The sequence below is a fragment of the Phyllobates terribilis genome, unplaced genomic scaffold (assembly GCF_046119375.1).
Source record: "Phyllobates terribilis strain yellow unplaced genomic scaffold, ASM4611937v1 Scaffold_5__5_contigs__length_657084704, whole genome shotgun sequence".
In the NCBI taxonomy this organism is placed as follows: Eukaryota; Metazoa; Chordata; class Amphibia; order Anura; family Dendrobatidae; genus Phyllobates; species Phyllobates terribilis.
The window spans coordinates 239,487,279-239,559,367 of NW_027362765.1; the positions used below are offsets into that span (position 1 = coordinate 239,487,279).

General features: G+C 45.6%; 1 protein-coding gene across 3 annotated transcripts; it reads right to left on the minus strand.

Annotated features, from left to right (window-relative positions):
• Positions 1-29,001: 29,001 nt before the first annotated feature.
• FOXJ1 (forkhead box J1) lies at positions 29,002-33,456 on the minus strand. Of its 3 annotated transcripts, none has more exons than XM_073683941.1 (3): positions 33,303-33,456; positions 31,964-32,507; positions 29,002-30,590 (listed from the first exon to the last, which is right to left on the minus strand). In XM_073683941.1, the coding sequence occupies exons 2-3, from the start codon at positions 32,474-32,476 to the stop codon at positions 29,784-29,786; spliced, it is 1,320 nt and encodes a 439-aa protein (XP_073540042.1). In that variant the 5' UTR covers positions 32,477-32,507; positions 33,303-33,456; the 3' UTR covers positions 29,002-29,783. The 3 variants fall into 3 exon arrangements, with proteins under 3 accessions (XP_073540042.1, XP_073540043.1, XP_073540044.1); XM_073683942.1 differs by having other exon boundaries at positions 33,276-33,452; XM_073683943.1 differs by lacking the exon at positions 33,303-33,456 and adding an exon at positions 32,937-33,075.
• Positions 33,457-72,089: the final 38,633 nt, after the last annotated feature.

Sequence of the window (72,089 nt, forward strand, 5' to 3'; positions counted from 1 at the left end):
CTCCCCTGAGTACTGGGGTAGCCAAGCTGCTCCCGGGATATAGGGCATGGTGAAGGGCATAACTGCAGCAGCGGTGGCGCTGGCGGGGGTTGAGGCAGTGAAGCTCTCCTCCGTATCCGACATCTTCCTCCCCCCTAGTGGACGGTGGCCTACCTTGCGATGATCCTGTTCCGTAGGCCGCGGCTCCGCAGTAGATCGTCAGGGTTGAGGACCTTCCGTTGCGCTCCGGTGACGTCGGCGTCTGCTGGGCTCCTTCCAGGACCTTACGCAACGTCCGGACGTGAGGCGGGGCTTCAGTTCTCGCGCGCTTTCGAAGTCCACGCCCCTCTTCTTCCCGCGCGACGTCCTCAAGATGGCGTCCAATGGCGGGAAAACTCCACGGATGGCGGGAAGAAGGCCCAAGATGGCGCCGGATGGCGGGAAAACTTCACGGATGGCGGGAAGAAGGCAGAAGATGGCGCCGGATGGCGGGAAACCTCACCACTGGTAAGTTTGAACAGTCTTTGCTTTTCAGGCACGCAGTACCCAGTGGTTGCGGGCACGAAATCCTGCCGACTACGCCAAAGTTGACGCGCCCCTGGGCCTGCTGTGTCGCGCAGCGTCTCGCGCACGGGGGCTTACCCGGAACTGGATCAGATGAGGGTTGTAGTCTCCGAGTGGCGGGGACCCGGTCCGTGCCCAGGGAGTCAGACTCAGTGTGTGGCAGTCTTGATAGATGTTATTTGAGTGTCGACTACGCCACCCGTTGATTTGCAGCTATGGAGCTGCCGCTGCAGGGCAGACCGCTGAGGCCGGTGTAGAATTGTGCAGCGTGATAGTATAACCCCCAACGGGAGGGGTATGGCCTCAGGGCAGCCGACGTGGAAGATGGGGGTAGCAGGAACCACTCAGAGACGGTGCGGTGTAATTCAGGGTCTTTACTGGTAACAACGATAGACCCTCCCGGAGTACTTGCTAGCGAACGGGGCCTGGTCAGTCCTTGAGCAGATGGGATCTCCCCTGGCCAGGCGGAGTTGTAGGCCTCCCAAACTGACTGTACTCTTCTGGCTACCTTGCTAGAAGCGGATATAAGTAGCCCACGTCCCTGAGTGTACCGTGTGGTGCTCACCCGTATGGCCGGTGACTCGGGGCCTTCTATTGGCTTCCGCTCCACGATGGCGGTGCTGGTCCCACACGTGTGACCGTGCCTTCGGGTTTCTGGGCCTGAGGACCTGAAATCCCCTGCCGGTCGGCTTCTGCTGCTGGGTAAGAGTTAGTCCCCACAGCCTCGGACGCCGGGTCCGGTAAGAAAGCTTCTCAGTCAGGGCGAGCTCTGCAGCTGCCAGCCCCTGACTCGTAGTAGTATTGCTCCCACTGAGCTCCTGCTGTTTCTTCCTATGACTGTTTCTTGTCTCTACTCTCCTTGACTCCTCACCCTGCTTCAGCCCCGGGTTTATATAGGGGAAGTTCTTCCCCTCCCAAGACTGGGCAGGAGGTGTGGCATGCACAGGATCCCTGACCAAAGGACCTCCCACCTGCTCTCAGACGTAATATCTCTATCACTGTGGCAACCAGACCCCTGGGGTGTCACAATTACACAGGCAGTATTTAAAATAGTAGACAGGTTACTGAAGGCACAGTGACCTGTCAGAAGCCATACAGTGGAATACATAAGCAGAGCACCCGAGCACCACATAAAGCCCCTCCCCAAAGGCTGCCCCGAAGCACGAGCATATCATTATCTCAGGAATGAAAATAAAAATCAAAAAATAACCACAGGATGGATTTCATCAACAAAGGTATAATTTCAATCAGTGTAACCGCACCCACCTGACAGTGTATGTGGTTTACTGTGCACAATCCTGCTGACAGGTGCGCTTTAAGCAGTAGAAAATCTTTGTGCATTCTAATACCCAAGCCAAGGTACTGCCTCTTTATCCCCTATTGCTATACTACTGTACAATGGTCCGTTCTAAGCAATTTTCTTTATTCAGTGTCATAACCGAATAAACCTTAGCAACTACTGATCGAGAAATTATTATGGTACCATGATTAACTTAAAGGAACAGGTTTCTAGTTCACTGTGAGCATTACATGCTGCCTAATGTACAAGCAGGAGGAGCTGGGTGTAACATACCTGGCGGCGTCCTTGCATAGTGGTCCATCTCCCACTGTGCAAGAGCGCGCACTTGATCTCCTGTCCAGAATGTCTCTCTGGCTTCCCTCCATGCTGTCTGTTTGTGTCTGTTTCTGCTGCTTAAGGGCGGCGCCCGATCACTTCCTGCTTTTTGTACCTGCTGTGGGTCACACCCCTTGTGCGTCCTCAGCCTATTGCTGTCTGTCACCTGGTATATAGCTCAGCTGCTCCAATCAATCCCTGCCTGAGCATAGTGTTTCATTCAGTGTGTGCTTGCACTCTGAAGGTGCCAGGTCCCGTTCTGTGTTCTCTTGTCTGCCTATCCTGGAGGCTGTATTTCCAGGCCTGTCTGAACACGCTCCTAGCCTGTTCCTCCCGCCTTCTAGGGGCCGATTACCTAGACCCGCTCCTGTATCTTGTCTGTCCTGTCTGAACACGCTCCTTGCCTGTTCGTCCTGCCTCTCTGGGGGCCGTATTCCCAGACCCGCTCCTGTATTCCGCTGCAGTGTCGGTCTCCTCCGTACACTCAGTTCCAGTCTGAACTCTCTCCTATCCTTTACCTGTTTTGCCTCTATGTCCGTTCCCTTCCTTTTTCTGCAGAGTCTGAACTCGTACCTAACTCCTGCTTGTTGTCTCTGTACTCCCGTTTGTGAGTTTGTGGTCCACTCGCTACTTCACTGCAAGTACCCTGTGGGTATCTGGCTCTGCCTTTCCCTTCCTGTCTGTTCCGTGTGAACAGAGCCCTGTCCCCCCTGCTCAGCCTAGCCTGCTCTGACTCCTTTGCTCACCGCTCCGGCGGTTCTAGCCTGCTCTGACTCCTTTGCTCACCGCTCCGGCGATTCTAGCCTGCTCTGACTCCTTTGCTCACCGCTCCGGCGGTTCTAGCCTGCTCTGACTCCTTTGCTCACCGCTCCGGCGATTCTAGCCTGCTCTGACTCCTTTGCTCACCGCTCCGGCGGTTCTAGCCTGCTCTGACTCCTTTGCTCACCGCTCCGGCGGTTCTAGCCTGCTCTGACTCCTTTGCTCACCGCTCCGGCGGTTCTAGCCTGCTCTGACTCCTTTGCTCACCGCTCCGGCGGTTCTAGCCTGCTCTGACTCCTTTGCTCACCGCTCCGGCGGTTCTAGCCTGCTCTGACTCCTTTGCTCGCTGCTCCGGAGGTTCTAGCCTGCTCTGACTCCTTTGCTAGCAGCTCCGGCGGTTCTAGCCTGCTCTGACTCCTTTGCTCGCTGCTCCGGCAGCCTTGCTCCACTCTGACCCTTTTGCTCACTGCTCCGGCAGTCTCGCTCCGCTCTTATCCTTTTGCTCACTGCTCCGGCAGTCTTGCTCCTCTCTTGCTCACCGCTCCAGGCGGTCTCGTCCTGCTTTACTCTTGCTCACTGCTCCGGCAGTCTCGCTCAGCTCTGACCCTTTGCTCACCGCTCCTGGCGGCCTTGTCCTGCTCTACTCTTGCTCACCGCTCCAGGCAGTCTTGTCCTGCCCTGTTCTCGCTCACCTCTCTGGGCGGCCTCACTCTGCTGTGTTTGTCCGCCACATCTGTGGTTCTGTTCCTGAGTCCCAGTGTGTACTGGGTCCTATCCCGCCAGTGTCCCTACCTGCTAGTGCCTCCTTGTCTGCACTCTAGCTGTGCTTGCCTGTACCCCTCTGCCTGTATTGTTCCTGAGTCCCAGTGTGTACTGGGTCCTATCCCGCCTGTGTTCCTACCTGCTAGTGCCTCCCTGTCTGCACTCTAGCTGTGCTTGCCTGTACCCCCCTGCCTGCATACCAGTCGTGCCTGCCTATACCCACCAGTCAGTGCGCCAGCCTAACCAGTCTGTTCCTGTGTTCCCCTGTGTGGGTCAACAGCCGTGTCCGGGGTCTGTCCTGGAGTAGCACCTGGTCCCTCTGCTCGGTTCCTCCTTGGTGCACTGGCGTCGTATGCCGTCGTGCGACCCTGGTCGGATCGGGTGAATACCTAGTTACGCCCCTCCAGGCAATCACTCTCCGGCACGGTCCAGTGGAATCACACGCACACGCCGCTCAGCCCGGGCGTGTGCATTACACTGGGTAGATTGATATATTGATATATAGTTTTGTGGACAAGTCTAGGACCAAACTCAGACATCCAAGAAACACTGTCTGAGTACGGATCATGGCTCCCGGGCTGACCGCAGGTCTTGTGATACAACTTCAACTGCCTTATAGGCAGGTATGATGCTGTTGAGACCTGTGGTAAGTCCTGAGTTGCTTCCATAATCGGACCGTGATATTCGGACATCTGAATATGGGCTAATTTAAAATTCTCTGTATTGAAACCATTGTTCATGGGGGCATCTTACTCAGTGATTGAAAGCCGTATCTGTTAAATGCTCAAAGAGAGATGTCAACGATTTCATCACTCCGCCCATTGGACTCCTATGCAGAAGCACTGCTGTTCTTTCTATGAATCCATTTTGGAGGATTGATCTGATTAGTAATACTCTGTCGTTGCGACAGGCTGGGTCTACTTAAGAGACAAACAGGAAACAAAAAATGTAAAACAGGAAGACATTTTTGACATGCCTTAGGGTTAGTTCGCAACAATGAGGAAATGTATTCGTAGGTAGAATTTAATTATAGCGATACTGTAACATAACACCTTTTTATGTATGGTACATTCCCTCTTTTCTGTTAAAACATAAATAGTCCGTTTTAGTAAAGTATTACAAAATAGTTGACTACTTCCGCACTGCCCATCAACTTTAAAAGTCCAGGCGGTCCATATTTAGTTCTGCAATTACGTTTTGGAATGTCATTGCAAAGTAAGCAGCTTCACAAAAATTGTTCAGCTACAGATGTGGGAAATCGACTGTCAGACATAGCTGGACTCGATATAGAGAAGACAGAGATGGTTATTACTGTTTCTACCATCCTTATTGTTTTTTGCACAGCACTGAAGGTGTGCTGTGTATAAAGATTAGGAAGCGCTGATAGTGCTTTCTTCTCCCGCCATAGTGATCATGTGATCACCAGGTTACTGCGAGGGAACAGGACGGTTACAGGGAGGGAGCAGATCAGCTCTACACAGCACATTTGAGAATTTGCCCTGTAACTGGGGCTAATATACCAATCCCAGTTACAAGGGATATCAGCAATACAAAAATGTATTTAAATGATTACATGCCCTCTTTAGGTCTTTAATCGCCTTTTCTGGGGGCACAATGTGTGAAATAAATTAAAATTAAATAATAAGCAAGAAAAAATAAATGAATAAAACAAAATTAAAAAAGAAAGCCCCTGCAGTTCTAAATGCTGTTTCTAATCCCACCCTTATAAAAAAAAACATACTGTATGTCTGATATATAAATATAATATTACAGCTCTTAAAACCACTTCTATGAAAAAAACTGAAAATGTCTAAAAACTTAAAATGTCTAAAACTGCTACACAGTCGGGACCAGGACGCATGCGCATTAGAAAGAGGGAGACAACCCGGAGAATGATTTCTCTGCTTGTCTGTCCCTCTAGCGACTGTATAGTGGTCTATTAAAGCATGGTGGGACAGAACTAAAATGGCACATCAGTAGCAGGACCTAAGCAGGACCTCATCTTATCTTAGAAGAGCTCCATCATCATTGCCTCCTGATGAACCCGGCACCATAAGAGGGGAAACGCCTTGAGGCATGGCATATGATAAAGATAAGTTAATCCTTGACATGTGCTTATATAAATAAATGAAGGATTGACTATTTAGTGTACATAGGTGGATCTGTAGATTCTTAAGAACACATGCTGTCCATTTTATATGATCTAGGATGTTGTAAAGAGATTACTTTCTGTTGAAATGGAACTCCTCATCCCAGACATTTGGTTAAATCCTTGGTGTTTACTAAGATTACTCTGTAAGTTAGGAATAAGATTCTAACCCAGTGAGTTCACCCTACCATCAGTTAGGCAAGGGAATACCAGGGTACGCCGTCGAGGAGTGGGGGCGGCACAATCGCCATCTAGGGTGCCAACCTCCACTGTCAGGTAGGGGAGTCACTAGGGTAAGAATGGCCCATTGAATACTGTGTATGACTGCCTGTAACCACACTCTGACAGTGAGTTTGTGTCACCCTGGCCTGGATGCCACAAGTGTAATTAAAGCTGCGTCTGAGAGCAAGAGGGAGGTTCTCTGGTCAGGGGAACATTAGCATGCAGAACCTCCTGTCTCAGGCCAGTAGGGCGAGCAGGCTGCCCCTATAAAAGCTGGTGCTGGGGGCAGGGTTAGGGAGAACTTGATGGCCTGTCTCAGCACTGAGACTTGTCCCAGACCAGAGCAGGGACAGACAGTTGCACTGCACCTAAGAGGAAGTGTGGCAGGAGGAGAGCCACAAGCCAGAGACAAGAGGCGAAGCAAGCCTGTCTTGGCAGATAAGAGACTGACTTTACCAGACTTTGGTGTCTGAGGCTGAGAGGATTCTACATCCCCCAGCAGAGAACCAGTCCGCAAGGGACTGTATATTCCTTGGCCTAAGAAGCCTGGAGGCCCTGCCACAACCGAAGGGACCAGTAAAGCCGTACAAGGCTGGGAGCAGAAAGGAACCCACGTCGCAGGCCATACAGGCGAGAATACACGGAAAGCTCGGAAACGTGGGCTGTTACCCTATAACGAGGAGATAGCCAGAAGGAGCACAGAAAGCACGGTAGGCCTACACCCTCACCCTGACCAGGGCCAATTTCCCCGTTGCTCTCAGACATCCAGGTCCCCTCCTAGCCGGGACTGTTTGTGGGTCAGTTTACCTGTTCTAGTAAAGACCCTGGACTGCAACCTGTTGTCTGTGTGCTCCTTGCTCCTCCAGCACTATTAGCACTGGGACTCTCACTACCATCACTCCCACCATCCATTATACTGCCCTGGGGCCGCACTCTTCCCGTGGGGAGTCACACTACCCTAGCTGCACACCTCATCAGCCCCAGCGGTCTGCATGCAGCGGCGGTTCCTAATAACCGCAATCCACGGGTGGCGTAGTCGGACATTATCAGCAGAACGTAGCAGACTACCATTGGCCTGACCACCCTGAGCCACGGAACCTGGTCGCCACTACTACCCCCATCGTCTCCCTATTGCCCGGATCCGAGTGCCCCACGGCCCAGGGGGCGAGTCAGCTTTGGCGTAGTCGGCAGGATTGCCACCAACCCGCCACAAATGGGTTTGCGTGCCTAGAAAAGACTTTGCACTTACCTGAAAAGAGGTTTCCCGCCGTCCGGAGCCGCTTCCCGCCATTTCCTGCCGTCTCCCGCCATCTTCCATCGGTTCCCGCCATCTTCAGTCGTTTTCCCGCCATCGGACGCCATCTTCAGGACGCCGCGCGGGAAGAAGAGGGGCGTGGACGCCGAAAGCGCGCGAGTCCCGAAGCTCTGCCCCACGCACCGACGTTGCGCAAGGTCCTGGAAGGGAGAGAGAACGACGCTGACATCATCAGGACGCGACGCAAGGTCCTCGTCCAGTGCAGCAGCAGCGGAGCCGCGGCCTACAGAAGAGGATCGTCGGAAGGTAGGCCACGCTTAACTAGGGGGGAGGAAGATGTCGGATACAGAGGCGCCCACTACCACCAACGCAGCTGCAGCAGCGGTGATGCCCTTTTCCCTACCCTACATCCCTGGAGCAGCCTGGCTGCCCAAATACTCAGGGGAGCCCCATGCCCTAACTGACTTCAAGGAAAGGCTATACAGTTTGTTCCACGTTTACCCCCTGACAGAAGAACAGAAGGTCAGTATACTAACAGGGCAGTTAATTGGCGCAGCCCAAAGGGAGGTAAAATCATGGCCCACTGAGGAGAAAAGGACTGTGAAGGGTATTCTGGCCCGGCTGCGGGGTACCTTTGACACACGTACCTCCGCTGAGATTAAAATGAGGTTCTATGGATGTAAGCAGCGGGCACAGGACAGCATCAGAGACTATGCTCTAAATCTGCAGGAAGCCTTGAGGGCTATCCAACAAACTGACCCTGGCAGTGTGCAGGAAACGGATAAACTGCTAACAGAACAATTCATAGAAGGTCTGCTGTCTAGCGCCCACAGGGCCCAGCTGCGCCTCATGTTCTTTCAGAACCCCGACCTGACCTTTTCCCAATTTAAGGACAGGGCCATAAGGGTGCTCCGTGAATCTGCAACCAGTGGCGCTATAAACCCCCGGCGCCCTGCTATCACCTACCACCAGGAGGCGGCGCCCTCCTCTATGGACCCCGTGGGGGCTGATGCACAGGCCCTGAACCAAGCCCCGCCGAAAGACCTGCACCACCAAGTCCAGGAGCTGACCAGGAGCGTCGCGGCGTTGACCAGGACCGTCCAGGCATTGCAAGTGGACCCGTCAAGACCCATCGAGCTGGCTTCAAGTCCGGAGGATGTCCCGTGGCGTCGACAGAGGAGGATCCCGTCGTTCCGAGGGAGGCCCACAGACCGCTACGCAGAGGATGGACAGCCCATTTGCCGTCGATGCAACCAGCCCGGACACATTTCCAGGTACTGTAATTTAAACAGGTCCAACCTGGGGCAGAGGGCCAACCCCCAGGCATAAGATCACCAGGCCCTTATAATTGGCGTGATAAGTACGTTGGGGGGCGCCCGGTTTTACCCGTGGTGCTGGACGTTATCCCCATGAGCGCCTTGCTGGATACTGGGTCGCAAGTAACCACTATCCCTTATGTACTTTTTAAGCAGTATTGGACTGATGCTGATATCACACGGTATCCAGACAGTAACTTGAGCATCATCGCCAGTAATGGCTTACTCGTGCCGCAGATGGGGTTCAAGGAGATGACCATTAAAATTGGTAAAGTTGAACTACCAGCACAGGGAGTGATTATTGTGGACATTGACCGTCGTGAAAGTCACCCTAAAATAACTGTGGGTACTAACGTAATTGAAAATTGTCTTTCAGAGGTAATTGCAATTTTACAACAGGTGGCGGTGAATGCTAGTTCCAGCCAACAGAGAGTCCTCAACAAGGAGATAAAAGCCCTGATGAGACGGCAGCAGGTAGAACTGTCTGGTGGTGAGATCGGTAGCGTAAGACTGAGTGACCCATTCCCCATTTCCATGCCTCCCAAAAGTGAAATGATGATCTGGTGTCGGACTGCAATCGGGTTGAGAGGTAGAGACTACCAAGCCATGGTAGAACCCGTGTACTCAGACAGCAGGCCCACCATTTTGGCAGCCCGGGGGGTGGTTGATGTCCGTCATGGGAGGGTGCCCGTCCGCATCCTCAACATTGGGGAGAGGGAAGTACACTTACCCAGGTACGCTACACTCGCCAAACTGTTTGTTGTCGAACACAAAGCTATCAGGGCCGTGGAACCCTTGCCTCCATCTCCTCAGGCGGAGGGTAATGGCTCCCAGAAACAAAAGGAGGACTGGTGCCAGAAACTCCATGTGGGTGCTGACTCCACTCCCCTGCACCAAAAACAAGGAGTCTACCGGGTGGTACAGGAGTACGAGAGAGTCTTTAGTAAGCACCCGCTAGACTTCGGTGGAGTAAAAGGGATAGAACACCACATCCCCACAGGGTGCCACCCACCAATAAAAGAGAGACACAGGCCTGTACCCCCTGCACATTATCAGAATGCCAAGGGCATGCTAAGAGAGATGAAAGAAGCTGGGGTCATTAGAGACAGCTGTAGCCCCTGGGCAGCCCCCTTGGTTCTGGACAAAAAGAAGGACGGCACCATGAGAATGTACGTGGACTATAGACAAATCAACCGTATCACCCACAAAGACGCATATCCGCTGCCTAGAATAGAGGAGTCTTTAGCCGCACTAAAATCAGCTAACTTCTTTTCTACTTTGGACCTTACTAGCGGGTACTGGCAGGTTCCTGTGGCAGAGGCTGACAAGGAGAAGACCGCCTTCACCACCCCGATGGGACTGAGCGAGTTCAACTGTATGCCTTTCGGGCTCTGCAACGCACCAGGGACCTTCCAGCGGCTGATGGAATGCTGTCTAGGGCACCGAAACTTCGAGACGGTCCTCCTTTACCTGGACGACGTGATCGTCTATTCGAAGACCTACGAGGACCATCTCAAACACCTGGCTGAGGTGTTCGAAGCCCTGGCAGGTTATGGCCTGAAGGTGAAACCATCGAAGTGTCACCTGCTGAAACCAAAGGTCCAGTACCTAGGGCATGTGGTAAGTGCGGAAGGAGTAGCCCCCGACCCTGACAAGGTCACGGCAATCAAGAGCTGGCCAAGCCCCTCGAACATCAAAGAGGTGAGACAGTTTCTCGGATTGGTAGGCTACTACCAAAGGTTCATCCCCGGGTTCACTAAGATGGCAGCTCCTATGCAGGACCTCCTGATCGGACAGTCTAAGTCCAGAAGTCTAAAGCCACCCTTCAAGTGGGATAAACCGGAAGAGGAGTCCTTCCGCCAGTTGAAGATGGCCCTCACAGGGGACGAGATCCTGGCCTACCCTGATTATGGCCAGCCTTTCATTCTCCACACAGATGCCAGTAATGTGGGACTGGGAGCCGTACTGTCCCAAAACCAACAGGGCAGAGAAAGGGTGATCGTGTACGCCAGCCGGAAGCTGAGACCCACCGAGAGGAACCCGGAGAATTACAGCTCCTTCAAGCTAGAATTCTTGGCGGTGGTGTGGGCCGTGACGGAACGCTTCAAGCATTACCTGGCCTCCGCAAAGTTCACGGTGTACACGGACAACAACCCGTTAACACACCTTGACAATGCAAGACTGGGTGCCCTAGAACAGCGGTGGATGGCCCGTCTCTCCAACTATGACTTCGTGATCAAGTACAGGGCCGGCAAAACCAATGCCAACGCTGACGCCCTATCGAGGATGCCTCACTTACCTGAAGGTGACGAAGACCCAGAAGAGCTGGAGGAGGTAGAACTCCCCGCGTTTCACCGGTATGGAGCCGCTCAATACTCCCACCGCGTGAAGGAGGAGGATCTAACAACCGTGATGATCAATCCTCTACCTCACCACAGCTGGGCCGAGACCCAAGATAGTGACCCTGCAGTCCGCCTGGTGAAAGATCTGCTGACCCGGGAAGACGCCCGCTTAGATCCAGATGCCCCAGAGGAAGCCAAGCAGCTATGGAAGGAAAAGAGCAAGCTGTTCCTCTACGAAGGCAAGTTGTGCAGAAGGATTGTTAACCACCGGACGCACAAGCTGACCTGGCAAGTCGTGGTCCCAAGGCGGGATGCAGCTATGGTCCTGGGTGCTTACCATGACAGAGCGGGACACTTCGGTTGGAAGAAACTGGAGTTCCTGCTAAGAGGAAGGTTCTTTTTGGTCGGCATGAGGGGAGCTGTAGAAAAGTGGTGCAGAGACTGTGGCCCTTGTCACCTAAGGAGGAAGGACCGCACCAGCCAGAAGACACCCTTGAGGCCCATCGTCACCACGCAGCCTCTTGAGCTGGTAGCTCTAGACCACGTCAAGTTGGCTCCAAGCCGGTCAGGGTACATCTACGTCCTGACAATTATGGACCACTATTCCCGTTTTCTCGTGGTGGTCCCGGTAAAAGACTTGACAGCCCAAACAGCGGCCAGAGCCTTCCAGCAATATTTCTGCCGTCCACACGTGTATCCGGAACAGGTCCTGACAGACCAGGGTCCAGCGTTCGAGGCTGAAATCTTCTAGGAGTTCTGCAACCTCTATGGCTGTAAGAATATTCGTACAACGCCTTACCACCTCCAAACCAACGGGATGTGTGAGAAGATGAACAATATAGTCATTGATCTCCTGAAGACGTTGCCCCTGGAGGAACGCAGCCTGTGGCCAGAAAAACTGCCGGACCTGATAGACCTATACAACAATATCCCGGTGAATGCTACAAACTGCACCCCAGCTTACCTGATGCGAGCTAGACCAGGTAAGCTGCCCGTAGACCTGGAGATGGGAGTCCTAATACCTGAGGACACCTCCCCGGATGCGGACTGGGATACGGAAAGGCAACTGCAGTACAAGAAGGTACAGGAGAGTGTGGAGAAGAGCCTGGCCCAGGTGAGAGAGAGGCAAGAAAAACTCTTCAATCAACACGCCCCTGCTGGTCCCCTAGAACCTGGTGAGCAAGTCCTGAAGCGGAAGAGAAGGTTACATAAGTTGGACGACCAGTGGGAAAGGGAACCCTACACCGTACTGCAGTCTGACCACGACAACCCAAAGGTGTGCGTAATCACCAAGGACGGAGGAGAAACCACTAGTGTCGTCTCCAGAGACCACCTCAAAAGATGCCCCGAGCAACTCCGTAGTGCAGAAGAAGATCAGAGTGACCTTGAACCCGCAGAGGACAAGGAAGAAATGATCAGCACCATTCTCGGAGAGTTCCCTCAGTCCTGGACTCGCATAAATGATGCCATAGTGGTACCCGTTCTGCATTTCCTGCAACCGGCACAGCAACAACCAACACCAGAGCCGGAAGGTGAAGAGGAGCAAGCGGTTCCAGAGGCAGAAGAGCCTGTACCAGCAGCCCAGGAGAGTCAACCCTCTGCTGACAGTGATCCTGCCATGCCTGCGGTAAGCCAAAGGACCCCCAGACAGCTGCCTGCCCTACCTGTACACCCAGCTGGTAGCTGTACCCTTAACGCTAGTGGGGAAAGCCAGGTTGGTCCACCACCAGACAGTGGGCTACGTAGGTCAACCAGGAGCACAAAGGGGCAGATACCCGCTCGCTGGAGAATATAGGGCGCACTAAAATTGTAAATAACCCTGTTGCCAAATGTTGAATTGTTTGCAAAGTTACATGCATGTTTGGTAATTCTGTGTTTCAGTTTCTTGCAGCTACCGTAAGGACTCAAAGGTTATGGACTTTTTATAACCGGGACCTTGTATGGACTGCGTTCGGAGCCTAACCAAGGAATGAACTAAGACTGTGAAGGACTTGGGGTAGGACAGACCCCCACCTGGTTAAGGCTCCCCGTTGTATTGGTGATATGGACACCCGGTCACAGACCACACTGTGACCTTAAGAACTCAACCTGTGCGTCGTTTGTCTATTAAGGTTTTATAGTCATGTATATTATCTTTGTTTACTGTTTAGTCCCGGAGTACTAAATTTTACTAGGGGGGAATGTGTCACCCTGGCCTGGATGCCACAAGTGTAATTAAAGTTGTGTCTGAGAGCAAGGGGGAGGTTCTCTGGTCAGGGGAACATTAGCATGCAGTACCTCCTGTCTCAGGCCAGTAGGGGGAGCAGGCTGCCCCTATAAAAGCTGGTGCTGGGGGCAGGGTTAGGGAGAACTTGATGGCCTGTCTCAGCACTGAGACTTGTCCCAGAGCAGAGCAGGGACAGACAGTTGCACTGCACCTAAGAGGAAGTGTGGCAGGAGGAGAGCCACAAGCCAGAGACAAGAGGCGAAGCAAGCCTGTCTTGGCAGATAAGAGACTGACTTTACCAGACTTTGGTGTCTGAGGCTGAGAGGATTCTACATCCCCCAGCAGAGAACCAGTCCGCAAGGGACTGTATATTCCTTGGCCTAAGAAGCCTGGAGGCCCTGCCACAACCGAAGGGACCAGTAAAGCCGTACAAGGCTGGGAGCAGAAAGGAACCCACGTCGCAGGCCATACAGAATACACGGAAAGCTCGGAAACGTGGGCTGTTACCCTATAACGAGGAGATAGCCAGAAGGAGCACAGAAAGCACGGTAGGCCTACACCCTCACCCTGACCAGGGCCAATTTCCCCGTTGCTCTCAGACATCCAGGTCCCCTCCTAGCCGGGACTGTTTGTGGGTCAGTTTACCTGTTCTAGTAAAGACCCTGGACTGCAACCTGTTGTCTGTGTGCTCCTTGCTCCTCCAGCACTATTAGCACTGGGACTCTCACTACCATCACTCCCACCATCCATTATACTGCCCTGGGGCCGCACTCTTCCCGTGGGGAGTCACACTACCCTAGCTGCACACCTCATCAGCCCCAGCGGTCTGCATGCAGCGGCGGTTCCTAATAACCGCAATCCACGGGTGGCGTAGTCGGACATTATCAGCAGAACGTAGCAGACTACCATTGGCCTGACCACCCTGAGCCACGGAACCTGGTCGCCACTACTACCCCCATCGTCTCCCTATTGCCCGGATCCGAGTGCCCCACGGCCCAGGGGGCGAGTCAAGTTCACCCTACCATCAGTTAGGCAAGGGAATACCAGGGTACGCCGTCGAGGAGTGGGGGCGGCACAATCACCATCTAAGGTGCCAACCTCCGCTGTCTGGTAGGGGAGTCACTAGGGTAAGAATGGCCCATTGAATACTATGTATGACTGCCTGTTACCACACTCTGACAGTGAGTTCACCCTACCATCAGTTAGACAAGGGAATACCAGGGTACGCCGTCGAGGAGTGGGGGCGGCACAATCACCATCTAGGGTGCCAACCTCCGCTGTCTGGTAGGGGAGTCACTAGGGTAAGAATGGCCCATTGAATACTATGTATGACTGCCTGTGACCACACTCTGACAGTGAGTTCACCCTACCATCATTTAGGCAAGGGAATACGAGGGTACTCCGTCGAGGAGTTGGGGCGGCACAATCACCACCTAGGGTGCCAACCTCCGCTGTCAGGTAGGGGAGTCACTAGGGTAAGAATGGCCCATTGAATACTATCTATGACTGCCTGTGACCACCCTCTGACAGCAGCGTGTGGGCTTGCACTATTATAATACAATGCACTAATTCTTGTAAACCATTCTCTGTCCTGTATAGTATTAGACAGATTACGGCCATAATTGGAGTGGTCTTTAGGGCCAATCCATAAGAGGTACTTTCGTTTAATGAATATAACAAAATTTATGTGAGATTGGTTGAAGTGGCATTAACCCTTTGGATGTATAATGTTGTACCCATGGAATAATTTATTGTTATATTTGTGTAAACTCACTAATTTACTTCAACCCCCCTCTTTTTCTCTGTTATTAGACAGGTAAGGGAATAATAGGGAAAACCAACGTTGAGCGGGGGCGCCGCTGTCGTGATCCAAGAGTGCCAACCTCCGGCAGGGATCATGAAGTAGGGTAAGGTAAGGTCCCAACTATATGACCCACACAGGTATTGTGACCAATCTCTTGATCATAAATTCTTGTTTAATGCATGCGATTTTGAAAAAGGCACAGGAAAGTGTCAATTGTTTTGTATTGTGTAAATTGAATGTTGTTTGTTCACATAGGGTAGCAATTTTAATACGTATTTAATAAAGTTATTATTTTAAGGGGATTACATATTAACTACTATTATATTCACCAGCCGTTGTCTTCATCTGATACCGATGCATCTCTGGTCCGTCTTCTGCAGTTTGTGACCTGTCAGATCGCTCAAGTGAGTGGAAGTCACTACTCAGTGTAAGTCTATGAGAGCCAGAACAAGGCCAGAACGGGGCTCTGATGGTCACAAGCTATCAATTTAAGGCTGTTACCTATGACTTCCAGTCACAATCTCTTTGAGTTGCTGTTACAAGATGATGGAGCGGTGCCGGGAACAGCTGGAGACGGAGGCTGGTAAGTATATTACTAGGGGCAGGGAACTTAAAGTATTAGCACCACTCCAATGCTGCAATAAAAAAATGCTGGAGTGGTGCTCAGTATGTTTAATGATCACTATTTGCACAAGTCTTGACTGTCAGAATCTATTGATGCTGCTGGATTCATTTTAATATAAAATCTAAACTTATGTATTTTTCGTCTCCAGGAGACCAATCACTTTCTTATCCGTGCCCTGCACTTGCTTGCAGGCTATAAGATGGGGAATATTTAGGGAACCAGGTTTTTGTGTTGAATTTCTTGGAAATAGGTAAGTCATAGAATATATGGATAGCACGGTGGGTCAGTGGTCAGTGGTCAGTGGTCAGTGGTCAGTGGTCAGTGGTCAGTGGTCAGTGGTCAGTGGTCAGTGGTCAGTGGTCAGTGGTCAGTGGTCAGTGGTCAGCGGTCAGCGGTCAGCGGTCAGCACTGTTGTTTTACAGCGCTGGGGTCCTGGGTTCAAATCCCCCCAGGACAACATCTGCAAGGAGTTTGTATGTTCTCCCCGTGGGTTTCCTCTGGGTTCTCCGGTTTCCTCCCACACTCCAAAGACATACTGATAGGTGTTAGGAGGACGGTTGCAGACAACTTAATTTAATGGAACGCAACCGACCCCGGGGTCCGCAATGCAGCCTAATGGACTGCTGCCGAACACTTTCCGGTTGGAAAGGAAGGCGACAACTAAACTGATAACCCGTCCGTGTTAACAGCACACCGGACCGGGTAAAGCAGTACGCTCTATCTCTGTTAACTGCACGGAGGGAGAGTGACTGGCGACACACCTAGCAACAATCTTAGCCCTTTGTGTTAATGCACACGGAAGGGTAAGATGGTTTGCACAATCTCCAAGAACCGCAGGGAGACGTGCGACCGTGGGAGAAGCAGTAGCCCTGTCTTTGATACAGGCGCTACGCTATGGGGAATGGCGCTAAAGCGGTTCACACAATCTCCAAGAACCGCAGGGAGACGTGTGACCGGACTAGGAGCAGTAGCCCTGTCTTCGCTACAGGAGCTACGCTATAGGAGAAGGCGCTAGTATGTGGGTGTGATACCCGCCGGGTATTCGTGCACTCAGCCGGCGTGCTACCGAACTGAGCAGACCCGCTCTATATGGCTCAAGCTACCTGCCTGCATAAAGCTATGGCTCTTAGAGGAGCCCAAGAGTTACAGCGTGCACACCACAACCAACCAGCTCAAAAGATCTGAGCGTACCGTCATGCTTGTGGGCGGGCCTTTTAAAGACTAAGCCCTGCCCAGCGACGCGCCATTGGTGACGTTACCCGTGGACCAATCAGGCAGTGCCAGGTCACCGAGTCAGGTGGGTGCCAACCCACCAATCATGATCTGCCAGGTCACGGACATGCTCATTGTGGCGAATCCTGGACTTGGACTCCACAAGCCCTGTCTCCCTCTGCAGCCTATGCTTAACACTGCTAGGCACAAATGCCTGGGAGACAATCTGCATGGCTTGTGGAACAGCTAGACGTTGGGGCTGACAATGATGCTGAGCAGCATCAGCCCTGGCTGGCCTGGAATGGGAGACCACAGGAGGTCTTGGACCCATTTTGAATCCAGCCACAGACCGACACCTAACATTATCCCCCTCCACTTGACACTCATTTTCCCTCATGAGCCGGGGGGAAAGAATGTGGTCCACCAGGTCACAGAGAAGATTCACGGGACCCTGACCCCTCCGATGTACAGGGTACCCTTTTTTAACGCGGGGAGCAGGATGACGAGAAATGATAACCGGCTCTCTATGTATGGAATCCGCCACGGGTGACAGATGGAAAAGACGCGCCGGACTCCGGCGGAAAGATTTATCTCTCGCACAGACGGGACACGCATGTACAAAGTCCTTAAAATCTTGGCGCCACCGAGGCCAAAAATAGGACCGTTGAAGGGACTTAATAGTACGTTTAACCCCCAGGTGGACTCCGATCTTAGGGGCATGAGCCCAGGAGAGCACCATATTCTGTAGATTAGGGGAAACAAGTGTCTTCCCTGGCAGAACCAGGTTAGAGGACACTGCAGCCACCCTTTCCTCCTGAGAGTTCCTTGCGACATAATCTGACAAGGCCCGGGTCCTGAGGACAGACAAAGAATCTGTACTGGATGCCGCATAAGCAGAGGGGTCCGAGACTACCCTCCGGATGACTTCGACCATACACTGAGATACACAATTATCACCCCAGGAAGAAATTCTCCCCGTATTCCAGTCAATGTGTGGAGAATGACAACGCAGCCAGGGGAGACCCAATACCACCTCCTCTGATCCACCGGGAATAATAAGAAATGAAATGACCTCCCGATGACCCTGAGGAAATGACATGGTGAGGGGTATCGACTGGTGGGTGATTTGCACATCCAGGAGAGAACCATTGACCACACCAATGTTCATGGGTCTTGAGAGTAACTCAGTAGGGATGGCATGCCTCAGGGCAAACGTAGATGATAAGAAATTGCCATCAGCACCAGAGTCCACCCACGCCTTGGCAGAAACTGCAGATCTACCAAAGGACAGTGTCACATCATATACTACTTTGGAGGAAGGAGGCCCGGATTTTAATATGCTTCCTCCAACGGAGCTAAGACCTACTCGTTTTACCGACCGCTTGGAACCCTTATTTACGGGGCGCTCCAAGAGATGTGCAGGTCGGGAACGAGAGGAATTAGTCTTAGTCCGGGAAATATCCATAGCCTCAGGCTCCGGGTCCAGAGTCTCGGGTTTGGAAACGGGTCTAAAGACGGATGGTGTCAACAGATACGGAGGTCTGGCAACCTCCAACTCTAATTTGTGTTCCGCATGACGTAGGTCAATACGGTCAGCGAGAGAAATTAACTCCTCCAGAGAGGTCGGAATCTCTCTAGTAGATAAAGCATCTTTAATATGCCCAGCCAGACCCTTCCAGAACACCGGGATAAGCGACCGCTCAGACCAATCCAGTTCTGCCGCTAGGGTTCTGAACTGGACGGCATAGTGACTGGCGGTGGCTGAACCCTGGATTAACGCAAGAAGCTTAAGAGCAGTGTGATGCGTAACCTGAGGGCTCAGGAAAACACTTTTCAGGGTCTTAAGGAATAGACCCGCATTTACTACAACCGGGTCGTTCCGCTCCCATAGGGGAGTAGCCCACTCCAGAGCCCTGTGAGAGAGTAATGAGATGATATATCCCACTTTGGCTCTTTCGGAGGGCAACAGTGCTTCCATCATCTCCAAATGAATGGAGCATACATTAATAAAACCCCTGCAAAGTTTACTATCCCCAGAAAATTTCTCCGGGAGGGCAAACCGGGGTAATGGGGCACTTGCAGTGGTTGCAACCGAGTTAATCATATTGGCTGCTAGAGAAGCCGCCTGGGTAGCTACTGCAGTGGTATCAGCAACCGGGACAGTTTGTTCCAGAGACCTGAGTCTGGTCTCCAGTTGCTGTATATAGCGCTGCAGCTGCTGATTGTCGGCCATGTTCGGCAAGACCCTGGCGCTCAGATACTGTTAGGAGGACGGTTGTATGTTCTCCCTGTGGGTTTCCTCTGGGTTCTCCGGTTTCCTCCCACACTCCAAAGACATACTGATAGGTGTTAGGAGGACGGTTGCAGACAACTTAATTTAATGGAATGCAACCGACCCCTGGGTCCGCAATGCAGCCTAATGGACTGCTGCCAAACACTTTCCGGTTGGAAAGGAAGGCGACAACTAAACTGATAACCCGTCCGTGTTAACAGCACACCGGACCGTGTTAACTGCACGGAGGGAGAGCGACCGGCGACGCACCTAACAACAATCTTAGCCCTTCGTGTTAATGCACACGGAAGGGTAAGACGGTTCGCACAATCTCCAAGAACCGCAGGGAGACGTGCGACCGTGGGAGAAGCAGTAGCCCTGTCTTTGATACAGGAGCTACGCTATGGGGAATGGCGCTAAAGTGGTTCACACAATCTCCAAGAACCGCAGGGAGACGTGTGACTGGACTAGGAGCAGCAGCCCTGTCTTCGCTACAGGAGCTACGCTATAGGAGAAGGCGCTAGTATGTGGGTGTGATACCCGCCGGGTATTCATGCACTCAGCCGGCGTGCTACCGAACTGAGTAGACCCGCTCTATATGGCTCAAGCTACCTGCCTGCATAAAGCTATGGCCAACCCACCAATCATGATCTGCCAGGTCACGGACATGCTCATTGTGGCGAATCCTGGACTTAGACTCCACAAGCCCTGTCTCCCTCTGCAGCCTATGCTTAACACTGCTAGGTACAAATGCCTGGGAGACAATCTGCCTGGCTCGTGGAGCAGCTAGGCTTTGGGGTTGACAATGATGCTGAGCAGCATCACCCCTGGCTGTCCTAAATGGGAGACCACAGAAGGTCTTGGACCCATTTCAAATCCAGCCACAGACTGACACCTATCAATAGGGAATTAGATTGTGAGCCCTAATGGGGACAGTGCCGATAATGTCTGTAAAGGGCTGTGGAATTAATGATGCTATTTAAGGGAGTAAAATAATAATAGTAGATTATGTCTTTTAAGTGCATTCAGACACCACTTTCTCCACATTTCTAAGAACATATGTCCAAACAGACAGCTGTAATGGCTATAAATGTAACAGATGCTACAGATCGATGAAAATCTGATTTATTTTTTCTAACATTTATTCTTTATATTTCACAGTTGTTTTTTTCATCTTTATTGCAGAAACTTGCCATTTTTGCCGATTTCAACAAGACCCTGCAGCAATCTGGCAGATCCTTGGCAGTGGATTTTGATGGATCAGGTATCCGATAAGATGGACTTTCCTATCTTCTCATGATTCTTTCACAAGTGTTTGTCTATAGGATGCAGAGAATTGGGACTCAGAAGGTGTTCCCATATTATTGTGCCTACCTTTGCAGTTTTAGATGCTGAAGGCTGTTAGACATTTTAGTATTTCTTTAGCTTTTCAACAAAAAAAGAAACAAAAAACCTGCTACATCCGTGTGTAAAGTATTTAGTATTTCTACAAAGCTATTTCCCAGATATATTGAGTGAAAAAAAGACTACTTTCCCAATGAATATCACTCCCAGATAAAGTCTCAGGAACATAGGAATAAACCAAGTTGCTGTCAAACCTGCGGTTCGAAACTACAACTCTCAGTATGACATAATACCTTTGTACTTGCTGTGAGTTGTAGTTTTCCAACAGCAGAAGAGCCACAGATTGGACACCTCTGTAATCTGTTTGGCTTCTTTTTTTCTGGTAGAATATTGCCCCTCTAGAATACACAATGATCCCACTTTACATGGGAAGGGAAAGGACAATACAATGGAAATTGATGTTTTATTTTTGTTTCATTCTCAAAGACCATTGTAGGCAGCAGCAATTACCAGAACACAGCTACCGGCATCACTGCAAATAATTGTCACCATTAAGCAAAAAGGAACATGAATTAACAACCCTGCATAGTGCTGCTGACTCATAGGACTCCTATTCTTGCTCCATAGAAGCCTCAGCTATAAATCCTTTTCTAGAAGACGTGAAGACAATCAGAGGCGCCCCAGAGCGTGGAGCTGAGCTGCAATTCATGCTTATGGCTTCCTAGCAATGCTCCTCCTCATTCCTCTCAGCTAAAGGGGCTAAACAAGATGCATTAAGCAACACTCGCATGTTGACTCGAACATAGATGACAATCGGCTTCTTCCTACTTCTAGTGGTTTGTGAACTGCTTTTTCCCCATTGACGTCTTTATTAAAAATAAAAAAATAAAAAATGACCAATACCTAAAATGGTTAGGATGCCTTCATTTTCCTTCCCCTAGTAAGGCACGTTAAAGAAAGTCGGTCTGCAGGTTTGACACTGCCACATAGGAGACCCGGAAAGGTTTTTAATTATACCTCTGTGGAGGGTTTTAGTGAAAAAAATACATTTTATTCCGGCATTACAAGTTCTGTAGCATCCAACCAGGAACCCACTAGGCCACGGCCCCACTATCAGTATTTGGTCAGTATTCGGTCAGTATTTTTTCTCAGGAGTGGGTGATAAATGCAGAATTGGTGACTTGTTTCTTTTATACCTTTTCTCTGGTTGTTCCTCACCTGGTTTTGGCTCCCAGTACTGACCGAATATCTACTGAATACTGATAGTGGTGCCGCGGCCAAAAGAAGAGGGTTGGGGATGTTAATGCAGAAAGCCAAGAGCCCTGTAACTGGATCTGTCAGCAGATTTCACAATGAAAACTGTATAGATTACTAAACAGATCTCTTAGACCTGATGAGACTAGTACCCTTACTTTCATAATCCATGGTAATATAATCCTGAAATAAAAATGAACATTCTATAAATCCAGCTAATATTAGGCAGGGAAACTCTCGAAAGGTATTATACAACCATTCTGACATGGATTTCCAAAGTAAGCGCAACAACATCATCAGGTCTAAGAGAATTACATAATAATGTATGCAGTTTGTGCTGTGAAATCTGGTGACATACACTTTTAGCATTGTGGGACTGCCTAGAAATCACTTGCCGTAACGGCACATGCCAAATTAAAACTTCACTTTCTCAATCATGCTGCTACTTAAACCAACAGCAAGGTATAATTAAGCAAATCTACGGGTCTCCTATTTAGCGTCGTTATCAGTTTTGCAAAATCAAAACTGCTGATGGCTTCCCTTTAAGCTACTGTGGAACCAAACAGTAACCCATCGCTCTCGAGATGATTGATATGATCAGTACCAAGGTATTGTAGCCTGCAGTGTAAACAGACTTGCATGTGGTACTTATATGAGATAGGTGGAATGACAGCTACGTGCCCTTTTCTCAATGCTTCCTCTTCAGGAAACAAATATCCTTTAAAGGGAACCTGTCACATGAAAAAGCGTTATTAACCTGCAGATATGAGGTTAGTCTGCAGGTTAATAGCGTTCTGAACCTGCCCGGCGCCGTCACTTAGAGCCCCACTGTCGGGAGGAAATTAACTTTATTCCCACTGGCAGAGTTCGGTTTTCAGGCATAGTGGTGGCGCCAGCGCGGGTTAAGTCACCGCGCTGTGTATAGAGAGTGGAGGCCATAACCGTGCCTCCGGCACTGACTGACAGCCGTGTCTAAGTTCACAATACAGGTTCCCTTTAAGCCTTCCCTTGCTTCCTAGCTCCAAGGAAAGGCCTAAAGAGACCTATTCGCTGGATTTTTAAAACTAAACTGAGCACCTCCTCCAATGACACTGCTCCGCTGATTCTGGAGCATTTTTTTCAGTGCTTCTTCATTCCAAAGTTATGCTGTCTTACAATAAAGAATGTCTAAGATGCAAATTTTCCCTTCAACCACAGAACTTCTCTACAGCACAGAAAAAAAATGAAAACTATTCCAGAATCAATAGAGCAGAGACAATTGGAGGAGGTATTGAGTTTAAAATAAAAATACAGTGAAAGGTATCTTCATAGAGCACTTTTCACCAGGACAAAAGTGGTGAGTCTCTGCTGGAAGCAAGCAGCTGAAGGGATAATATAACAGCATTTTCTCCCTGTAGCTGCTGCTCCAGTAACACATAGTTTAAGTGCTATTTAGCTGAAGATTACAAGTATGACTGCAGTTAAATATTATTTTTGTAGGTAACAGGTTCCCTTTAAAGGATAAGAATGAATTATTATTGAGTTGGGGACTTAATGGTTAATATATTTTCTTTTGGTTGTCTATATTATTGAAAGAATTAAAGCTAATAACTTTCACTGTATAGTGAAGCAAAGGGGTAATGCCAACAAATGGGCTAATGCCAGCTGTCATAGTGATCTCGGACTTTAAATGTCAGCTTCTTTTGTGATTTAGATCAGTATTTCTCAACTCTTGTCTGCAAGTTCCCCCAACAGGTCATAAAATGAGGTTCAATGATTCAGAAGCTTGGCAATAGTTCTGTAATATGTTGTATACTAAGCATGTCCAGAAAACATTACTTGTTTCGGGGTACTTGAGGACTAGAGTTAAGTAACACTGGTCCAATGTACTGGAGGGGATAGTGACAGCATCCTTGATAGTCTACCGTACTAAAGGGTTTTTTTCCAACATCCCTGGCAGTCACTATCAACGAGTCCCTAGAATGACAATTTGCATCTGGCCATTATCCGTATCTAGATGTGACCATAAAGACAATTGGCTCATTGTGCACATCCATGCAACCTCGTAATATCACTAAGCCTTTAAATCTCCTTATATTGTGAAAGTTTTCTATCCGCAGTTTATTTCTCATCATGTTGTCCTATTTTCCATCTTTTAGTGTCCTGGCTGTGCTCCCATGACCTTTCCAAGTGAAAATCAAAGTCACTCTTGCCTCACTGACCCCCAACCCCCATTTTCTCTGAGGTCACGCAGGCTACTAAACTTATTCCCGTAGTGGGATTTAAACCTTGGTTTTAACCACATTTCCCACATTTCTCTGGTAACCATCTCCCACTCCCACTCTGCCCCCATTTAACCCTCACATCCAATGAGCTCAGATCTCTACTGCTGGTCTGCTAGATTTACTCCAATAATGATAATGCTGTAGTGGTGTCACTCACTATATTTCACCAAATATTATAAAATTATTCAATGTCCTAATTTATTCCATTACGTTAGTTCATTTTTTTTTTTTTTTTTCACAGGTGGGCAAAAAGTGGGAGCAGATCTCATACCAGGGTGTGATTTTATCATGGTTGTTCATTGCTACTGGGCAGGATGCGAGCCCTTTCTTCTTTGTCTATGCAACATTGATGTGTTTGAATTTGGAGTTGCTTGTTGCAATAAGCATGATTTTAGTGTGAGAGCGTCCTCATAAAGTCCTAAAAGCCGCTTTTTTTGTGCCGAAAATCTGCTGCATTCAACAGATCAGCAAAATGGATGTGATTTCATGAAAACTCATGATGCTGCAGATCTGCTCATTTTTGGTACCTTTCTTTCCTTATAAAATTTTATGGAAAAAAACAGATGTAAAATCGCTATTGCAATCACAAGTATGAAGCTGCAGCGTTTCTGCAATAAAAAAAACATTGATGAATGCTACATACCAAAAACACACCAAATCAGAAAAAATACAGTACTTCCGCACATGGCCTTAGGTGGGTTCCATGCTCTCTTTTTGTGTATTGGCCTTTTTTTTCTTCTTTTTTTATTCAAACTGATCTAAATCAATTGAAAAACTTGACATCATGACATCATAAAGTTGTTGTTTTTTTTAATCACTTAAACAACTTAATTCCCACTATGCTTTTCATTTTTGTTTCTTTTTTTTAATCATTAAAGTATAATGTCTGAGACTAAGGCTTTATCACATCAGCATTTTATTAGTGTTGGTACAGTAGTGTTCAAAATAATAGAAGTACAATATGAGTAACCAGATTGATCACTGTTTTTGGTATAAATGATATTACCACATGTCAAACAATTTACCAGTTGGTGCAGTAGATTCTAAGAAAACCAACAGACTCGGCATTCATGATCTGCATGGTTTTGAGTCTGTGTATGTGAATAATTAATTGAAAGGGAGTGTGTTCAAAATAATAGCAGCGTGGAGTTCAATTAGCGAGGTCAATCATTCTGTGAAGAAACAGGTGTGAATCAGGTGGCCCTTACTTAAGGGTGAAGCCAGCACAAGTTGTACATGCATTTCTCCTTGAAAGCCTGAGAAATATGGGCCGTTCGAAACATTGTTCAAAAGAACAACGTACTTTGATGCAAAAGTTGATTGGAGAAGGTAAAACTTATAAAGAAGTGCAGAAAATGATAGGTTGTTCAGCTAAAATGATCTCCAATGCTTTAAAATGGAAAGCAAAACCAGAGAGACGTGGAAGAAAATGGAAGACTACCATTCGAATGGATCGAAGAATAGCCAGAATAACAAAGGCTCAGCCAATGATCAGCTTCAGGATGATCCAAGACAGTCTCAAGTTATCTGTGAGTACTGTGCCAGTTAGAAGAAGCCTGTGTGAAGCTAATCTCATAGCAAGAAGTCCCCGCAAAGTACCACTGTTAAAAAAAAGACATGTACTGAAGTGGATACAATTTGCCAAAGAACACATCAACAGGGCTAAAGAGAAATGGAGAAACATTTTGTGGACTGATGAAAGTAAAATTGTTATTTTTGGGTCCAAGAGCTGCAGACAGTTCATTAGATGACCCCCAACTCTGCATTCAAGCCACAGTACACTCTGAAGACAGTGAAGCATGGTGGTGCAAGCATTGTGATATGGGCATGTTTCTCTTACGATGGTGCCGGACCTATTTACCGCATACCAGGGATTATGGACCAGTTTGCATATATTAAAATACTTGAATATGCTGAAAGATATACCCTTGAAATGGGTGTTTCAACAAGACAACGACCCTAAACACACCAATAAACAAGCAAAATCTTGGTTCCAGTCCAACAAAATTGAAGTTATGGAGTGGCCAGCCCAATCCCCAGACCTTAATCCGATAGGACACTTGTGGGGTAACATCAAAAATGCAGTTTCTGAAGCAAAGCCAACATATGCCAAAAAATTGTGGGAAGTAGTCAAAGCATCCTGGGCTGGAATAACAGGTGACAGGTGGCAGAAGTTGGTTGACTCTATGCAACACAGATGTAAAGCAGTTCTAAAAAACTGGTGGGTATACAACTAAATATTAGGTTAGTGATTGACAGGAGTACTAAATCCTCAAAAAAAGAGGACATATTGTGAGTTTGTAAAGACAAATGCAGACACTGCTGTTTATTAGCAGCCCAATGTTAATTTTTTGTTATTTTCTGTAGTTAAAAATTATATACATTTCTCTTCATGTTTTGAATTAGAAAACAGTGTGCGATGTTCCCAATGCATGGAAATAACAACTAGTGTAAAGATTTTATGCTTAAAGGGGTTTTCTCAAGAACAAAAGTTCATTTTAAAAATTGTCTGTGTCTGACCGTGTACGGAACATACCACAACTCCTGGGCAGGGGAGGAAGCAAAGGAAAGTATACTGACATTACAGCAGGGGATCACAGAGGATTCATTTTGTGAGGTAAAATATTGTTTAAAAACAGGCAGTAAAATATTTTACCTCACAAAATGAATCCTCTGCGATCCCCTGCTGTAACGTCAGTATTGTCTTTTCCTTCCTCCCCTGCCCAGGAGATGTGGTATGTTCTGTACACGGTCAGACACTGTCAATTTTTAAAATAAACTTTTGTTCGTGGGAAAACCCCTTTAACTCATGTTTTTTAACACGCTGCTATTATTTTGAACAGGTGTAACTCTTTCACTTAGGGCGCAGGCAGAAGGCCGTATTACTTGGACGAGGATCGCATTGCAATCCTTGGACTGGCCGTTAGCTCTTCTGACCTTAACATGACAGCTGCATAGAAATACATGCTGTCATGCTCAGGTCAGAAGAGCCGACAGCCAGTCCGAGGATTGCAATGCAAGTCTTGCGTAATTAATACGGCCGTATGACTGCGCTCTTATAGTTTTTCTCTGTAAGTTCCACTCCAGCTTTTTACATACAAACATTGATGCAAAATACTGACATGTGAATAAGCCCTAAAGCTAAGTTCCCATGTTGAGTATTTAGTGCATTTTTGATGCTGATTTTCTGCAGCATTTCAGCACTAATTAGCTAGATTACTTGCGAGAAATACAAGCAGATACGAGTATATATCCATCGTGCAATAACATCAGGGAGGCGTCTGACTGATTCCAAATTAATTCTGCTGCAGGACAACAACGCCAAATGTACAGCCTATGTCATTAAGAACTATCTGCAGAGTAAAGAAGAACAAAGAGTCCTGGAAGTGATGATATGGCCCCCACAGAGTCCTGATCTCAACATTATTGAGTCTGTCTGGGATTTCATGAAGAGACAAGGATTTACACAAGCCTACATGCACAGGAGATCTGTGGCTTGTTCTCCAAGATGTTTGGAACAACCTCCCACCGAGCTCCTTCAAACACTGTGTGCATATGTATTGAATTGATGCTTTGATTTTGTTATGAAGGCAAAGGGTGGTCACACCAAATATTGATTTGATTTAGATTTCTATTTTGTTTATTCGCTTTCTATTTTGTTAATTGATAACAATTAATTATTAAATCTTCTATTTTTGAAAGCATTCCTACTCCGTAGCATTTTTTCCACATCTGCCTAAAACTTTTGCACAGCACTGTATATTATATAATCATATTCTCACAAAGCTTTAGAAACAGGTCATTTGGCACGTGGTACCATATTCTGGCAAAGTGCTTGATTACGTGCCATACATTATACACATTTCTTCTGCTCATGCCTTCCCAAAATGTATATTTTGTCATAATTGAGGCCATGTACATGGGCAGGCTGACACAACAAATGCACGCTTCTTGAACTATGCATGGGCTATGAGTAGCCACGCTTCATACTGCCCTTGTCCGTGGCTCCATCCCTGACAATATGCACATAGAGGAAGGTCTAAGCAGCAGAAAATCAGGTGCATGATGAGCACTATGTGAGAACCATAGCAAGAACAGCTGATCCTTGAGGATATGAGTAAAGTAGGGGGTTTTGCCACCAAGTATTAAGTGTTGTTTGCCAGTGGAATCAAATACTTATTTCTCACTGCAAAATGCAAATAAATGTTTCTAATTTATACAATGTGATTTTCTTGATTTTTTTTTTCGGATATTCTATCTCTCAATGTTAAAATTAACCTACCCTTAAAATTATAGACTGTTCATTTCTTTGTCAGTGGGCAAACTTACAAAAACAGCAAGGGATCAAATACTTATTTCCTTCACTGTACATGGGCATATTATCAATGGAATTCATTTCCTTTAGTGCCATGTATGGCTCAACACCAAGAGTCTTATTTGAAAGTGCCTTTTGACCTCTAAAAGATTGGAAACTTCTCCCCTAATGCAATTTATTAACCCAAATGGGTATCATGGCTGTAGGAATTAATAAGAGGTTCATGAGTTTCACTGGCAGGTGCCCTGTTTCTTTTTGAATGTGATACACTTTGCCTTCAATCTGCTGCATAGAAATGATTAGGTTCCATCAACTGAACCATTTTCTTATTTAACCAGGTTAAATCTTACGGAATAATGTATTTTTGGTTTTAGTGATAAAAATAAGTGTGTGCTTAGTCACATTTCTGTGTGTCCATATCTAAATGTTGTTGGGCTTGGGCAGAAGTCTCCACTGCTGATAGATCTTGAACTATTGAGGATCTAGTTTTTTGCCAATAAGGATGCCAAAATAAACTGCAAATAATTTTCAGAAAAATGCATTTATTTAAATCCACAGGAGAAAATTCAATGCACCTTCAATGTCCATACAAGAGTGCTGTATTTAATCTTCCCAGTATGCAACCCTGATTCCCACCCCATTGCAATTGCATAACATTGTTTAAGCCATTCAGATAGGCGGTGAACAGTCATAAACTCCTTATTGTTCACTGGTGCCAGCTCTTCTCACACACACATACACACATGCACATTTGTTCCCCTTCCACGTATCAGAATCCAAGTGAAGCCACCTACTTAACTCTTAACACCAGCGGAGTATGCAACACTTTAAGGACTCTGGCAGCAAAGGCTTAATATAGTCTTAAAAATACACCTCTTTTTATAATTTTTCTAGCAGCACCCATTCACGTAACACCCGACTCTAAATATATTTAGATCTTACATGGTTTGTTCTGGCATCCAACCAATGGAAATATAAAGAAGCAGAGCTATGAAATGCCCCTGGTCCCAAATAACCTGTGGTCATCATATTTTTCTAGAGGTCAATACAAACCAAGTCAGATTGAGAGAACACATTGCACATTATTAAGAATTGGTCATTTCATATGATATAACATATCTTACTCAGGCTGGTCACCAAAGATCAGAAGTCAGAATAAAACAAAAAAAAAATATATTTCAAAAACATAATTTCTTTTTTTGCTTTCATCTGTAGAAAAATAAGTACAAAAGTTTCATTTTTTTCTGTCTCTTTAATAAGTACTGTACATGTGATTGAGGAATAGGGAAAGGGTCTTCTCTAAGTCCGAGTTCATGCTGTCCCGTAGACCATTCTTCCAGGATTCAGTAGAGAAGTTGTCTTACACTGGAGGCTCTGAATCCCTTTGTTAGACATGTAAACGTCTGAACGCTCTCCTCGTTACATGAGTTCAAGGTCAGATAAATGTAAATATAAAAATGGATTGGTATATCTATATGTAAGTATATAATGTACACAAGTCTTTCAAAGTTCAAGATGGCCCCATTATTGTAAATAGGAATTCATGGTGCTCCAGTCATTGAGTCCTGGAGGGAATTCTTCATTGAGATCAAACAGCTGATCTATGTTGGAAGAGTTTGAAAGGTAGTCATTCCTACCCTCATCCCATGGGTGCTGGAGAAATGAGGTGGCCAGGAATGTCTCATCAAAATCCAAACTATTTTGAACTGCTGCTTGATCCTGGCCCATAGGATACCACTGTTGAGGACAGTTAATGTGTTTACCGTGGACTGTGAGGTCAACAGATTGGCTAACTGGGCTTAGTGGTGGTGTAACTTCTAGGTCCTCAAACGCTGAGAAGTTGTCACTTAGGTTTGAGTCAAAAATGACTTCCCAGTCAAAATCTCCTTTCAGGGGCCCAAGTTCTGTCTGGTCATCATGGGACAGCATAGGGGAACTGGATAAGCGGGGAGTTTTGAACATCCTCTTAGGCAATGGCTGCTTGCGCTTGTGACCTTTGTTTTCTGCCATGTTCCACACGTGTTCTCCAACAGAATTCCAGTTTTGTTCACCTGTTGCTTCCTCAAACTGTTTCAGCAGTTGGTGGGACTCAGAGCTCACATTCAAAGACCAGACAGAACCCATATTATTATCAGAAGAAGTGGACTGGGCTCCGGCAAAAGCTGGGTGGATCTGGACCGGTGGCAGTCGTCTCTTCTTAATGGCACCATTCATAAGTCGGTCAGCATACTGTGGATCAATCTTCCAAAACCCACCTTTTCCTGGTTCGTCTTTCTCTCGAGGAACTTTAATGAAGCACTTATTGAGCGACAGATTGTGTCTGATGGAATTCTACAGAAGAAAGAAATCAGAGGAGGGTCAATATAAATCCATCGTATGCATTAGACAATATTGTTCTTTTTGAATTCCAATGTTGGAGACTGAGTTGGCCGAGCCACGTACTGAAAGAAGAAGCCATAGTTTCTTTTTGGGTTGGACTTTTGTTTTTTAGAAGCTTCCAGTAAAATAAAATAGGCATAAAAATGAGTACATTCCTTTTTTTCCCCTTTATCCTAAGTCTACACCCAGCCCCCAACCACAGGGATCCCGGATCTTCCTGATCCGCTATTTACTGTTTAATGAAATTTAACAAGGGGAGAAAAACCGAAACATCCCCCTCCCTCCCTTTTTCTATTCACCCCCCTCCCTTGTGGGACTTTGGATGCTTATTGCTTGGCCAGTTAAACATATTTATCATTCTTGCCTCAGCGGTCTCCATCCTCACCACCTGTGTGTGTCTGCGATGCCCCCCCACCACCAGTGTTTAATTAAACCAGTAAAGTCTGAGACTAGCTGGGGGAGTAGTTTTCATTATCCGCCTTGAGAAAGTTTATGGTCTTTCAAGCTTGTTTATTTGTTGGGGCAGAAGAATTAGATGGATATAACAAATAGATAGATAGATAGATAGATAGATAGATAGATAGATAGATAGATAAAAAATAGATAGATAGATAGATAGATAGATAGAGATTTGTTTAAAGAAGCTGGGAAAGGGGGGTACTTCTAGTTTCCCCCTTTCCGGTAATCTTCCCCTCCCACCTCACTGTACAAGATTTCCCCCATAAACCAGCCTCGTCTGGTCCCTCCCAAGGACCATCTATTACCAAGAGACAATGCAGTGTCAGGGCCACACAGATTCTACAGAACAGAGGGAGGGAAGGAGCTGACACCCACAACCTAATAGTACACTGATATATGGTTGTGTAGTTACTGACCCTCTATAAGGACCTACTTTGACCCTACATTATATTAATCATTGTGATGCAGCCTTTTCAGGAACACCAACCCGTATTGTGCAAAATTTGGGAAAGGACAATTTTATTGCCTCAGTTTGATGGATCACAGGGGTTAATGTAACGCTAGTGATGCTGTGGGATGCAGAATGTGCAAAATAGTAGCTCGGGAGTCACAGAACTAGAGAATAATTATACCCAGGGGAGGACGAGAAAGGCAGAGAGATGCCAACGGCATGCCTTATTGCCTCAAGACTAGGAAGGCTGCATTAGTGACAGATTTATGGGAAGATAAGGACGATTAAGGGTCATTTATGTCATGCAGAGCACAAAATTTCCTTTGTGAATATATAATTATAGAAAACCACTGAATCATGGACATGTTATAAGTTGTGGCATAAAGTATAGCATATTTTGATTTTTCATATTTACCTGCCAAGTAGGGTCTGCATGCCGGAAGTAGCAGAAGTTGTCTGTGATCCACTTGTAGATGGCGGACAGCGTAATCTTGGTCTTCTTGCTTGCTTGCATTGCCATGCATATGAGAGTGGCATAGGAGTATGGTGGCTTAACATGCGGGTTGGTCTTGTAGTCAATCTCTTCCATGGGTTGAAGTCCCAGGTGGGCAGCCCTTGAGGTAGACGATGATGTCGGCTTGCCCGGGGTGTGAGGCATTCCTAAGCAGGCAGGATCAGCAGCCAGTGGAGAGCAAGGGGCAGCAGAACCTGGTAGATGACGGTAGCCTTGGGGGTCTACAGAGGATGAGGGGGTCTTGCCCACATTGGCATTGATAATGGAGAATTCTTGTAGCCACTGAAGACTGGTGAGACTGTCGTCCAGGTTGACTGAGCTGGAGAGGGGCTCATGTCCTACCTCCCCTTCTGTCTGGTAGGCCAGCCAGTTATCTGCCATGTCTGTGGGGACAGCAGTGGACAAGTCAAACATTCAGGAGGCCCCAGTGGTCCGAAGACTTTTCCTAAAACAAAATAATATAAGTTTTAGAGAAGAAATCCAATGACGCAAGCATGGATTATAGGTGAGGTGGTATACCATGTATTTTTATGCCGTGATCGTCACATTATTGCTCCCCAGCTGTCACACAACCTCAACACCCAAATTTCAGCTGCCAGGGGAGGTTATAATTTGTAGATTTGCAACAGTTAGATAGCAACTTTCTGGCGAGGCATGTTGGGAGTTGTAGTTTCACAACACCTATAAAGCGGCAGTTATCATATACCCGGAGTATACAATAACATTCATGTTCTTAAAGTCTCACAAAAAAGAAATACATGCATAATGGAAAATAAAGGGTTATTTGGACAAGATTTTGGTACCAAGGACGACAACGATGGGGACGATTGTTAATTTGAGCAACGAAAAAACCCCTTCTTTATGAGATCACTACCAGTTTCTCCATTTATCCCAGTCCTGGAGGTAACAAGCAGGAGTAGCTGTAAACTTTGGGTAACTTTTACCCTGAGGAATGGGGAGAAGGTTTATGCCATGCTGATAGTACAAGTCCTTCTGGCTGAAAGAAGCGATCTATTCAGGGGCGGGCTGATTAATAGTCACCACACGTCTGCCCATCCTCTGCCATGCCAAGCCCTAGGTGCCCTCCTGCCAACCCACAGCCATTTTGTTCTCATTCTGATATCTGCCCATTCTATACAGCAGCTGGCAAAGATCAGCAGACCAAGCGCTGCCCCATAGGAGACCCATAATGATGGACTTAGCGATCACTAACCTAAAGGGGGTGGATGGATCTTGTTACCTGGCTGGCAGCTGATCAGGAGGCTTCAGGCTGGACACGAAGCTTCTAGAAGACGCAGCAGAACTGCAGAGGAGCCGCAGATGAGTTATTGCCAGCTCTTATCTACCAGCGTCTCCTGCCAGGCATTAAGTACCAGCGGCTCTGAAAGGCTTCTCTCGGAACTATGGCAACGCTCCGCCCGTGTACACAGCTTCCAGCGTTCCGATTGGCCGGTGAGTCTCCATGGAGAGCGCAGTCATGCCGCCACGCCCCCTCCTGTGGCTGCGCGCTGTGTCTGGCAGGACAAGGTTGGCATGTTGGCAATATACATGGTGAGGGGCAAGAAGGCAGCGGGGAGGGGCTGCTCTGCATTCTCCATGCTACATTGCCTTGTAGAGTGTGGCAGCCTGCTGGGGGCGCTGTTAGTGGGATCTGAGCTGTAGCTGGTGCCTCTATGTCAGCCACTCATGCAGCTGCCCCTATAGAGGGTGCAATCAATGACTAGACCGGGGGGGCTCACCCTCTACTGTGTTCTCCTATATAAGTCAGCGTAGCTTGCACTGAATAGTCGCCAATCATGGGTTAAACCAGGCTGCTGAGATTTTTGGGGGGTGGTAAATCGATCGCCCCTTATTGTAAACTTATTCTCTTGCTAATATTCGCCAACTTTGTAAGTTACAGATTCGCCTCATTTTACAGCATTTTAGCCATTATTATTTGTAGGCTCGTCCGAAATCCTACTCAAGTTCTGATAAACCCCCGCAGGTGTGGGAGGTAGATTTTATATGGAAGGTACATATACGGTTAATGTGTAAAGCCTTATTTCGGATGGGATCTCAGACGGCACCAGTTATACAGAGATCGGAGGCACATCAGACTGATTTGTGTGCTGGAGAAGTTTTAGCCATTCGCATTCTCTCCCAGTTGTTATATCTGGTGTTCTCACTAGTATATAGCGCTGTACACACTGTATACAGATGTGGGGAGGCAGGGATATGCATGCTCATGATGGAGAAGGACAAAGTGGGGGTTACAGTCTGTGCCCCAGGAAAACAATTTCAGTTAACGCAGTCATTGGCCTCTATTCTGCCTGGCAGGCGCAGTGGCCGCCCCTCCTCTTCTTTTGGTGACAGCCCTGTCCCCTCTGTGCTGTGGCATAGCAAAAGACCCATTCATTTGGGTTTTTTCCCATAGGCAAAATATGGGATCTGAAAAGATCCCCCAAAATACTAGGGGAGGTGGAGGGTGGTGTGATTGGAGGAATGCCAAAGACATGGCACCTATTTGCATAATAAGGGATTGCAGGCAATTTACCCATTCAGTTCTGCTGACATAACTGAAGTGTGGGCAAAGGTGGCCTGGAAAATGGGTTAACTGGATTTGTGTTAATACAGAACTGCGCTTCCCTTCCTTGTGCTCTGCATTGTATTCAGATAGTTAGTACTTCTTCTGGAACAGTTGCTTTCGGATGGTAAATTGGCTCAGATATTTCCACTAAAATCACCCTCCAAAAAAGACCCCACCATGTTGCCCCCAGCAAGAGCCCAGTGAGCAGGTACCAGCCTTATCTCCCGCTGTATCTGCTGCCTTTTCCCTCTCTCAGTGCTGGACACCAGGACAATAATATCCTTTTATATGCGTGATTGACCAATTTACCACCCGGGGATGAGCCCAACTTCCCTCTTTTACACCTTCATTATCTGTCTTTGATCACTTGCACTGAGGTGAGACAGATGTGACCTGTACTAGCCATAGACATAGGATAACTGGCCAGTTATCAGCCCATATACAGTTGAATTTTTCTCAATATCTGACATGAAATCAGAATAAACCTTTCCCGTTTTAGGTCAATTAGGATTACCATAATTTTTAATATTTACCAAATGCCAGAATAATGAGAGACAGAGAATGTTTTAAGGCATTTTTATTACTTACTGCAAAGTCAAAAGTTTACATACACTAAGATTACTATGCCTTTAAACAATTCTGGACTGCCCATATGAGGATGTTAACAGTTTATTTTTATCAATTAACAAAATGCAAATTGAATGAACAAAAGAGAAATCTAAAGCAAATCATTATTTGGTGTGACCAGCCTTTGCCGTCACAGCAGCATGAATTTTCCTAGGTACACATGCACAAAGTCAGTGATTTTGTAGCATAATAGGTATATGAGTAACACATTTTTATCAAACATGGTTATAATGATCATCATTTTCATATGTAAGTCAAAATTTTAAACTGAAACAGAAACCGCTGTGTTGGAGGCTTAAACTCGGTGAGGAACAGCCAAACTCTGCTGCAAAGGTGAGGTTGTGGGTCTTCATGTCATAGGGCATACATCATGGCAAGACTGAGCATAACAAGACCCACGGTAGTTATAATGCATCAGCATGGTCTCTCCTAGGCAAATATTTCAAGAAATGGGTAATATTGAGGACCATAGACACAATGATTAGCCAAGGAAACTGATGAAAGATTCATCATGCTAACTCAGAAGATACTCAGCAATGCTATCAGCTAAGAACTGGCAACAACAAGTGGAATCCACCTACAGCCATCTACTATTTGAAGAAGTCTGGCCAGATGTGGTCTTCATGAAATAATTGTGGCCAAAAACCATACCTTCCACATGGACACAAGGTCAAGCAACTCAACTAAGCACAAAAACATAAGAACTGGCGTGCAGAAAAATGGCAGCAGGTGCTCTGGTGTGATGAGTCAAAATTTGAAATATTTGTTTGTAACAAAAGTAAGTTTGTACAATAATAAGTGCCTGCGGGTGACAGTGAAATATGGTGGACATTCCTTGCATGTTTGGGGCTGCATGTCAGCAAATGAAGTTGGCGATATGACCAGTATTAATGGTGTCATCAATGCTGAGAAATGCAGCCATATACTTATCCATCATCCAATACCATCAGAGAGGCATCTAATTGGCTATAAATTTATTCTGCAGCAGGACAACAACCCCAACATATCGCCAATGTCATTAAGAACTATTTTCAGGGTAAAGAAGAAGGAGTCTTGAAAGTGAAGATATAACCCCCACAGAGCCTTGATCTCAATGTAATTGAGTCTGTTTGGGATTACATGAAGAGACAGCAGGATTTGAGTAAACCTACATCCACAGAAGATCTGTGGTTTGTTCTTCAAGATGTTTGCAACAACCTCCTTGCTGAGCTCCTTCAAAAACTGTGTACAAGGTACCTATAAAAGAACCAATGCTGTTTTGAAGGCAAAAAGTAGTCACATCAAAGATTGATCTGATTTAGATTTATTTTTTGTTCGTTCACATTTAATTTTGTTCAATGATAAAAAAACAATTACCGTATTTTTCCTATGGGCATGGGTTGTAGTGAATATTCATGGTCTTTAATAGCGGGTACACAGACCGCAGAGCGGCAGCAGGAGCAGTGAATGGTCACTGCTCCCCACGCACAGTCTCGGCGTGGGGAGCAGTGACTATTCCGGCAGAGCATCTCACATTTTAAGGGCGCATGGCAGTTTACGCCATGCGCGGCTCACACAGCAGTCGGCAGCAGAGCAGGACGCAGCATTGGAGGAGAGAGGAGGTGAGCATAATTGTTTATTTTTTTGTGTGCAGTGTGATGGGGATCAGGGGGTGCCAGCATATCAGGATGGAGGGGTGGCAAGCATACTAGGAAGAGGGGGGGGCCATATAAATACCAGGATGTGGGATGAAGGGTGCCATACATACCAGGATGAGGGATGAAGGCATCCATATATACCAGGAAGAGGGATGAAGGGTGCCATACATACCAGGATGAGGGATGAAGGGTGCCATACATACCAGGATGAGGGATGAAGGGTGCCATACATACCAGGATGAGGGATGAAGAGTGCCATACATACCAGGATGAGGGATGAAGGGTGCCATACATACAAGGAAGAGGGATGAGAGGTGCCATACATACCAGGAAGAGGGATGAAGGGTGCCATACATACCAGGATGAGGGATGAAAGGTGCCATACATACCAGGATGGTGGATTGGGGTGCCATACATACCAGGATGGGGATGAGGGGTGCCATGCATACCAGGATGGGGGATATTAACAGAATTGGGGGATATTACCCCTATAACAGTGTCAGCAGCAGACCCCCTCCCCCTTAACAGTGCATCATGACCACATTTTTTGCTTAAATTTTTTTTTCTTTTTTCCTCCTCTAAAACCTAGGTGCATCTTATGGTCCGTTGCGTTTTATAGTCCGAAAAATACGGTAACATTTCTATTTTTGCAGCATTTTTTCCTCACCTTCATAAAACGTTTGTACAGTGCTATATTAGAAGGGATCCTGGATGCTGGGAAATGCTCCTGAATTTGGATGCTGCAGGTATACGCATGGTACGAATATTCAGCATCATATAGCTCAAACATATGTGCAATGCTGAATACATAGAAATCCCAGGCTTCTTTCATGTTCTTTAGACCTGTGTAAGGTAATAGGTTTCACTGTATGGTAATACACAGGCTGTACTTCCTTCTCTCTCATGTGTGCCTTCACAGCTTGCATTTGAAGAAAGCAAACAACAGAGGACTGCAAGGATTAACCATTTCCAGGCTGTATTCCAGTACCATAATCTAACTTTGGGCCTTCCAAAATGTCTTAAGACAAGAAGTGTAACTTTAATACTTGGGTTAGGTATGGTATGGAGCCTTCTTCTAACCTCATCTAAAGTTGACAGTCAATGCAAATCTATAGAATATATTGTTTTTATATTGTCACGTGCAGAGGAGAATCCATGACAACATCCTAGTGGAATCTCATGTTGGAGCTGCTTCATACCATCACCTCCCTCCCAGCAGCCTTGATCCTTAATGCCGTCTCATGTCTTGCAGGAGAGAGGGCACTATGTAGTAGGCGAGCAGTCATCTTCTGATGTGCCAGTGAGGAAACAGATCAACAGGATGATTTTTTAACCCTTCTGACCCAATTGTTTTTTTTCTTAGATAAGTAGCGGCATAAGTGCTTGGTAGCCACTTCTCTCTGTTCTCATAATAGAAATTAAATAGCCATTCATCCTACCCCAATGGGAATGATTACTATTGTTCTTCCAACAGTTATCTCATGCCATTGGTCTTTTCCCCCTTCACTTGTGATTGTGGATAGAGGGGCCTGTACAGGCTCACATAGCAGATAGAAAAGGGGGATAGGGTTTAGTCTAAGCTGGGCCTCCTTCTCACGGCCCCCATAGCATCTACATGGGCTGTGTGCTCTTGTTTGTATTGTGAGATGTCTCCAGCTAGTCTGATTACATTATTGTGCATTGAGAAATCCCTTCACTGCCTTCTTCCAGTCCTGCTATCTCAGGATGTCCGAGCTTGTTCTAACTATTAAAGGCCATTAGAAATAAAGGAAAAAAAGTATTGTTACAATACCCCTTGTTTGAATTTGATGGACATGTGTCTTTTTCAGTTTTAGATTACCATAATTTTGTAACCCAAATTAATGTACATTGTGACCCCATAGGGTACCAAAATGCATAACAAATAACCAAAAAAAAACCAAAGTGTGCCACTAACGAAATAATAAACAAATAAATCTATTTAAAAAATCGAGTTTTATTTAAACATGATTAAAAAGCAACGGGCGCGTGTAGACCTCGATTGTAGTATGAAAGACTAAAATTTGGTGGGTGAGCACTGTGGGAAGCCCCTATAGACTATTATATATGTATATATGTATGTACAAGCATACAGCAAGGTACATGCATAAGTAAAATACCAATTTACATATACATACTTACATGTACATACAGTTGAAACCAGCAGTTTACATACACTATATAAAAAGACACATATGCATGTTTTTCTCAATATCTGACATAAAATCAGAATAAACCTTTCAATTTTTAGGTCAATTAGGATTTTTATTACTTACTGCAAAGTCAAAAGTTTACATACATACACTAAGATTACTATGCCTTTAAACAATTCTGAACTGCCCATATGATGATGTCATGCGTTTGGAAACTTCTGATAGTTATTTTGGCAACATCTGAGTTAATTAGAGACACACCTGTGGATGTATTTTAATGCACACCTGAACTCACTGCTTCTTTGTATAGCATCATGGGAAAGTAAAAAAAAATCAGCCAAGATATCAGGAAGAAAATTGTGGACTTGCACAAGTCTGGCTCAGCCTTGGGTTAATTTCAAAATACCTGAAGGTGCCTCGTTCATCTGTACAAACAATTATACGCAAGTACAAACAAGATGGGAATGTCCAGCCACCATACCACTCAGGAAGGAGACGGGTTGGTCCAACATGTGCATATCAACCCAAGGACAAAAGCAAAAGACCTTGTGAAGATGATGGCGGAAGCTGGTAAAATTGTGTCAATAACCACAGTGAAACAAGTACTGTATCAACATGGGCTGAAAGGCCACTCTGCCAGGAAGAAGCCATTACTCCAAAAGAAACATAATGTTTGCAAATGCACACAAGAACAAAGACCTTAATTTTTGGAGACATGTCCTGTGGTCTGATGAAACTAAAATGTAACTTTTTGGGCATAATGACCATCGTTACGTTTGGAGAAAAAAGGGAGAAACTTGGAAGCCTAAGAACACCATCCTAACTGTGGAACACGAGTGTGGCAGCACCATGTTGTGGGGTTGTTTTGCTGCAGGAGGGACTGGTGCACTTCACAAAATAGATGGCATCATGAGAAAAGAAGATTAGGTGGCAATACTGAACCAACATCTCAAGACATCAGCCAGGAAGTTAAAACTTGGGTGGAAATGGGTCTTCCAAATGGACAATAACCCGAAGCATATTGCCAAAATGGTAACAAAGTGGCTTAAGGATAACAAACTCAATATTTTGGAGTGGTCATCACAAAGCCCTGATTTAAATCCTATTGAAAATGCATGGTCAAAGCTGAAAAGGCAGATGCGAGCAAGGCTGTTATGATCTGCAACATAAACTAAGGAAAGATAGGGAAAGCTGTCCCTACAGTAAAACTAAGCTGAATCCCTACGATGTAGTGGCCTGCCTGTTCCTTGTGAACAGACCCGCCTTCGTCCCTGGCTAGTCTGAACGGAGACCTATAGAATAAAGGGAGGGGTCCCTAAAAGGACTGGGACAAAAATGGGACAACTCCTAACAGAAGTTGTTGCAGAGCAAGAAGACTAACAGACAAAAAGTACTAGAGATCCCAGAGGACCAAGCAAACTGACAGAGATAGGCACCGAAGCACCTGGCTAGAAAGACAGTCTAGAAAACGCTGAAGTCCAGCAAAGCCAGAAGGGCGGAGCTGGAATATATAGGCAGCTGGTTACGTGACCGCAAAACACAAGATAGCAAAAACTAACAGGAGGGTTCTAACAAAGGCGACCTACAAACCTGGATCAGTTACACCAGTGTTACGCACACGCCCGGACTGATTGGCGTGAGCATGATTAGTGATCCCACTGGACCATGAACCGAGGAGTTCCTGGAGGGGGGTAACTAAGTATCAACTCGGTCCGACCAAGGTCACACGGTGGCTCAGTCGACTCCGTGAACCAGGGAGGAACCGAGCAGAGGGACCAGGTGCTTCTCCAGGTCAGACCCCGGTCACAGCTGTTGACCCACACCGGGGAATGCAGGAACAGGCAGGTTAGGCTGGCATACAGACAGGTGGGTACTGGCAGGCACGGCTGGTATGCAGACAGATAGGTATTGGCAGGCACAGCTGGTATGCAGACAGGTGGACACTGGCAGGCACGGCAGGCATGCAGACAGGTGGGCACTGGCAGGCACGGCTGGCATGCAGACAGGCGGGTACTGGCAGGTAGGAACACAGGCAGGATAGGGACCAGTACAGACTGGGACACAGGAATGGAGCCGCAGGTGCGGTAGACAAGCAGAGCAGAGCAAAACCCGCAGGTGCGGTAGACAAGCAGAGCAGAGCAAAACCCACAGGTGCGGTAGACAAGCAGAGTAGAGCAAAACCCACAGATGCGGTAGACAAGCAGAGCAGAGCAAAACCCGCAGATGCGGTAGACAAGCAGAGCAAAACCCGCAGATGCGGTAGACAAGCAGAGCAGAGCAAAACCCGCAGATGCGGTAGACAAGCAGAGCAGAGCAAAACCCGCAGGTGCGGTAGACAAGCAGAGCAGAGCAAAACCCGCAGGTGCGGTAGACAAGCAGAGCAGAGCAAAACCCGCAGGTGCGGTAGACAAGCAGAGTAGAGCAAAACCCGCAGATGCGGTAGACAAGCAGAGCAGAGCAAAACCCGCAGATGCGGTAGACAAGCAGAGCAGAGAAAAACCCGCAGATGCGGTAGACAAGCAGAGCAGAGCAAAACCCGCAGATGCGGTAGACAAGCAGAGCAGAGCAAAACCCGCAGGTGCAGTAGACAAGCAGAGCAGAGCAAAGCCCGCAGGTGAGGTAAACAAGCAGAGCAGAGCAAAACCCACAGGTGCGGTAGACAAGCAGAGCAGAGCAAAACCCGCAGGTGCGGTAAACAAGCAGAGCAGAGCAAAACCCGCAGGTGCGGTGAACAAGCTGAGCAGAGCGAAACCACAGGTGCGGTGAACAAGCAGAGCAGAGCGAAACCGCAGGTGCGGTGAACAAGCATAGCGGAGCAGAGCGAAACCGCCAGTGCGGTGGACAAGCAGAGTGGAGCAAAACCGCAAGTGCGGTGAACAAGCGGAGCAGAGCGAAACCGCAGGTGCGGTGAACAAGCAGAGCAGAGCGAAACCCGCAGATGCGGTAGACAAGCAGAGCAGAGAAAAACCCGCAGATGCGGTAGACAAGCAGAGCAGAGCAAAACCCGCAGATGCGGTAGACAAGCAGAGCAGAGCAAAACCCGCAGGTGCGGTAGACAAGCAGAGCAGAGCAAAGCCCGCAGGTGAGGTAAACAAGCAGAGCAGAGCAAAACCCACAGGTGCGGTAGACAAGCAGAGCAGAGTAAAACCCACAGGTGCGGTAAACAAGCAGAGCAGAGCAAAACCCGCAGGTGCGGTGAACAAGCTGAGCAGAGCGAAACCGCAGGTGCGGTGAACAAGCAGAGCAGAGCGAAACCGCAGGTGCGGTGAACAAGCATAGCGGAGCAGAGCGAAACCGCCAGTGCGGTGGACAAGCAGAGTGGAGCAAAACCGCAAGTGCGGTGAACAAGCGGAGCAGAGCGAAACCGCAGGTGCGGTGAACAAGCAGAGCAGAGCGAAACCGCAGGTGCGGTGAACAAGCAGAGCAGAGCGAAACCGCAGGTGAGCTGAACAAGCAGGGCAGAGCAAAACAGCAGGTGCGGTGAACAAGCAGAACCAGATACACACAAGGTACTTACAATGAAGTAGCGAGTGTACACAAAACTCACAAACAGAAGTTCATAGACAACGAGTTGGAGTTAGGTGCAGGTTCAGACACTGCAGGAAAAGGGAAGGTTCGAACATAGAGAGAAACAGGTAACGAGCTAGGACACAGTTCAGACAGGAACTGAACCAGGAATGAGATACAGGAACGAGCCTGGGAACTTAGCCCCCAGGGTGGCAGAGACAGACTAGAAGTCACAGATACAGGTAACAGGCCTGGGTATACAGCCCCCAGGGGCGGAAACAGACAAGATACAGGACAGGACCTGGCAACTCAGTTGCACAGAACACACTGAATGAAAGTGTTGCTCAGGCCCCCCTACTGGGTGGAGGGGGTTTAAGTATCCAGTGACTCACAGCAATAGGCTGGGGAGGCATTAGGAGTGTGCACACAGTAACTATAAGAATCAGGCAGTAGCCACGCCTCCGCCCTAAGCAATCAGACAAGAGACACAGCAGGTACTGGAGCAAAGTGTGCAGCCTGGATTGATAGGTAAGATGGCGGTCTTGCATGGTGGGAGATGGTAAGCCATGCCAGCACGCCGCCAGGGATGTTACAACCAGTTATGTCAGGAGGAATGGGCCCAAATTCCGACCAACTTGTGGAAGGATATCCCAAACATTTGACCCAAATCATTCAGTTTAAAGGCAATGGTACCAAATACCAATGAAATGTATATAAACTTTTGACTTTGCAGTAAGTGGTTTATTCTGATTTCATGTCTGATATTGAGAAAAACATGGATATGTGTCTTTTTATATAGTGTATGTAAACTTCTGGTTTCAACTGTAAATACAAGTGTGTGCTTTTAAATAATCAATTCTGTAATAGAAAAGTTTCCTAATAAGGAAATTCTTTAAATTAAATACCCAGAAGTAGGCAATACAGTCATGGCCAGAAGTGTTGGCACCCTTGAAATTGTTCCAGATAATGAAGTATTTCTCCCAGAAAATTATTGCAATAACACATTTGTTATACACATGTTTATTTTATTTGTGTATATTGGAACAACACAAAAAAACAGAAAAGAACTCAAGTTGGACATAAATTCACACAAAACTGCAAAAATGGGACGTACAAATTTGTTGGCACCTTTAAAAAATTGTGGGAAAACAACTTACTTTAAAGCGTGTGATGTTCGTTCAAACGCACACGTGGGCAATAATGTAACCAGATAAAAAGGGGAGAAGTTGACTCAATCTCTGCATTGTGTGTCTGTGTGTGCCACACTAAGCATGGAGAGCAGAAACAGGAGAAGAGAGCTGTCAGAGGACTTTAAAACCTAAATTGTTGAAACATATCAAGAATCTCAAGGTTATAAGTCCATCTCCAGAGATCTTGATATTCCTTTGTCCACAGCGCGCAACATAAGAAGTTTAAATCCATGGCACTGTAGCTAATCTCCCTGGACGTGGATGGCAGAGAAAAATTGATGAAAGGTTGCAACGCAGGATAGTCCGGATGCTGAATAAGCAACCCCAATCAAGTTCCAAAGAAATTCATGCTATCTTGCAGGCTCAGGGTGCATCAGTGTCAGCATGAACTATCCACCGACATTTGAATGAAATGAAACGCTATGGCAGGAGACCCCGGAGGAACCCATTGCTGATACAGAGACATAAAAAAGCTAGACTTCAGTTTGTCAAAATGTACGTGAATAAGCCAAAATCCTTCAGGTAAAGCGTCTTGTGGACAGAGGAGACCAAGATAGAGCTTTTTTGGTAAAGCACATCATTCTACTGTTTACCAAAAATGGAAAGAGGCCTACAAAGAAAAGAACACTGTACCTACAGTCAAATATGGTGGAGGTTCAAAGATGTTTTGTGGTAGTTTTGCTGCCTCTGGCACTGGGTGCCTTGACTGTGTGCAAGGCATCATGAAGTCTGAAGATTACCAAAGGATTTTGGGTCGCAATGTAGTGCCCAATGTCAGAAAGTAGGTTTGTGTCCTAGGTCATGGGTCTTTCAGCAGGACAATGACCCCAAAGATACTTCAAGAAGCACCCAAATATGGATGGAAACAAAGCGCTGGAGAGTTCTGAAGGGGCCAGCAATGAGTCTGGATCTAAATCCCAATGAATACCTGTGGAGAGATCTTAAAATTGCTGTTCGGAGAGAGCATCCTTCAAATATGAGAGACCTGGCACAGTTTGCAAAAGAAGAGTGCTCCAAAATTCCAATTGAGAGGTGTAAGAAGCTTGTTCATGGTTATAGGAAGCGATTGATTGTAGTTATTTATTCCAAAGGTTGTGCAACCAAATATTAAGTCGAGGGTGACAATAATTTTGTTCGGTTCATTTTTGGGGTTTTGTGTGAAATTATGTCCAATTTGCCTTTTTTTCTCAGTTTTTTTTTGTGTTGTTCCAATACACACAAAGGAAATGAACGTGTATACCAAAATGTGTAATTGCAATAACATTCTGGGAGAAATCCTTCATTTTCTGGAACAATTTTAATGGTGCCAACACTTTTGGCCATGACTGTATATAACATTCAAAGGTAGGTAATATATAGCACTCAGATATAGGTGATTCTTAAGGGCATAAAGGTATAACATTTAACATACAGAAATGCTTAGATAAAAAATAATAATAAAGATAAGTATTCCCATAAGAAAGAATGAATGAAGTGTATGTCAAAGGTTTAATACCTATATCATGTATATCATGGGCTGTTGATACCCCCAGTCCAACACTGACAGTTGAAGTGAATAACAGATTATTTTGTGACAATGATGCCTGTAAAGGGGTGGGATATATAAGGCAGACAAAGAACACTCAATTTTTGTGCTGGAAGGAGGAAATATGGGCAAGTGTAATGTTTTGAGCGGCTTTGACGAGGGTCAAATTTGAATGAATCGATGGCTAGGTTAGAACAAAACATTCTTAAAACAGCAAGACTTGTTCACTGCTGCATATATGAACCTATCATAGTGATCCAAGGAAGGACAACTGGTGAACCAACGACAGGACCATTCAGTGCCACAGAAGACTTATTGTAGCATAAATTTCTGGAAATTATAATGGAAAAGTGACTCAATGCATCAGAGTTTGCTGAGTATGGTGTTGTGTTTCCCCCAACTTGTCAGAGTGCCCCAGCTTATTTCTCTCCCCTGTTGAGTTGGCAACAGGAATGGTTTGAAGAAAATAATAAAGAGTTCAAGGTGTTGACTTGGAGGACCCAGCTTGCAACCTACAGACCTACAGGCTCAACTGCTAAAGTCTTAGTGCCAAATAACATGGCATTAAACATCTTTAGAAGTTTTGGAAAGTCCATGCAACAATAGGTCAGCGGTATTTCGATAGAATCAGGGAGAGCTATAAAATACAGGTGTATCTTACTAAATTAGAATATCATCAAAAAGTTAATTTACTTCAATACAAAAAGTGAAACTCGTATATTATATAGAGTCATTACAAACAGTGATTGATTTCAAGTGTTTATTTCTGTTAATGTGGATGATTATGGCTTACAGCCAATGAAAACACACAAGTCATTATCTCAGTAAATTAAAAAAACACCTGCAAAGGCTTCCTAAGCGTTTAAAAGGTCCCTTAGTCTGTTTCAGTAGGTTCCACAATCATGGGTAAGACTGCTGGCTTGACAGATGTCTAGAAGGCAGTCATTGACACACTCCACAAGGTCCCAGATTTCCAATTTTCATTTGGAAATCAAGGTCCCAGAGTCTGGAGGAAGAGTGGAGATGCAGATAATCCAAGCTGCTTGAGGTCTAGTGTGAGGTTTCCACAATCAGTGATGGATTGGGGAGCCATGTTGTGGTGCCCCTGCGGGTTCAGTCGCCACATAGGTACTGCATCTCACCCAGAGGTGTGGTATCCCACTCTCAGGTAAGGATGGAGTACTACCCGGGACCCACCCACTTGTATCCATTACACTCCACTTCAGAGGGAAGGGCGAGATTGCTCCTAAGGGAGAGCACAGTCCCTGTCCCTGGCTGGAGGGCGGAACCATGTAGTGGGTGTGGCTGGAGGAAGTAGTTTAGGGGAGCACTTCAGTAGGAGTATAAGAAAGCAGGGAACCATCTAGACGGAGTTCAGTCAGGGCGAGTCCTGCTCAGGAGAGCAGTGGAGGAGGTCCAGGAGTAGGAGTTGAGAGGAGTGGGGCCTAGTAAGAGAGGCCCAGGAAAGAGAGAGTGAGAGGACAGGAGCAGGGAAGGCTCCAGGAGGAACAGAAGGGATCCTAGGGGCACGGGAAGTGCGGATGCCACCCGTGCGCCCACATCTGCAGGAACGTGGAGAGATCAGGCCGCAGAGGGGACCAGCCCCTAAACTAGTGGAGAACTACAAGGCTCAGCTAGAAAACCGGAGGCTTCTGTACTTTCAAGGTGCAGTTGCTCATAACCGCAACTGTATCGCTAAAAAGGTAGCCAAATAGGATTCAGGGGACTGCAGGTTGCCCGACAAGATCCGAGGTTACCGGCTTGGGACACTGGTTGCGAGGCACAGGGCAGGAGGGTGAGAGCCAGCGCAAGAAGTCAATCGAGGAAGGCACATAGAATGGGGTCTCGTTAAGTACTCCTTAAATACCTGAGGGATTGTTGAACCCCTTCCTTGGTGAACGCAGGACGACGTGGGAGGTTACCCTGGTACTGGTAGCCTGGAGTTCAACAACTGTGAGTAAACCTTGAAGACTGCACTCCACTGTGCCCTAGAATTGTTATCTGCGCCATCCCTTGCACTACACTGCACAGCAACATCTACCTCATCTATAACATCACTGCACCGCCTTGGAGCTTAGCTCTACCTGTGGAGAGCTGAACCAACTCTGCTGCGTCACCATCAGCTCCAGAGGATCTGCACCGTGGCAACAGCTCCATATAGCCGCATACCACAGGTGGCGTCACGAACATTAAGCTATAAAAACTATAATCCCCTTTTATTGACCGCCCTGGGTCACGGACCGGGTCACTGCCACTGTGACATCCCCTGCACTGACCTGACCGAGTACCACATGGCCCAGGGGGCGCATCAATGTCATCTGCTGGTGTAGGTCCACTGTGTTTTATCAAGAGCAAAGTCAGCACAGCCGTTTACCAGGAAATTTTAGAGCACTTCACGCTTCCCTCTGCCGACAAACTTTTTGGAGATGGAAATTCCATTCTCCAGCAGGACTTGGCACCTGTCCACACTGCCAAAAGTACCAATACCTGGTTTAAAAACAACAGTATCACTGTGCTTGATTGGCCAGCAAACTCGCCTAACCTAAACCCCATAGAGAATCTATGGGGTATTGTCAAGAGGAAGATGAGAGACACCAGACCAACAATGCAGACGAGCTGAAGACTGCTATCAAAGCAACCTGGGCTTCCATAACCCCTCAGCAGTGCCACAGGCTGATCACCTCCATGACACGCCGTATTGATGCAGTAATTGATGCAAAAGGAGCCCCGACTAAGTATTGAGTGCATTTACTGAGCATACACTTCAGTAGGCCAACATTTTGGATTTTAAAAACATTTTTCAAGCTGTTGTTATAAAGTATTCCAATTTACTGAGATAATGACTTTTGTGTTTTCATTGGCTGTAAGCCTTAATCATCAATATTAACAGAAATAAACACTTGAAATAGATCACTCTGTTTGTAATGACTCTATATAATGTATGAGTTTCACTTTTTGTATTGAAGAAATGAAATAAATTAACTTTTTGATGATATTCTAATTTAGTGAGATGCACCTGTATTAGGCAGAGGGACTGTAACTAAAGATGCACAAAGTGTCTGAAATGCATCAGTCTGGAGTGTTTTTTTCTGCACAGTCTTTTCCAGTCCATTTTTTAATGCATTTTTAAATACAGTTTGAAAGATTTTTTTTTTTAACTTTAAATTAAATATAGCTTCTTTATATCCCTTATCAAGCAGAAATACTTTAGTAAACCTTCAGAAATACAACAAAATCTGGAATAATACAGTATGTCTTTCCCAGTAAAAAAAAGTAGACTAGCTGGTATATACTGGATGATTTAGAAAGGATGGTGTAAAAAGTGAGGTCCTGTAGTTAAAGTCACATTAGTGTTAAATGGCTTAAAATCAAAGCAAAATTGACTTAGTTGCCCATACTGTACAGCAACCAATCACAGCCCAGCTTTCATTTTTCAAGAGCCAGATGTTGAATGTGCTTATATAGTGTTACACAAGATAGTGATATCAAAGCAAGAAAAAGCTTTTTGCATGTTAGAATTTACAATAATGGGGTCTGTTGTGACAGTACAGAGAACTTTTCAGAATAAATTTGGTAAATGTCCTCTGCATAGAAACTGCATTTCATGTCGGGTGAATCAATTCGAAACCACTGGATGTTTCTGTAATGGGAAACGTCTGGGGCGCTAAAAGTCTTCGAAAGAGATAGTGAACAGGATTCAAGCCATGTACGAGTGTAGTCCCTAGGGCTAATTGGAAAAGGACAAATTCGCTGACAGGCTGGTGTTCAGCGATGAGGCTACCTCGCACTTCAGTGGGAAGGTCAATCACCACAACATTAGAATTTGGGGCTCAGAAAAACCATGGGCCCTTATCTAGCATGAGGCACTCACCCAAAGTAAAAGTTCTGTGCAATGAGTAGGCACAAAGAGCCTGATTCATCAAAGCTTTCATGCCAGAATTCTTGTGTAAAAGCTTTGAAAAGTCACAAAATGTATGCGTAATTTGGATTTGCGCCTACATTTTGTGAATTTTGGCGTTTTCACTCCAGTATCTCCTAGATCAATCAAAATAAGCTGAGCTGGGGGAAGACGCGGATGTGGTAACCGACGCTTGTGAAATTCATAGCGAGTGGCGCCATTCGCAACTCAACAAATCTTGCTCCAAAGGTGGCTATGGCTGGTAGAATTTGTGGCGAGGCGCACACAGAAGTGTACACTGTTCGTCTAATGCTCCGGATTCCTGAAGAATCATTCCTCTCATTATCAGTCAAGAATATCTGATTCCAGTACAGCCCCTCATCAAGACCGGCATAATTATTGCTGATTTTGCTGAATTGAGCTCAAAATCTACGTCCCATTTTGTTTGCTGAGAATACTGTCACTGGCCACTCCTACTTGACATGTTAAAGTAATGGCTTATGCCACAGATTGACTACATGTGGTAGATGTCCCTGTATTGGCTGGATGGAGCACCTCTACATATCCATTTGGATGTTCACTGGTACCAGAATAAAACTGTACCGGAAGATTGTATCAGACACGCTGGAATCAATTCACCTATGTTGCGTTGGCCTCCATGATTGCCAAATGTAACAGCCTGCAACTTCTTTCTGTGAGAATACATCAAGAGCTTGGTATATCTGACCCTCCAGCCACAGGATCTGAACAACCTTCGATAATACATCACTGAAACAGTGGACAGAACGGGACTACCACCTAGACATCTGCAGTGTCATCAATGGATATCATTTTGAACATTTGTAGTGTATAGATAAGACTTGTATACATAGCGTCTTTTCATGTTAATAAATTTGTGTTATGTTCTATCGATTATGAATATTGAGGCAATAATTTTGCCGCATCCTTTTTGAATCACCTAGTATTTTTATATAATGGTGTTCCCTTACATTGCATCCCTAATTTAAGAAATACGTCAGGAGCTTTACTAAGAAGATACGTTTAATTGAGGTCATAAATGCTACCATATGCTAGCTGCACTGATTAAAGGGGTTTTCCACCACTTTGATATTGATAACTTATCCACTGACCTGACCTGATAATGGGGGAGTCAGACACCCAGCACCCCCACCAACTAACTGTTTGCAGTTGAATAGGTGCTGTTTTGAAGTACTTATAATAGGCCTCTAAATAATTTATGGAGGTGAGGTGGTGAGCTCCATATGTTGCTTACATTCGGCGACTATTGGAGCTGGTAACAGTTGCGATCAGAGGGGGTGGCATACACGTACTACTGATCTGATATTAGGAACATATCCTGGGGATAGGTCATCAATGTTAACGTGGTGTAAAGCCACTTTAAGTTTCAGTTAAAACAAAGTAGACATTAACATTGTAGCTTCTGGCTTATGAGCCTTTGAAAACTGGGTTATATGTGCCAAGGGTTTACCGTGACAGAGAGGAGCCAGAAGACCGTGCCGTCTGATTTCTCCTACTCCTGCACTGACTAAAAGCACTTCGCCTTCATATTAAACGGTGCAGATTTCTTCTAGCAGTGCAGGGGTTAACCTGTTCAGTTGAGAGCTCATGGAAGCTTACCTGCATTAAGGCTCTCAGCTGTTCACTGTTGGTCACTCCCCTCTCCTATATATACTGGATTCTGGCAAGCAGACATTGCCAGAGCAAGCTTCATGGCTGCATGGTTCAGGAGTTGGTGGAGAGTTGTTGTTTGCAAAGGCGTTTGGTGGATTTATCGAAGATTGTTTCGTAGTTTTGGTTGTGTGCAAATCCTCTCCTCTTACTTTGCCTTTTTCCCATTCCTCCACTCCCCGGTGTTTTCCTCTGTTGTTTGTGTGTGCATATTTGTATGATTTGTATTTTCCTTTATTCAAGTTCGTATTACTTTGTTAGTCTAGTTAGTGTATTGTCATACACCACTACTCCCCTCTTCCCTGGGTGGGGGGAGGGAACAGACTGAGGGTGGATTCAGGAGCTCAGCAAGGTATGTGGCCCTGGTGTCTTCACCTTTAGAAGTAATCTGGAGAACAGGGATAGCTAGGGCCTCCCCTAGCTCTAGGGACAAAGAAGGAGCCCCTGGTCCCTTGATACCCGACAACAGAGTCGTGACAAAGTTGTTGAGTATGGTACCATTGAAACCAGGACATTTAGAGGGTATATACTACTATTTAAGATGCTGGAAGCTGGAGATGCATCTCAAATTACTCCTGTGTGGTGATACAATACACCCAGTAATTGTAAAACCATTATTGGACATGCAATATGAAGACTGAATATGGCCAAAGAGAACATGTATGACATAAAGGCAAAAACTGTTTGTAAAACCGATGACTATAGCAACCAATCACTTTTTTTTTCAGAGCCTATTGGCAGTGGAAGCAGTTGGTTGCCGTGGGAAACACTGCCATTTTTTCTCAGAACAGTTGTTCTGTACCAGGTATAAAGCCTTTGTTGGGGTATTTTATCTCTGTTCTTTGTTCAATCATGAAAGCACACAAACTGAATCATGGATTGAATCCAGCTCAGAGTAAAACTGGTTTTGTTGCTAAAGCAACCAATCAGCATTAAGCTTTCATTTTCTAACCAGCATAGGAATCTGACAAAAGGACCGTGATGGTTAGCAAGGACCTTTCTCTATATTTGAGGCACATTGATTCCTTCATAGCCCCAGTAAGGACAAGGATTGATATATGTGTATAGAATACTGTACAGGTGCTTCTCACAAAATTAGAATATCATCAAAAAGTTAATTTATTTCCATTCTTCAATACAAAAAGTTAAACTCATATATTATATAGAGTCATTACAAACAGTGATCTATTTCAAATGTTTATTTCTGTTAATGTTGATGATTATGGCTTACAGCCAATGAAAACACAAAATTCATTATCTCAGTAAATTAGAATACTTTATAACATCAGCTTGAAAAATGTTTTTAAAATCTGAAATGTATGCTCAGTAAATGCACTCAATACTTGGTCGGGGCTCCTTTTGCATCAATTACTGCATCAATGCAGCGTGGCATAGAGGCGATCAGCCTGTGGCACTGCTGAGGTGTTACGGAAGCCCAGGTTGCTTTGATAGCAGCCTTTCGCTCGTCTGCATTGTTGGGTCTGGTGTCTCTCATCTTCCTCTTGACAATACCCCACAGATTCCCTATAGGGTTAAGGTCAGGTGAGTTTGCTGGCCAATCAAGCACAGTGATACTGTTGTTTTTAAACTAGGTATTGGTACTTTTGGCCGCGTGGACAGGTGCCAAGTCCTGCTGGAGAATGAAATTTCCATCTCCAAAAAGCTTGTCAGCAGAGGGAAGCATGAAGCGCTCTAAAATTTCCTGGTAGACGGCTGTGCTGACCTTGGTCCTGATAAAACACAGTGGACCTACACCAGCAGATAATATGGCTCCCCAAACCATCACTGATTGTGGAAACTTCACACTAGACCTCAAGCAGCTTGGATTGTGTGCCTCTCCACTCTTCCTTCAGACTCTGGGACCTTGATTTCCAAATGAAATGCAAAATTTACTTTCATATGAAAACAACACCTTAGACCACTGAGCAACAGTCCAGGTCTTTTTCTCCTTGGCTCAGGTAAGATATGACTCGCCCAGGGGGATATGGGGGGACTCGGTACCCGGGCCTTTACCTTCTTGGGATGTCACGGCGGTCGGCTCCCGGGCCCGTACCCTGGGGTCACTCTTAAAAGGAGGGATTGTTGCTTGAAGGGATAAATAATACTTTAGTCTCATGACGCCACCTGTGGTTCCTGGTAATGAGTACCAGCGCTGCTGCAGACCTCTGGAGCAGATGTTAGGGCAGCTGAGTTGGTGCGGCTCTCCACAGGCAGAGCACAGCTATAGGGCAGTGTAGGTGCGGATGGTGATGCTGGGCGTTGTAGTGCAGGAGCGGTAACGCAGCGGCAATAACCAACAGAGGAACTCGGTATCCTCCGGGGACAGCTTGGATATTTCTCCCTCCAGGGTGAGGGGGGTCCCTTGTCGCTGTAGGCCAGGGGCGGAGGCTCGGTCCTGGCTTCCGTCCATGCTGGCTGCCGGGTGCAGTCTGTCTAGACTGGTTAAGACCACACCCTGTCTCCATTGCTTTTCTCCTCCTCCTCTCCCCTTTCGGGGGCGGTTCCATGGCAGTGTGGCGCCCCTGAGGGTTCAACCGCCACAGGGATGCCGCACTTCTTCAATGGAGTGTAGTGTTCCTCCTCTGAGGTAAGGACAGTGTGATAGTCGTGACCCAACCTTTGCATCCAACACCACATTCTCCACCAGAGAGAGCTAATATGCACTAGGTGCTGCTCCCCTGGTTACAGGGAGACTGGGGAACACAAAGTGGTAGGAACCAGTTAGTGGGTATGGGTGGAGGACCAACAAGTTAGTTACGCTTCAAATCTAATATTTAAGGTAAGGCCATCTTGGCTCAGGTGCTGACCGTTCTTAACTGATGCTGGACAGTACTCGGCTGTGCTATGGCAGTCAGAGCGTGATTTCCTACCCTGAAAGTTGATCCTGTGTGGGCCTGCGGGGTATGGAGACACGGCCCTAGTCCCTAGGCCTTGGGATGATGGGCAGGAGGGAGATAAGGAATATCTCAGCTCGGTCGAGCACCATGAGCAAGAAGGCCCGGGAGCTCTAGAGTGTGGCTCCACAGCAAATGGGTCCCGGGGAGGATGCAGACGGAGCGGAATACGCCACCTGTCCTCGCCTACCTGATCTATTCAGAGGGATTCCGGCTGCAAGAGGTGTACCGGCCCCCGACACCCGACCTCGTCACTCCAAGTCCTGGTTGGGAAAGTCCGGTAGGCCCTGAGGATCCCACCGGGCATCGGATGGAGAGGAATTGCCACCCGTGCCCTAGTTCTGAGAGGAGCTCAGAGGGAGACCCGGCCTATCCACACATGCACAGACGGGAAAGGGTGTGGTCTGTAGTGCAGGAACACTCTGGTGTAGGGTCCCGATTGAATGCTGGACTTCCTCGGAGGTAGTTGGACCCCCGTCCCTGGTAGCCACAGGACTCCGCGGGGAGCAGGGAGTCGCCTTCCCGCTGTCGTCTCTAAGTGAGTAAAGCCTTGGAAGTTCACCCCTATGGCCTCCGGACTGTTCATTCTGCGCCATGCCGCGCGACGTGGTGCCCATACTCCCCGCACTACTACCTCCCCTCCATCCTGTCTGCCTGCCCCGAGGCCTTGCTCCGCCTGTATGGAGCAGTGAGAACTTAGGCCGCCATGACACCAGGCCTCGGCGGACTGCAGCGGCGCTGGGGACCCTTCACCAGGCACCACAGGTGGCGTAATCGTTAAATAAGCCACTCAATCCGGACGAGCCCACAACATCTTCCTTTTCATGTGACGGCCCTGGCTGCACTCCATCTCTTCATCTCAGGACCCGACACCAAGTCCCCCATCACCCAGGGTAAACTCAAAAGGGGCTCTTTCGAGAGTGAGGCGTCACAGCAGCCTGTCATTGGCCACTCCAAGGTACGGCCCCCCCATTTTGATAGACACATCTACATACATGGTCACTGTTGCTCGGGGTGGGCCTCGCTTTTGGCGCCATTCTGGGACCGGGCCCACGATGGGAGGTGATTCCTTGTTGTCTTTGAGAACGCACATAATGGCGCCCGTTCTTCTGGGGCGGGCGCCACATTCAGTGAAGAAAAACAGTCTCTAGGCACACAATATCCGGTGATAACGGGTTTGTTCGAATCCTGTTCGTGACGCCAAGAAGAGATGACTCGCCCAGGCGGATATGGGGGGACTCGGTACCCGGGCCTTTACCTTCTTGGGATGTCACGGCGGTCGGCTCCCAGGCCCGTACCCTGGGGTCACTCTTAAAAGGAGGGATTGTTGCTTGAAGGGATAAATAATAGTTTTGTCTCGTGACGCCACCTGTGGTTCCTGGTAATGAGTACCAACACTGCTGCAGACCTCTGGAGCAGATGTTAGGGCAGCTGGGTTGGTGCGGCTCTCCACAGGCAGAGCTCAGCTCCAGGGCAGTGTAGGTGCAGATGGTGATGCTGGGCGTTGTAGTGCAGGAGCGGTAACGCAGCGGCAATGACCGACAGAGACAGTGGGGTGCAGTCGTCCGAGTTTACTCATAGTTATTCCTCAGGTTGCCTGTACAGGTGACAGCCTCCCAGGTCGCGCTGCGTGTACCAGGTAGGGGATCAGCACTCCCTCAAGTATCTCAAGAGCGCTTAACGGGACCCCTCTCTGTATGTTCCTTTCTTAGCCGACTTCCCGCGCTGGGTCTCTCCCTCCTGCCCTGCGCCCCGCCACACAAAGTCCCGATCAGGTACCTTGAGATCCCACAGGGTAACTTGAAGTTCCCGGATCTTGCTTGGTGCCCTTTTCGGCGGCTTGGGTGCGGTTTGTGGCAACTGCATGCTGAAAGTGCAGAAGCCTCCGGTTTTCTAGCGGAGACTTGAAGTAACTCGGCTAGTCCAGGGACCGGTTCCCTTCTTGCGGCCTGATTCCTCTACCGCCTGGCAGATTCGGGCGTACGGGTGCCGTCCTGCACTCACCGTACCCCCTGGGATCCCTTCAGTTCCTGGAGCCTTCCTCCCTTGCTCCCACTCCTCTCTCAGTCTTGGGCATGACAGGCCAGGCCTGCCTCCCGAGCGGAGCTCCTGAAGAGCCTCCGCTCCCTACGTCCTCACACTCTCACTCCCTCCGTTCAACTCCTACAAAGATGGCTTCCCTATATATATATGTATCTTCTTGAAGTGCTCCCCTGGTCTGCGTCCTCCACCCACACCCACTACATGGTTCCCCCTCATTTTTGGTTCCCCCCACTCCAGCCAGGGACGGGGCAAGCAGAAGAAGTGCATAATGCCCTTCCAGCTGGCCTGGAGTAGTGTAGTGTTGAGTGCAGGTGTTGGGGTCCCGGGCAGCACTCCATCCTTACCTGAGAGAAGGAGAAGCCACACCTCTGGGAGAGGTGCAGTACCTCTGTGGCAACTGAACCCTCAGGGGTGCCACAGACACTTCTGACGTTGTCTATTGATCATGAGTGGCTTGACACAAGGAATGCGACACTTGTAGTCCATGTCCTAGATACATCTGTGTGTGGTGGCTTTTGAAGCAATGACTCCAGCAGCCATCCACTCCTTGTGAATCTCCCTCGAATTTTTGAATGTCCTTTTCTTAAGAATCCTTTCAAGGCTGCGGTTATCGCAGTTGTATGTGCACCTTTTTCTACAACACTTTTTCCTTCCACTCAACTGTCCATTAATATGCTTGGATACAACATTCTGTGAACAGCCAGCTTCTTTAGCAATGACCTTTTGTGGCTTACCCTTCTTGTGGAGTGTGTTAATGACTGCCTTCTGGACATCTGTCAAGTCAGCAGTCTTCCCCATGATTGTGGAGACTACTGAAACAGACTAAGGAACCTTTTTAAACACGTAGGAAGTCTTTGCAGGTGTTTTTTGTTAATTATTTTAATTTACTGAGATAATGACTTTTGTGTTTTCATTGGCTGTAAGCCATAATCATCAACAGTAACAGAAATAAACACTTGAAATAGATCACTCTATTTGTAATGACTCTATATAATATATGAGTTTAACTTTTTGTATTGAAGAACTGAAATAAATAAACTTTTTGATGATATTCTAATTTTGTGAGAAGCACCTTTAGTTCCATATAAGTAATAGAATAGTGTATATATGCTTATAATATTCACATCACTTCTTAGTACAGCAGTCTGTGTCCTAGAGCCACTCTTCCTACTGTAAATACCATTTGGGGGTCTCTGGATAGCTGTCTTCTAGCCACTAACTTAGAAATCTTGTCTGCAAATCTTGTAAAGGTCTTTAACTCGTGAGTGAGTTACCAGGGGCAAAGAAAGTGTTTAGTGCACTCTATCCTGTGGACTATTAGCACTCCCTGACCGTGGTGTAACTAGAATTGTATGGGCCCCAGTAGAAATTTGGACATGGGCCCCCATCAGCATGTTGGTCAGATGTATTGGCCCCTGTAGTGCTCTAGATCCAATAAAAACATATGGGTTCGCTTCCCTCCCATCCCCCATTAAAAAATACAGGTAAATTACATATATCCCATAGAAAACATAGCAAAAAGATAATTTTCTAAGTAATACTTCTAAATAGTAGTCATACGGTTACCAAATATCACAATATTGGTACTGAACAAGTCTGCTATACCAAAACTAATGTACCAATAATAAACAACATAAAGGGGATAAATACCAGCGCACAATGACCATATATTATCACCACATAATGTCTGAATATAACTATCATCCTGTTACTGAACAAAATGCACTTTACCTAGACCAGTATACCAATAATATCTCATACAAGGGATAAATACCGCCAAACCATGCCTAGGTTACATATTTCCACCAGTGCTGTGGAGTCGGAGTAGTGGAGTCGGTGTCCATTTTGGTGAAGTCGGAGTTGGTATAAAATGGACCGACTCTGACTCCTAAAATATATAATAAATTGGGTACAGTAGTACAATGAAGGATGTGCTGTAAATGTTTTCATAAGAATTTGGGAAAGTTATGAAATGTCTTATAAATGTCAGTTCTGTTCCTGATCTAAGGATCTTGGCTTTTAGTTGAGGTGAATCTGCGCTGCACTCTATGTACACGCTCAGTAGTGAGGCAGCGCTGTGGAGTCGGAGTCGTAGAGTCGGAGTCAGGACTAAGAGTCAGGGAAATTGAGAAGTCGGAGGTTTGGCTTACCGTCTTCACAGCCCTAATTTTCAACACATAGTAATAGAATAATACCACCATACTGATCAAGAAACACAGTACCCATATTAATAATACCACCAGTGACATCACAGAGGAGCTCTGTAGATAGTATAAGTGTATATAGTACAGTGACTTACCATTAATGCATCCTAATGAAATCATTCATTTCCTTTTCTTCTTCATATGATTTCTTCCAGCTAGGACTTGTCTCTGCGGAAAGTAACAGACATCTATGATTGATCGCTTCTACAACACCCTCCACACTTTTTCCCCTACTTCTACACTGCGCCAGATGAAGAAGAAACGTGCAACAGCATCTCCCTGGTACCCTACAAAGAAATAGTACCCTTTTGTTTGCCCCATAGTAACAGTATCCACAAAAATAAAATATATCAATATAGTGATGTCTCCCTTTGTGAACCTTCACAGTAGAAATGTCCCCCTCTGAGGCACCCGTACAGTATTAATACATACATTGCCTTTTGCCCCCGTGAAATACTGAACTTCCTCATTGTGCCCCCATTTAGTAATAATGTCTGTGTTGGTGCTCAAATAAAACAGTAATGCCCCCTCCCTAGTAGCTACAATACAGTAGTAATGTACATCATTTCTGTCCCCATACAGTAAGTGTTAGAACCCTCCTGTTTGTTTTTTTTCCATCTTGTGTTTTGCGGTCACGTGACCACCTGCCTTTATATTCCAGCTCCGCCCTTTTGACTGTGCTGGACTTCAGTGTTGTTTGACTGTTTTGCTAGCCACGTGCTTCGGTGCCTTTCTCTATCAGTTCGCTTGGTCCTTCTGGGACCTCTAGTACCTTTTTGTCAGTTTGCATTTTGTGTTCTGCAACAACTTTCTCTGTTCAGGAGGTGTCCCATTTTTGTCCCAGTCCTTAGTTCTTTTAGGGACCCCTCCCCTTATGCTATAGGTCTTCGTTCAGACTAGCCGAGGACTAAGGCGGGTCTGTTCGCAAGGAACAGGCAGCCCGCTACATCGTAGGGATTCAGCTTAGTCTTACTGTAGGGACAACTTTCCCCTTTCTTTCCTTAGTACATGTTGCAGATCATAACAGTAAGTCCAGCCCAAAAAAATACTAAAAGGAAAGAAATTCGGGGATCAGTATGGTCTCCGTCCAGGATTTGGCTCAACGCTTGCAGGGATTGTCTCTGGAGGTGGCCGAGCTCCAGCAACACGTGAGTAGCTGTGCTGGAGCGCATTTTGTGGAACCCAAGGTAGGACTGCCTGATGTTTATTATGGTAAACAGCAAGATTTTTTTTCCTTTAAAAATGCTTGTTTGTTATATTTTCGTTTAAGACCAAGGTCCTCTGGGAATGAATCACAGCACATTGGTTTTATTATGTCACTTTTTCGCAAAGAACCACAGGGGTGGGCCTTTTCTCTCCAACCTAATGATCCATGTTTAAGGTCTGTAGAAGAATTTTTTTCGGCTATGGGTCTATTATATGACAATCCTGATTGAATCTCATCTGCTGAGGCAGAACTCAGGCGTTTGAATCAGGGGTCAGGTGATGTTGAAAATTATTGCACACACTTTAGAAGATGGGCCTCAGAAGTCAAATGGAATGATCCTGCTCTGAAATGTCTATTTCTTGCTGGTCTGAGTGAAAGGGTTAAGGATTTGCTAATTGCATTCCCCACACCTGAGACTCTGCAGGATGCCATGCAATTAGCTGTTCGTGTGGATAGGAGACTAAGATTTAGGCAGAATGAGGTAAAGACTCCTGTAATGCCAGGTCGTAGTCCCCAGAAAATCTGCTCTGACGGCGGAGAATCGATGGAGGTTGGGGCGAAGTCGCTCCCCTCTCAGGAAAGAGACTGGAGGTTCGCCGTGGGATTGTGTCTTTATTGTGGTAAAGCTGACCATTTGATTAAGTATTGTGAGCTTCGTTTAAGTAAAGAAAAAAAAAAGGTCAGTTAAGCCCGTATAGCTTGTTTACGCTCTGCAGGAGTATTTCTTTCTGGGAGTACTACTTTGCAGGAAAATTTGATTGAATTTCAGGTATTTGTGGATTGTGGTTCAACACTTAATGTGATTGATAAAGGGTTTTTGGAAAAACTTAAATTGAGAACCAAACCTTTGTCATCACCTATTTCTGTGATTGCAATTGATGACACTCCCTTGAAATGTATTACTCACAAGGTTGCTGCATTTCCCCTCACTATCAATGGAGTTCACCAAGAAATTTTGGACTTGGTTGTATTAGATAATTTACCCTCTCCGGTCGTTCTAGGTTTGCCTTGGTTAAAACTGCACAATCCTTTGCTGGACTGGTCTACTAATGTGATTAAGTCTTGGAGTCCGAAGTGCTATGATAAATGTTGTAATGGTCGCATTGCGGCTGTGGAAAAAGGGGAATTATCTCTACCTATTCAAGATTTTTAGAGTGTTTTTTCAGAGGAGGAGTCGCAAGTTTTACCTCCTCATAGGGATTATGATTGCGCCATTGAGTTTGTTCCGGGAGCTACTATTCCCAAGAGTCGCTTGTTTAATCTGACTATCCCTGAAAGAAAGGCCTTGGAGGAGTACCTACAGACTATCCTGGCTGCTGGTCACATTAGACTTTCTAAGTCGCCTGTGGCAGTTGGATTTTTCTTTGTTAAAAAAAAGGACGGGGGGTTTACGTCCATGTCAGGATTTTCGTGAAATTAATAAGATTACTGTACGCAATTCCTACCCATTGCCGTTAATTCCTGACTTGTTTAACCAGTTGGTGAGGGCCAAGTGGTTCTCTAAAATTGATCTCCGGGGGGAGTGAAGGAGGGTGATGAATGGAAAACTGCTTCTAACACTCCGGTAGGTCATTTTGAGAATCTGGTGATGCCTTTTGGGCTTACCAATGCACCTGCATTTTTTCAGAACCTTATTAATGACATCCTGAGACCTTTGATTGGTAAGAATGTGGTTGTGTATTTGGATGACATTTTGATTTATTCACCAGATCTAGAACATGTAACATGTAACTGGAAATAAAGTGGAAATGCATTTTCAAATCAGTGTGGACCTGAGCGAAAGGATCTGCCAATGTGCTCCTCTGACTTTATGATGTTCTGCTAGGAACTTGCTAGGATTGGGTGTCTTGTCCTGTTAGTTTACACTGGTAATTATGGGTTATATTTACTAATGTATAGCAGCTGAATTCTTCATTCCTTTACATAGAACAAGAAACTCCTTGAGCAAAAGGGTTAACATTTCTATAGCTATAAACCCAAGCTGTTTTACTTAAGAAGCTAATTAAATTTGCTACCCTGTGATAACAGCTCATGCCGATAAAGCCTCTCCCCAAACCATTAACGAAGCATTACCATCAAAATTTTTATCCCCTTAATATATTGCAGTTATCATATTATATAGCACTGTGTGCTTACAATTGCTCTTCTGCCCTTCTACCCACTTAATTATTCTGTTTTAAATTAGGTCTGTGACATCACGTGATTAAAAACTGACTAGCTGAATCCTTGTAAGCTCTATGTAGAAATAGGAGGTCAATTTTCACTGTATGACTCATGAGTCACTGCAAAAGTCAATGGCAGGGGGAGGAGTGGAGCAGCTGGGTCCAGAGTTGAAGAGAAGAATGATTTCTGCAGTGACAAGATACTTCCTGTTTCTACATGGAGCAGAGAAAAGAGAAGAATTAGATGGGTAGAAAGGTAAAATGAGCAATTGTAAGTACATAGTGCTATATAATATGATGATTGCAATATATTAAGAGGATAAAAACTTTGATGGGAGGGCTTCTTTAAAGGGACTCTGTGAGCACAGAATGACTGTTCAAACCAAGTACAGGCGCTCAGTTCTCCATGGCAGGGCCAAACATTTATATACATCTTCCCACTTGCTAGTTTTCCATCTATCTCCACCCTTCTCTGGCTCTATGAAGCCAAAGATGTCAATCAAAGAAGAGGGGTGTGGATTTTGAGGAAAAACAAGCAGGTGGGAAGGTGTATTTAAATAATTGACCCGTGAAGCACCAAGCAGCGGGACTTAATTTGACAAGTCCTCCTGTACTGAGTCCCTTTAAGAAAAAAAAACTAATACCATTAGCTTGCTAATCACTAAGTAATTACTGCGAAAATATTGATAGTCTTGTTTATGGCATATAACTAAATCTAAATAAGGGTATGTTCAGAAACAGAAGTTTTTAATTAGGATATTGGAGAAGATTCTCCTCCAAAATCCACATGAAAACTGTTTCAGATACTGTTTAAATAAGCTTCCTAGTGATATAAATGGGAATACATACCTATAGTGCAAAATGCACATTTAAAAAGAAGCAAGGGTATGTTCACACAGAACATTTTAGGTGGATTTTGTGGCTAAAAAATCCTCTTTAGAAAAGTGCTTCAAAATACTAAGAGTTTGTTCATAGAGTTTTTTTTAAATAACAGAAAACACATACATAATAATGACCAGTTTATGTAGTACAATAAACATGGATGTACGATTATGCTCATAAAAATAAAATAATAGCAAAATACCTAGAGGTAATCAGTATATAACTTATTGATGCTATCCTCTCTCTCTGTTTTCAGCCGACGGCAAAGATAAGAGTAAAGGTCACTCTGTCACAGAGCTTTAGCATTCAAAATGGAACATGACAGTGATGTTCTCTTTCTCCCTCCCTCTTTATTCTGATATCAAAGACTGACCATCACTTCCAAACAAAAAATAGGTCTGAACAGGTGAATACTAAGAGTAGCCATCTCCATATATAACTAACTAATAAGGTTGCACTCTGTAGTACTATAGTATGCAAACATGAAATATATGAAATTGGAATAGTATTACTGCTCTAGAAAATGAGAAAAAAAGAAGTTACTTAGCGCATAAATTGGCCAATTCATGTATGCCCATGAGCCACAACAAGGTGAACTTCTTTGCTGGGAAACTAGCCTAACATGAATCCTCTCTTGGGCTGATAGCCTACAATTATATGGATAGGTAGGATCCCACTGTCATTAAAACCACCATAAGCTAATGGGTGGAGTGCTCAGTTAGAAAGCCTATGTATTCAAATATCAAAGACTGACCGTCACTTCCAAACGAAAAACAGATGTGAACAGGTGTGTACTAAGTGTAGTCATCTCCATATATAACTAACAAATAAAGTTGCACTCTGTAACGCTACAACATGCAAACATGAAATATATGAAATTGAAATAGCTTTACTGCTCTATAAAAAAGGAAAAATAAAGATACTTAGTGCATAAATTGGCCAAATCATGTATGCCTAGCAGCCACGACGAGGCGGCCTTCTTTGCTGGGAACCTAGCCTAATGTGAATCCTCTCCTGGGCTGATAGCCTGCATTTATATGGGTAGTTAGGATCCTGGTGTGATTAAAAAGACCTTTTTATTCTGGTCATGGAAACACTAATACAAAAAAATCAGACAAGACCCTGATATACTAGGACTGCAATAACCGTGAGTAAAGACCCTGAGGACTGCACTCCACTGTCTCTGTGATTATTGCTGCGCCATCAAACCCTGCACTACAACGCCCAGCACAACCTACAACATCTACACTGCCCTGGAGCTAAGCTCTACCTGTGGAGAGTCACACCAGCTTTGCTGCCCTAACACCAGCTCCAGAGGACCTGCTCCGCAGCGGCGGCTCTCTTTAGCCGCATACCACAGGTGGCGTCACGAACTTTGTACATAAATCCCCTGTAAATAATCCCCTGTTGAATGACCGCCCTGGGTCACGGCCCGGGTCACCGCCACTGTGACATCATCCCTAGCAACGACCGGCCCGGCACCGAGTACCCCACGGCCCAGGGGGCACGTCAAAGGGGCATTCCCATTTCCAAGATCCTATCCCAATATGTAGTAGGCGTAATAATAATAATATTAGCAAATACCTTCAATTAGTTCTTCTGAGTCGCTATCCATGGTTACGACCACACATATACTGACAGCTAGTTGTTAGTGGTCATAACTATGGATACCTAAGCTATTGCAATACCCTGCACATGGGGTAAGCGACATAATGAATCAGAAGAACTATACTACATTTCTAATTGGAGGTATTTGCTAATATTATTATTATTACACCTACTACATATTGGGATAGGATCCTGGAGATGGGAGTGCCCCCTTAAATTTGCTACCCATTGATCTCCTACTAACCTTTTTCTCCTCAGTTAAACAGATCTTCTCCCAATATATTTGGACGTTTAAAAAATCTAGACTCCCTCACAAACTTCTCACGCAACCGAAAACAAGAGGAGGTGTCAGTCTCCCAGTTGTCTACATCTACTGTAAAGCAATCCATCTAAACAGATGGTTGGAATTAGTCAACTCTTCTAAACAACATAGCAACTCGGACATTGATTACCTACTACTACGGTAGCTAAAAATGCTCACAGATACATCTGTTCTGAGGCCCTACCTCCTTCTGACTCTGGCTGTGACAGTATTACCACCAATACCCATTACACGATCCGCTAAAAAGCTCAGCTCTTGCCCCTATATCCACCATCCCCTACCTATAAGGCCACAGCCCCACTATCAGTATTTGGTCAGTATTCGGTCAGTATTTTTTTTCAGGAGTGGGAGCCAAAACCCGGTGAGGAACAATCAGAGAAAAGGTATAATAGAAACAAGTCACCAATAAGGTCCACACAATAGACTCCGAGCCAGAAAAATCCAAACGCCATGCTTCCAATTTTCCACAACGCAGCCATGCTTCTCATATCTTAAACTTCTTTAAAAATTCCCTGCCCCAAGAGAATAAACCTGGCTTGACCTGCTGTCCATAATCCCTTTCCGTGTCCATGGAGGAATCTCAAACATCTAATCTTCCCAATGACTTCCTACAAACCAACCTTCGTCCTTTCATGGGAAAAATAATGAAATATCACCTTTACAATTCTGAGGTAAAGTCCATTCTATCTAATTCACATGGCTTCTCCAAATGCATACCTCTGCAAGAGAATTCTTACAAAATATTATGCCCCTGGTATAGAACCCCGGACACATGAAGATTTCACATTCATATGGACATTTGTAGCAACCTGAAACCTGGACGACAAAGAAACAAGACAGAAGAAGAACTGATGCCTTCAAAATGTGGCGCTGGAGAAGGATCAATACCATGGACCAATTTGTATTTGCACAAAAATTTCTTGACTTTTGTGGTCCATAAAATAGAAAAGGTTCTGAAATGTGGGAGAAGCTTAGCCAAGAAGGGTTGTGGCTGGGTGTGGACGACAAATTCATCATAATTTAAGATAAAAAAGAGCCATAAATTATGACAAATAACGAATGGCACGGCAGCTGAAAGATGCACCAAATTCATTCCAGCACACACTTCATCAAGACTGGCCTACAAAATGCTAGTGTTGAATCAGGGCCTGAGGTTTATTTTTGGCACCTTTTTGTGTATCTTTGTGTAATGGACATTTTTTTCTGTTTCACTTGATTTAGAAGTCAAATTTAGAGCGTTTTTTTAAGTGGAAATGCCTCAAAAATTGATAAGTTGCTCCTTTTTACACAAGGTAAAAGCACATGAAAAAAAAAAGCTTTTAGCTTATTCAAAGACTATTTGATGCGGTTTTTCACGTGAATTTTGGACCAGAATCTGCTCCTAATCCACATAAAAACCTCTGTGTGAGCATAATTTAACATGTCAATTCTTAAGGTGTTTCAGCTTAAAAAAAACAAATTTGACTTCTGAATTAATGGAAGGAGTAAAAACAAAAGCGCCTTAAACACTACAAAGTAACATGTTTTTTTAAGCGTTTTTTTTTTTTTTCAAACTCCATGTGAACACACCCTATTTCAATTTACAATATTTATAGATAATACAAAGAAATACCAAAAATCTGGCACCTGACATTGTCTTGTGCAAAGCTGCTGGAGAAGCTACAGTAGTTCTAATCAATATGGTGCATAAGTATAGTGCAAGTCAGATTTGGGAGCTTGGTAAAGCACATTCTGAAGCCTTTTTAAGACTTCTTGTTTTTGTTTTTTTACATACAAGAAAAAAAATCTCCAAGCTTCTCTTACTCATTAAACTGTAAAAAATAGACTGCACTCAGATGACACATGGATGGCATTCATGTGTTGTCTGTTTTTTTTTCATGGACCCGTTGATTGAGTGAGTCCATTTAATTCGTGCCTCAAATAAAAAAATTGACGTCTCTCCTTTTTTTATTTTGGAGACACTTGATCAGCAAAAAATACAGAGAAGTGAGCAGATCCATAACATTCAATATGCGTTCTATCTGTGAAAATCATGAATAGAACAAGTTTGGATGATTTGTAATTTGTAGAAGGAAATCGGCAAGAAAAGTGAAGTATTACACAATACCTATTGAAATTGGTGGGTGGTCCATATAATTCAGACAGAGGTGGTCTGGCTAATAGATGAGGGTCCTAAATGAGGGATATTAACTCAGAATTTCCTAATAAATATTTTAAACCACGCAACTAATTTAACCCCTGGAAGCCAAATAATTGAAATTGAATTTAATATAATGTGTCGGATCTTCCTGCGGAATATACATTGTAAGTGCGATATTCATACAGCTACAGATCCCATTAAACTTTGCACTTTGCTGTAAAACATACAATATCTATACCCCGGCTTTTAGAGGCTTTTGCCAGTGAAACTGTCACCTTAGGACTTGTCACTTCCTTTTTAGACCATGACTGTCACCTGAGAATCAAATACACAGAGGTGTAAGATGGAAATGGAAAGATGTACACTATGAATGTAGCTGGAACTTTCCAGGGGAATTTACTCCGGTTTCCTCCCACATTCCAAAGACATACTGATAGGGAATGTAGATTGTGAGCCCCAATGGGGACAGTGCCGATAATGTCTGTAAAGCGTTGTGGAATCAATCGCGCTATATAAGTGAGTAAAATAATAAGTAACTCAATATAGAGATAATTATATAATAGATTCCATATCAAGAGTGGCATGCTCAGTCACATAATATATATCATGGAGGGACATGGCTTGGTTCTGCAATACCATTTCATGTGCTGATGCACTACAGGGCCTATGCACACAAGAGGGAACCTGTCAGCTGATTCATGCTGCCCAAACCATGAGTAATATGAATCTGATCCTGGCTGCACAATTGCACTAAGGTATACTTTTCTCTGAAACACTCCTGCATTTCAGAGAAGATATACAGTGGGGAAAATAAGTATTTGACACACTGCCGTTGTTGCACGGTTTCCCACCTACAAAGAATAGACAGGTGTGTAATTTTTATCGTAGGTACACTTCAGCTGTGAGAGACAGAATCTTAAAAAAAGTCAAGAAAATCACATTGTATTATTTTTACATAATTAATTTGCATTTTATGCATGAAATAAATATTTGACACAATAGAAAAACAGAACTTAATATTTGGTACAGAAATTTTGTTTGCAATTACAGAGGTCAGACGTTTCCTGTAGTTCTTGACCAAGTTTGCACACATTGCAGCAGGGATTTTGGCCCACTACTCCATACAGATCTTCACCAGATCTTTCAGGTTTCGGGGCTGTCATTGGGCAACATTGAGTTTCAGCTCCCTCCAAAGATTTTCTATTGGGTTCAGGTCTGGAGACTGGCTAGGCCACTCCAGGACCTTGAAATGCTACTTACGGAGCCAGTCCTTAGTTGCCCTGGCTGTGTTTTTCGGGTCTTTGTCTTGCTGGAAGACTCAGCCACGACCCATCTTCAATGCTCTTACTGAGGGAAGGAGGTTTTTGGCCAAATTCTCGCGATACATGACCCCATCCATCCTCCCTTCAATACGGTGAAGTTGTCCTGTCCCCTTTGCAGAAAAGCACCCCCAAAGTATGATGTTTCCCCCATCATGCTTCATGGTTGGGACTGTGTTCTTGGGGTTATACTCATCCTTCTGCTTCCTCCAAATACGGTGAGTGGAGTGATACTAAAAAGTTCTATTTTGATCTCATCTGACCACATGACCTTCTCCCATGCCTCCTCTGGATCATCCAGATGGTCATTGATGAATTTCAAACTGGCCTGGACATGTGCTGGCATGAGCAGTGGGACCTTACGTGCCCTGCAGGATTTTAATCCATGACGGTGTAGTGTGTTACTAACGATAATGTTTGAGACTGTGGTCCTAGCTCTCTTCAGGTCACTGACCAAGTCTTCCCGTGTAGTTCTGAGCTGATTTCTGACCTTTCTCAGAATCATCCTTACCCCACGAGGCGAGATTTTGCATGGAGCCCCAGACCGAAAAAGATTGACAGTCATCTTGTGTTTCATCCATTTTTTAAAAATTGTGCCAATAGTTGTTACCTTCTCACAAATCTGCTTGCCAATAGTCCTGTAGCCCATCTGTAGCCCATGCCAGCCTTGTGCATGTCTACAATTTTGTCCCTGGTGTCATTAGACAGCTCTTTGGTCTTGACCATGATGGAGAGGTTGGAGTGTGATTGATTAAGTGTGTGGACAGGTGTCTTTTATACAGGTAACGAGTTCGAACAGGTTCAATTAATTCAGTTAATGAGTGGAGGGAGAGTAGGAGGGCTTCTTAAAGAAAAACTAACAGGTCTGTGAGAGCCAGAATTCTTGCTGGTTGGTAGGTTTTCAAATACTTATTTCATGCAATAAAATGCAATTTAATTATTTAAAAATCATACAATGCATTTTTCTCTTTAGATTCTGTCTCTCACAGTTGAAGTGTATCTATGATAAAAATTACAGACCTCTCCATTCTTTGTAGGTGGGAAAACTTGCAAAATCGGCAGTGTATCAAATACTTATTTTCCCCACTGTAGTATAAAGAGCTAGCCAGGGTCCATAGCAAAAGACGAGACAAGTCGGGGGCTGCCCCTAGCCAGCTTCACCCCGCAGCAAGATTGACAGGTCTGTAAGGAGATAGGCAAGTGAGAAGACGCACACAGTTAAAGCCTAACAGAGTGCCTGCAAGCGAACACCGCCATCTGGTGGTCAAAGATGAGAAAGTGAAAGCAGAGAGAATTGTATTAGCAGGAACTCAAGGGTGAAGTGCATGTTTCCTCGAGGAAGAGATTGGAGGAGACACCAGGGCATGTGATAGCTATGGCGCAGTTAGTAATTATAAAAGGCCCAGGAGGACAATGAAGGGGAGGAATTGGCACCCAAACCTGTAGCAAGATGGACGTTCAGTACAGTGAGCTGGCTTATAGCTGACATTACGAGAGACCAGATCCGAGGAAAGGAATTAAGAGACCAATCCTAAATGAAGACCCGAGAGAGACCAGATTCGAGAAAGACCAGATCCAAGTGAAGACCCGAAAGAGACCAGACCCGACTGAAGACCCAAGAGAGACCAGACCTGAGTGAAGACCTGAGAGAGACTAGAGGTGGGAGAGCTGAGCCGAGTGGGCAGAGTCAGAGCGGAGAGACAACTAGGCCGCAGCGGATGGACGTTCGTGTGAGCCATCGCTTCCAGTGTAGACGTACGGTACAAAGTGGGGGCCAGGGCCGTGCTTCAGGGAATAAAGGTGGCCACTGTGATGAGTGAGCCGAGTAACTCACCAACCTCGGACTTGCGGCTTAGCGGGTAGTATCATTGACTCCCGTTTAGTCCTGTGTGACATTTTGTGTTGCCTAGAGAGTGATGACGGTGATGGATTGACGGTGATGGATTCAGTAGTGACAGTGATGCCCTGAGAGTTGGGACATCAGGACTAAGGCATCACTGCTGATAACAGGTATCTAATGGTAATAATAGATCAATAGTGTTTAAAAAGCATTGTGTCAATGTCCTGTTCATCTGAATTACTGTATTCCTTTTGAAACATAACCTGTTTCCTTTTCACCATTTGTGCTGTCTCCTGATATTGCGCCGAAGGCACTCCTTTTCTTGAGTTAATCGATTACCGTAAATAGTTGTTGGGTTAAGTACCATTGTCTCCTCATTGTCTGCGCTGTTGAATCCGCTTACCTGTTAACAGGTCTCTCTTATGTGTACATTGGGGATCACCTATCCATCACCTAGAGTCCTGTGCGGGGAGAAGCTGGCCAGACTAGCTTTATCTCTGGCTATGGTACACTGACAGCTGTTGAAACTGTAATTTCTCTGAAACGCCGGAGTTTCAGAAAAAAATATACCTTTCTCTAATCGTGCAGCCAGGATCTGATTCATGTTGCCTGTGGTTTGGGAAGCATGAATCACTTGACAGGTTCCCTTTAATACTAATCCTTTTGAAGGCCACGTAAACCTTTCTAAGCATAAAATTATGCAACTTTCTATATCGTCCTCTGTAAAAATGTTCTACCAGTATGCTACTGCAGAATGCCAGTACGTCCTTAATCCAAATGTTAGCAGTTAAGCAGTTAGGAGGGAGGGGGTTATATAAAGATCTGACAACATGGACAAGGGAGAAAGTATCTCAAGTAGGGCAAAGAATATAGTCTGTAAACAATTATGAAAACCAATGAAAAAAAACAAGAAAAATCTAAAATTTGGAACAAGTTGCAGATTTGGAAACTGAAACTTAGTGCAATTTTATTAACTAAAGGAAACCAATATTTTTTTTATGTGAAAGGTGTCTATAGATTTTAAAGGTGTTTTAGTAACAATAAATGGAGACATATTCACCGTCCAGTGCCCTGCGGGTCCTGTACAGGCTGCTCTGGAGGTGACTAGTAGAGTGCGTCACCAGAGAAACATCTCGTGACACACTTTTCTAGAAACCTGGGTGCTATGGCTTCCAAACAAAGCTGATGCTTCTTCTGGAGTTGACAGAGACCTCTGGAGCGACCTGTGCTGGATCCACGGGGTGGCCCTGGAAGGCGAGTATGCCTCTGTTTATTACTTTTAATTAATCCATGTGCAAAAAATGTTTTTTTCCTGTCGGACAACCCCTTTAATGCTACAGAATAACATTTTATTCTGCTGTCACATTTACACTATTGTAAAGAAGAATTTGGCACTCCAAAATGTCATGCAAAAATAATTTATTACTTGCAAAGTCCACTTGTTGCAAACACAATGTTAACGTTTCGGCCAATACTGGCCTTCCTCAGAACAGAGTGTTGAGACAAATGAGTGTGGCTGAAGCTGAGCAGGAGAATACTATGTTAAAGAATACCCATAAGTAAAACGAATGGTGCAGTGGAGAAAAACACCTATGTGCTCTGTGCTCAACTTCAGCCACACTCATTTGTCTCAACACTCTGTTCTGAGGAAGGTCAGTATTGGCCGAAACGTTAACATTGTATTTGCAGCAAGTGGATTTTGCATGTGATAAATTATTTTTGCATGACATTTTGGAGTGCCAAATTCTTCTTTATTATTTCTGGAGTGGATTCCTATTTGGGCACCCTTATAGCGAGTTCTGCACAGCCTTGATTTTTTGATACATTTACACCATAGCTAAATACTCTTGCCGCATGTTCCATATCTCTGCCGTGATGCAAGACTTCTTGGATGCTAATTTGTGTGCATCTTGACAATGTTTTGTGATTTCCCCATTCCATAGAAATCAGTGGAAATTGGCATATTTGTACAGAAAGTTAAGTCTGAGTACACATTTGTTGGGTTTGTAATCTCGCACCTGCACATTCCCACTGCCGCCATTCCTCTTCAGTGTTCCGCCCTCCTACGGGCATGGGCCTCACATTTCTTCTGCACAGGCGCCGGCGAGTTCCAGTGACTCACCGAGGAAGGGGATTGGCGGCAGTGGGAATGCGCAGGTGCGAGATTACAGAACAAAACCTGTAACCTGTAAACTATGTGGGAGGTGATGCATATTATACTGGGAGTGCGGAGGCTGAGTTATCTTATGTCCAACGTTCTGCTCATATCCTGGAAGAGGCTATTTACATAAATTGATAAAAAATGATTTATCCACAAGAAGGCATCTGATACGAGACATACAGGTAGGACTTTTTTCATCAATTTGTAACCTGTATGCCCATATTAATATGTTACATAGTTCAAAAGAGGTGACAAATTCCCTTTAAGACCAGAAAGGATGGTAGGAGAGGACACAGGCATTCTGCTCCTTAGCCTTAAAGGGGTGTACACTCTACCGACTCAACAGGGCAACTGCTGGGCAAAAACTGGACAGTGTTTATCAGGAGCTCCTGCAGTCAATGACACCTTCCCTAAATTATGTGGTATAGTCCACCT

Coding starts and splice junctions, on each gene's coding strand:
- FOXJ1 (XM_073683941.1), bottom strand. CDS start 32,476: ATGTTTGACTTGTCCACTGCTGTCCCCACAGACATGGCAGATAACTGG. Junction 30,591..31,963: donor ATGCAGACCCTACTTGGCAG/GTAAATATGAAA, acceptor TTTCTTCTGTAG/AATTCCATCAGACACAATCT.